The sequence below is a fragment of the Phaseolus vulgaris genome, chromosome 8, assembly GCF_000499845.2.
Source record: "Phaseolus vulgaris cultivar G19833 chromosome 8, P. vulgaris v2.0, whole genome shotgun sequence".
Lineage (NCBI taxonomy): Eukaryota > Viridiplantae > Streptophyta > Magnoliopsida > Fabales > Fabaceae > Phaseolus > Phaseolus vulgaris.
The window spans coordinates 1,614,238-1,678,932 of record NC_023752.2 but is presented as its reverse complement, the minus strand read 5'-3'; the positions used below and the strand labels follow the sequence as shown (position 1 = coordinate 1,678,932).

The following is a 64,695-nucleotide window of genomic DNA, read 5'->3' as shown; positions in this document are numbered from 1 at the left end:
CATATTAAAAGGTAATTAATATTTAAATATCAATATTTATATATATAATACGGAGAATAATCATTATTTTTTATTTTTTCTTCCTTTGTTGTTGATTATTACTCTTTTTTATTTACCCATAAAAAATGTCCCGTATTAACTTTAGTCCCTTTATTTAATTATTATGCATATTTCACACAATTTAACTTTATGGGCATGTGGTAACACTTCCTTAGTAAATATATCAAAAGACCAGTACAAATAGGCAAGGATGGTAAATAATTGTTATTATTTCTTTAATGTTTTGGTCACTCTAATCTTTTTAGTGTCATATATATATATATATATATATATATATATATATTTTATGACTTGTTAATTTACATTTTCAACAATGTTTAACGAAAGACAATCCAGGATTATTTTGACAACTTTTTTTTTATCATTTTAGAGATCAATTTAATTAATTATTTATAATTTTAATAAATGTTTTATTATTTTATCAATTTCAGATATCAAGTTATCACACCATTACAATTGAACAACTAAATTAATATATTATAAGAAAATCATGAAATAAATTAATACACTATAAAAAAATCAAGAAATAGAAACCAATTTTAGAGACAAAAAATAATTAGTTACTATAGTGACTAAATTAAAAATTATTTTAGAAACTAAACAAACTTTTGGTTTCTAAATTAGTTTCTATTATTGTTAAATGGTTTTTAAATTGGTATCTAATTAGCTATCTAAATTTTTGCTACCAAATTTAGAATATAAATAATTGGTAGTTAAAACTTTAATAGTTAATTAGATACCAATTTAGAAACTATTTATCAACCATATAAACTAATTTAGAAATATTTTGTAGTGATAATTTACTAATTAATTTTAATATGATTCAAGTTTTTATTTCTTGTGCTTTGTAATTATATTATGTAAGGTGTATACTACGGTTAGGCTTCTCCGTTTTAATTAACCACAATTTCTTGAATGTTTCACCTAAAATAGCTATTGTGTGGCAAATGCCTTTATAATTCATGCAACTGTCATGTTCAAGTTTTATCACTTTATAGTATTACTTTTTGTATATTTTATAAACACGTGTAGCAGTCCCTCAACATTTTTCTATGTTTATTATTATTATTTTTCTATTTTTAAAGTTCGATTAGTTGTTGTCCTCTTAAACAAATGGGATTATTGCAATCATTGAAGAGTTTGCCATCCATTCTTTACTGATTCAATATGCATTGAAGGTGGCTTTGATACCCAACTATTCTTTCTAAAAAATACATAATATACATATATATATATTATATTTATTTAATTTTATAATCTACCATGTTCTAAGTTATATTTTTTAATAAATTTAATACTTATATAAGTGTAATCGTAGATGTTCAGGTCAGGAAATCTTTATCCTTGTTATTGGTTCTTTGTCAAAATATTGATAGGGTATTTGTAAAAGATCATTTAATAGGTTAAGTTACTGTTTGATCTTATATTATTATATTTTGACATAGTTTTCATCAATCTAAACTTATAAGGATGAGTTAAATTATTTTGTTTATGGATTTATATTGATACGTTTTCATAGTTAATCTTCTAATTCATATATAATTTTATTTAAAATAACACAGATTTAACAGATTTAACGTGTTTCGGTCGCCAACTGCAACCTACATCCACACGGGTAACTATTAGGTTTTCATTCTGTCCGGTCGCACGTCAATTACAAATACAATGATATCTTTAAATAATAAAAGGAACACAATGATTAAACATGACGTCTAGTCAGTCCAATCCAATTGGTCTTAGTTTCATACCTAACATTTTTAATATTTATTATCTTTACAATTTAGTGTTATATATATATATATAAACTATCTGTTATCAACAAAACATTGATTGAAACTAAAACTGAATTAAGTAATTGAAAAGACTTAATAATGTACTAACCATTTAAATTAATAATATTTTGTGTGGTTCCTTACTAATATAGCTATTGTTACATGAAAATTTATTAGTTGTATTCTAATTATTATAGCCCTGCTAAATAATTTACCAAACTTTGGCTACTGAGTTACAGTGTGCATAGAATTGATCCAGTAAGGGGTGAGTAGTACAGTGTGTTCCAGTACAAGAAGACAGTACAATGAAAACAGGAATGAATTAAGCAAAATGGTAGTACCAATCAATGAAACAAGGTGTACTACATTAATCACATTTTTCAGATATGAATCAATAAATATTATATTATAACATGTAGCAGATCCTTCAATCCCTGCTCATATAATGGTTTCATCTGATTGAGCCAAGTCATGAATCTGCTGAATCCCCTACTTGGCTGGAGCAAGTTGTGATGGGAATCAATGGCAGTGGTCACACCAACAAAGTAATTTCATGTTAGCCACTTTCTTCTTCTTTCTCTTAATCTTCTCCCTGTTATTTATCCATTACTGCCATTGATTCTCATCACAACATGTTCTAGTCTATCTTAGGGAGCTCATAGTTATTTCAACCCATCATAGTGCAAATTTGGCACCAAAGAGTTACTTTTGCTATTTATTCATTTGGTTAACTAACAAGTACTTGGTACAGTTATCATTTGTTGTTGTTATGTTTTGTTAGGAAGGTCAGAGAACTTGTATTTTGAGTTTTTACAGAACCAGACAAAGGTGTTTGATGAATGTCCTCTGATATGAAAGCCATGTAAGAGAATTTTGTTTTACTTCCTAATTTTAAAGCATAGATGTCAAAATCTTCACACTGCTGCTTCCCCTGTTTTCATTTGCTATGAACCCTTTGGTTGATCATCCTTCAAATGGCTAGAAATTTGAAAATTTATGAACTTAAATTATTGAGAAGAATTTGTAATGACTAGGTAATTGCATTACTACTAGAATTGGATGAAGAAGAAGAAGGAAAAAGTTGTTCTATTTGTTATGAGTTTATTATGCAAATTAGAGGGTTAATATTTGTTAGTTTAGTAGGTTAAAATGGACAGATTAAATGAGTGTTTAGCTAATTCTATTATAAAAAAAAAACTTAATTTATAATTTTATTAAAAATCGAAATATACAATAATTGAACGGATAACATTCTTTTTATTGTCTTTTAAGCAAGAAGAATATAAAGTAGAAGCTAACTAAAAGAATTGATGATAATTATGGATTTTGTTTATCTAAATTGAAGAATTTTCTAATGGGATAAATAAAGAAAATGTTTACAAATATTAGGAACTAGAGATACAATAGGTGAATCAACTAATAATTAATCAAGTGATTGAACTAATCTCAATTAACTACAACTAATCATCCAAACATTATATCTCTAGCACCCTTTTGCAAGCCAAAGGATGTAATAAACAAGGTGTAATCACCTCACTTGATATTGTAAGTGTGTTTTTGGATGAAAATTGATTTTAAATTAAATTAATTTTGAAATAAGTTAAACGAGAAATTTAATATAATTTTAAAAGCAAGATACTATATGTGAATATCTTCCTAAAACAATGTTAATTGTTAATTTTACGAAATTTTGTAAAATGTCAAAACATGCACCGAAAATGGCATAATCTCAGAGTAATGTAGAAAAAATAAGACATGATGCCAAACAAAAATGTTCGCACAAGAGATTAAAATGTGTAGAAAAGTAAAGGAACTGGGCAGTTTCTTCCTGCACCCCTACAAATTTCTTCCTGCACCCCACAATGTTATGCAAAGACCAAATTGTCCCTATTATTCTTTAAAAACCCTAAAATACACTTGAACTATATTTATTTTTTGCATTATGGATTATGGAATCCGGAAAAATTTCGGATTGGCACCAGTAAAATTTCGGATCCACCAATCTGTAATTCAAAATATGCATCATTCAAAAAAAACATTCCGGATCCACCAATCCGTAACAGAAATATGCATTCCAGATTCAAAAATGTGTAATTTAAAAAAAAAAGCATTCTAGATCCATGAATCCGTAATAGAATTAGACTTCCGGATTCAGCAATCAGGAAATCAATAATTTATGCAAAAATTGCTTTCAGAGCACCCCCTCATCCGAAAAAAAAAATATTCAGTTCTGGATTGCTGAATCCGTAGCACACTCTCAGATTCCTATTTCCGGTAACCACGGTGTCCTTTTTCAAATAAAATATTAAGGCCAATTTCGGGATTTAGAAAATTGTGGGGGTGCAGAAAGAAAAATGTAGGGGTGCAGGAAGAAGAAGCCAAGGAACTGAACATAAAATTTGAGACCCAAATAATGAATAGTTGGGCTTTTGAAAACAAAACCGGCCCAAAATATTTTTTACTCACCCACTTTCTTTTACAAAAATCAATCGTGAATGAGTATTTTAACAAAGTAGTCAATGACATGATTTTGTCTGGATTCTCATTTTCATTGTGTATGTGAGACACAACTAAAATAGGAATTTTGAAAAAAAAAGTAGGGAATGAAATAATGAAAACTAACAAAACTGCACAAGATCAAGAATCATCTTCATTTTTTTAAGTTTTTTTATTTATTTTGTGATTGGTACGAGTGAGAATTAAAAAGAGGATTTTCCCTTAAAATGAGTAAAAAATTTGTACCTTTTTTAAGGTTTTAATTGGAGAAAGAGAAACAAATTTATAGAAGTGAAAAAAAGAGAGAATGAACCAAGAAATGGGGATAACATGAAGAAAACGAGGAAGCCCTCGTACCATTTTTGAACACCATGATAGAACTGAAGGAAAAAGAGTGAGAATCACAATTTTTATCACAATTAATAATTAAACTGTTTAACTTTAATTAACTGTAACAAATGTTATTTGATATATATTTATTTTAGATTTATAGTAAATTATGAATTATAGAATAAAAGATTTTATTCATAAATCTTCTTTGACATACGATATTGTAATGTATTATATTGTTTTGTGATATGTTTTTATCGAACTCATTCTTTCGTGCGTGTCCAATTAGAAGTCAATCCGTAAAAGGTTCTCCGACGATCACATAAGTAATTTATATAAGAATATATGATGTATTTGATAAAAACATTCATTTCTCTTGTGTAGCAATGTTTATTTATAGTGTGTTAATAATGAACTATTTTATTTATGGATCTACGTAATTTTAATAAAAAAAATATTACCTGATCTTTCGTATGGTTAAAGGATTTATGGGATATTACATGAATCACGTGTCTCTTTATTTTTTTATCTGATATAACCAATTCATCCAGTTGATCGGTTATGAATGTCGAGTAACATGATTCGTTCGATTCCGACCGATATATAATGAGTCGATTAATCTGAATTTGTGAATTGAATTAATGTTGGACCAAACTCTTAGTGTACATAATCTTCCTATTTTGAGTTGAAAGAATGAAAAAACTTATGAGTGAAACCACTTTTTAAATTAACAATTATATTTAAATAAATTATATTTTTCCGGAAAGGATGAGTCCAAAACCTTTAACATAGAAAATTGGTGAAAATGGTGAAAATGTACTATAAACATGGAAAAGTGGAGAAGGAAGAAGATTAAGAGTAATGGTGGAAAATAACTAACGTTTTCAAGATTAAAGAAAGGTCAAACAAACTAATGTACTCTTTTTTCCAAATCAGATCATATTGATTTTCCCCTAAAAATGCACAGAATCTGTAGGAACTTATGCAGATCGTATGATACATAATCTCTGATCTAACTTTCTTCGTGGCCCTCACCTCTTTTGAAGGTATTTTGGAAATATGTATTTGGCTGCCTGCAAGGAAAATGTAACAGGTTTTTGGATGTGATCAAATCAAGTTATCAATCATACAATTTGACGTCATTGCAGAAATATACATCAAGACAAAAAAAACACACAATCAGACAGTTCTTTGTCTCTCGCAAGCTAAAATGTTTCCAAACGTGCATGCTTCAAACCTCAGTTTTCAATTCAACTTTTATGCTTCTTTTAATTCAAGCATATATACAACAACAGCAACAACTCATGAGTGCTGAATGTGTCCACAACTCAAAAATTAACCCAAATTTCATGTCACATTAATCCAAATTTCATGTCACAGATGATTTGTATCATTCTACACATGTAGTAGTCCTACTATACTGTACATATGTACTAGTACTATTAGAAAGAAAAACAACTTTTTAGTGAAATCAAACTACAGTTTAAACTGATGCAATTATCAAAGTAAGATTTTTCTTCTCATTATACTCTCAGCAGTTACAATCTAAAAGAACTCAGTCTTAAATTGTCAACCTATGAAGATGGTGATGAAGAGTAAAGAAGTGGTGTATTTGAATGGCCTAACCTATTGTGGAATTGGATGGTAATTGTTTCCGAAAAGAGTCTATGGGAAATTTGAGATGAGACAGTTCACTGGGAAGTAGTTGGTGGGGACAAAGAATGGTAGAAAGTAGAAAGGCTTTAGAAAATAAATGAAGTAAAGGGGTCCCAGAGGTGGGTGTGCAACAGAGCCTCTCTCTTTCTTGATACTTACCTTGCATACACATCAGACAAAACTGACGGCTATGATGAGGTCCAGTGTGGGACCCTAGTCCTGGTTCCATAATGTGAGGGCCCCAACCTCACTCATTGTCAAGGGTGAAGACAAGAATGTGACATGCACATGCTGAAGAGGAAAGGAAAGAAAGGTAGAAAAGACATTCTCACACAACACAACACAAAACTCTTCACCATTCCCTGCTCCAACAAACACTACTGCATGCCCTGACATCCACTCTTTTAATCTCCAGCCTACACTGAAAACAACTCAACAGTGCAAACTCATCATATTATGCTCTTCCTCATTATTCTCTTCTCAACATCCTCCACTCAAAAGCAGTGTTAATCCAAAGGATTCACCCCATTGGGCTTTCACTAGGTTACAACTACCTCAAATTTGGACTAGTCATAGGAGGGAAACTTCATTCATCAATTCTAGTACCACTCTTTCAAATTTTAAATTTTATACAATGTATATATATATATAGGTGTGTGTGTGTGCGCTACTCATACACTACACTAACACCTGCAAAATATAACAAACCTATGTTTTTACCCTTCCTGCTTTATAATATATAAAAGTTAAAACCTGTGTATATATATATACACCCCCAGTTATTGTATCTCATCAAATTTCCAAGAAAGAATCATTCTTTAGAAGAAAAAAACATGTGTATTTTGGTTTATGCATTCAATAATGCATTCCCTTTTTTATTTATAGAAGCTTCCCAGACACTTTCCTTCTTGTGTTTTTTTATATTGAAAAGGGTATCTGACTTACATTGATTGCAGCTCAATATGGATGAGTTTCCTGAGTTGGGGTTGGGTATCATGATAAAAAAAATGGTGTTTTATGAAGCTGAAATCAGTGATTTCTTGCTGCAATATCAGTTTGGATAAGGTGATGGTGTTGGTTTTGATTTGTGGCAAACAACAGGAAGCATAAGTGTCAGTCTCTCTCCATGGAATTGCCATAATTGCAATAAATGATGGTCTTCTAATTTGTATGGCCATTATTTTTTCTTGGAGACAGTGAACTGTTATTTTTATTTCTGTACTGGACCAGTTGTTTATCTTTTGTACCTTAGGGTAACATAATTATGATGTTGTTGTAGGGAGTTTAACATTTCTTGTTTAAATCCTCACCAAAAAGAACAAAAAAACATGTTTTGCTTGAATCCTCACCCACCCCAATCATGCATGTGATAACCTCATCCTCATGTGGTTGTAACAAAACATATTGACTATAATGAATTGAAAATTGCAACCAAAGTGCACTTTCTTTGACCACTTAAATTAAATATGATACGGCTATCGATAAAGGTGGATTCTCTGAAGACTAATGGAGGCTCTGACTTCTGCTATAATTCAACTTATTGGTATACCAAAACTTTTATGCAGATCACATTTGGGTAATTATTAATGATTAATCAATAAATCTCATGCTCAATGAATAGAAAGGAAAGCTTATGAGTTTGCTATGTGATGTCAGTGTGCTGTGAAAAATCCCTACAGAAAATATGAGGAGCCATCGTCACCCAAAGAGATGTTGATGCATGAAGCAAATCCATTATTTCGTGTTGTTTTCTACAATCTGAATAAAATGAAATATTTTTTTTTAGGATTGGAGATCCACATTGACTAAAAATTATTTGAAAGATTATATGACAAGGAATATTTTTATTTTTTTTCTTTTTTGTTTTATCTCAATTCTTGGTTTATAATATGGTATCAGAGTCATTTTAAGTCTATCCTAACGAGTGTTTGGTGGACTTATCAGACCACTTGCTATCGGACCATTATCTCGAACCACCCATAATATATTATCCCACGAGTTGTAATTCTCGGCGTGAGAGAGTGTGTTTGAGATGTCATATCGACTAGATATTAGAGTATTTTATAGTATATAAGTGGGTGCAAAACTCATTTTATTTAAGGTTGAGTTAGATTTAAAGTTCAATTCTTAATATTAAAGCTTTAACACTGCCTCCAAGTTAAGTTGTGGGCTTGATAAATTGTGATTTCAACACATTTTTGCCTGAATTAATGCATCCTAATTTCATGGAACTAGAAATGAAATAAAAGATAAACAAATTTTCATTTTGTCTTGCTTCAGGAATAAAAAAAAAGGACTAATAGTTAGTGTCCCATGATGCACTTGAAGATTAAACCCGCCTACGGGTCTAGGATATTAGGGGTAAAAGAATAATAATAGTTGCTGAGAGAGTCCAATGAATTTAATGCAGAGGACAAAAAAACAGAAATAAGATAGTTGTAAAATAGAATGATATTATTTGAGGCATGCTGTTGCACCATGGAGATTCAAAAAGTGAAAGAGCAAAATTAAGGAGAGACAAACACTCCTAGCAGAACAACTTAGGCATGCCTAGTCTTTGAATTGATACCAAAGGCACATTCCACTTACCTATACCTTACCTAGACAAAAAGCTTCAACTTCAGAACACTTTTGTCATGTCTGAACCTGCAGCATCCACTTTCAAACCTGTGCAAGTTTGAGTTGGAGTGAGAGTGACTTGAATCAACATTTACAATAAGATTCCACCCTGCTGAATAATTTTTCTAACTCATTCATGGCCTCAACAGCTGAACCACTTCCTTATAGTTCAAGAAGAAGAGACGAGTCAGAGTTTAATTTGAGAGAATGGACTGTGAAAGATCGAATCAGCCGTGAGAACACCAGCTCCAGAAGGTACTCAGGATCTTACATGAGAAGCTTTAGAGAAGAAACAAGGTCATTTAGATCAAACATAGCCATTTCTAGCACTGCTTCTTCACCCGGATACCCCTTAAAAGGTACATTTCTTTTCAATCCAATTCAAGGTAGTTCATGCTTTGATGTTTTTATCTCATTTTCACCTCAAATTCTCCCATTTGTTGCAGATGAAATAGACCCTTCAACATATTCTTTCACTACTGCTCTTAAAGGTACAACTACCAGTGACTAACAATGATAATTAGCATAGCAGGTTCATATTTTTTCTGTGCTTAAGTTTTTTGAATCAATTGAATGGGGATGGTTCATTGCAGCATTGCAAGCAAGGGCAGCCTATAATAGTTGGGAATGCTCATCCCCAGACGGGTTTGCTTTGAATTCCAAGTGGAATGAAGCAGAAAGGTATATATGCAACCCTCTCTCAGGGGAGGTACCATTGGAGTGTTTGTCAGCAAAAACTCTCAGTGGAAGATCTTTCAGAAACTCAGCAAACAGAATTGCCATGTCTGCTCCTCTAGTTTATTCCTCCAAACACATTCCAACAAAGACAGCAACTTACACTCAAGAAGAAGTGGCTCTTCAATTTCCCAATCAAGGTTCACACACTTAATTAGCCATGTTCTTCTTGTTTTTTCTTTTTGCTTGAAGGACAGTTAAAGTTACTTCTCAACTCTGCCTCTGTATGCAGAAAAGAAGAAAGAGGGTATGACAAGAGATGTGGGTACTCAAAGCACACCTCCTTGTCTTAGTTCCAGCAGTCCCAGCCCTGCTTCAACTCCATCCATCATGGAGAGATCAAAACCTCAACCTGATGACTCACCTAATTCAATTGCAAAAACAAAATCTGAGGAAGAGGTATGCCTCACATCATTCACTGCATAATCCTTAAATGAGTTTATCATTCAGAATCTTATTCATGTCCTAATTAAGACAAACTTTAGATTCAATTCATACTTCCCTTTTCTAATTAAGTGAATAGAAAACACTAGACACAAGAAATTGCCAGTTTCAAAATATTGTAATTGTTTGTGCCTCTTTTATTGTACTTAATTTGTTGTTTTTCCTTGTTTGACAGAATGGAAGTATAAAAACTAGAGTAAACAAACAGTGTATGCATTTGTAATGTAAAGAGTTTTTATACTTTTATCTAATATGTATATATTGTTGACTTTTATTATAAATATTTTAAAATTCATAAGAATCAAAACTTTTTATTAGTTAATAGTATTAATCTTTTGCATTAATATTACATATAAATTAAAGTCTTTGACAATATGCAGAAGTGTACAAAAAAAATCAGATACATGAGTCAGGTTCATTTCAATTTTTCAAAATTATTCAAAATGAATGGATAGAAAGAAAACGATATCCTGCTGTTTCCAAGATTAAAGAATCAAATCTGTTTTCTAGATTATAATTTTCTAATGTGGGGGCACTGATAGATATATTGTCTCTCAGTACTTCATGTTTTAGGTGTATCTCTTGTTTTTGGCCCCTACTTCCCCCTAGTAAGCTGTTTTCCACTGCACATGCAGTTGCACTTGTCTGTGTGGTTTTGGGATTCCATTTTCCAGTAATGAAAGTATTATCACAGTTACAACTTACAAGTGTCAAATTTTGCGTATTATAACTCTTTAATCCAACCTAGTTCTCCTTCTTGAATATGATTAAAACATGACAGTGTGGTTCTTTTTGAACCTATGTAGCTCTTCCTTGTCTCACATGTGAAACCATGCAAGATTCTGGAATTCAAGTACATTAGTTTATCTTTATAAGTACTTCAACAAATTGCCTACTCACTGTCATGTTATGTACCATTCCTTCACTAGGATTACACACAGAATAGCATGTAGACTAATTTATACGACAACAATAACATCATAGAATAGTCACATAATATAGCCAACAAAGTTGTTAGAGATTGAATTATTATTCCCAAGTAAGCTGATTAGCAACAATGAGAAGTTATCACAAATAATGATCTTGTGTTCTTTTCTGATTTAGATGAGACATCTCTTGCTTCAGTTTAAATTTATATGGATTTTATAATCGACAATTTGGCCTACCTCTTTCTTTGTCAGAAGAAATTGTCGGTTCATATCATTCGAACAGAATTGGCATATTAGGTAGAGACAAGTGACAGGTGAATTAAAAGAATATTATTCCAATTATCTTCAGAAAGATATACATTAAGATAGATAAGATTAGTTTTTGTTTTGTAATAAACATAATTAGATGTTAAGAAAATTCTATATTCCAGAATAAAACACTTTTCAAAAGTTCAATAATGCTATAAAAGATTACAGTGATCTTTGAGCAAAAGTATGCATAAACTGAATGAATCTATATTTTACTAATTGTGTAAGATTGAGTTACAAATGTATGGATCATACATGTTTAGAGAGCATGTAACAAAGTTGAATGACAACAAATTCATAACCCAGTACTTTCCACAAAAGATGACACATAGAAGTTAGGTTGATTTGTATTAAGAAGTGGACTTTTAAGTATAAATTAATCTCATAAAACCAGCTTATAATCAGCTTATAATGTGAGGTTTGCACCATTAATTATATACTATGAAATGTGCTAATTGAGATTAGAGTTTCCTAAAATGGCAAAAGTGAGGGTAATTAATGGTATTGAGAAGCACATCATAGGAAGCATGAGACTGACATGTGAGAGTGGAAATGGTTGTGCAGGTGGAAGTGAAAGATGAAGAAATATGGGAGACAAAAGAAACAGAAAGAGAAAAGAAGGAATGGAGGAAGAGAGAGGAAGAACTTTGCAAACAAAGTGGTTGCTTTGGGTGGATGAGAAAGAAAGAAAAGGCAGAGAGAGAAAGAGAAAGACAGAGAAGGAATAACAGGTTTTTCACTCACTTCAAAGGTAGCAAAAGATAAAGAGCATCAAAATCTGATAAAGGGTGTAAGTGCAGTGCAAGAATTCATGATGGTTAAGATTCTCTCTCACTCACTTCAGCAATTTTTGCAGTGCTTTGCTGAAAATAGAAAAGTTAAGAGCATTAATGCAAATTGCAATTGAAAAGCTTATGGACTATGGTGTGTGGCTCTCTTTCTTTCTCTATTTGGTGGTCCATTTTTTTGTGTTTCTTGCTAAATATTAAGTAATATGGCATGTTGTGTTCTTGTGGTGCTGAGATTTATCTGACATCTTAGGCTTCACGTGCATGCTTTCTGTTTCTGCATTTTGAATTCTTACAATTCTAATTCATAAACAACTGTCCAAGATTAAAGCTTTCAAAATATCTTAAATACATTATTTTCTTCAAAATCATCATCGATTCACTTGGTAATATTGCACCCATATTTTTTAATTTAATGGATATGCGTAATTAATTACTAAAATTGTGCTAACATTGCCCTTAAAAAGCCTCATTTATAAAATTAGTATTTGTCTCCTAAATATATATACTGAATGAGTATCATCATCTTAACTTAAAATTATTAAATTTTTCAATATCTTTAAAAGAAAATATTTGTCTACAAGAAAATAAATAGATAAACAAAATATAAGTAGATGAATATTGTGGTGCTGTAAAGAGAAAATAATTTTTAAAAAAAATCTTTGTTTTTCATTCTAGAGATGATAATGACAAAACCAAAGAAGGAAAGAAAATATAAAAATTTAATAAATTAAAAAATTTCTTTCTGATTTCTATATTGGTTTCAAGATTTGAATACTTATTATAGAGATTATCATAGAGAATCTGAAATAGTAATAAGAAGAAAAATCATGTGCTAGGCCCAATTTTTAAAACGGAAAGAGTGTCGAATTTTGGGCTGTTAGGCCCAAGGGCCTCTAACCAGGAGGCTCATTTTGAAAAATAGTTATATATATATATATATATTATTGACAGTTTATTGTTTTAGTATTTGCATGAATAACATGGGTAATGATTGTTTCAAAACATAATTATTTTTATTATTTTAACAGTGTTACATGTAATAATTTCTGAATGACCAATAGTGTACAAAATTTGTCCTGCACACTTTTTTAAAGTCTTATGAAAAATTAATTTCAATATTCTTTTTGAGAAAATTCAGAAAATGTTTTCATCGTAGTTCAATGTTTGTACAAATATTTTTTAAAACTAAAATAATTAAAAAATTTAGAAGATAATAACTTAAGGATAGTTGTAAATATTTTCATATAAAACTAATATGGTAAATTAGTTTTTCTATTCGTTAAAATAGGTTTAAACCGTATTTTTCGTACCTTCTGTTTTAATTTTTTTTAAGAAATCAGGTAACAAATTAATTATAAAAAACTGTTAAATTAAGTTAAAATTAAAAATACAATTTAATACCAATATTTGATTTGAATATAACTTCATTTAACCTACAAGTAAATATTTAAAATATAAATTAAATAAAATACAAAAAATAACATTTTTTTAAATACAGTAATCACGTATTTATTTAAGTTGCATCAAATGAAAATATCATGTTTTTAAATTTTACTTTAAAATAGAAGAATACTAAGCACATGTTTTTGTATATATTATAACCATTTGATTGCCTCAATTTACGTTTTCAAAAGTACTTCACTTTTATTATTATAAAAAGGGATATGAAATTCATTCAGTCACAAATAACAATATTTATTCAAACATTCCTTAAACATCCAAGAAAATAATGAAAAATATTTATTTTCATTAAATCGTGTTTATTAGAATATTTATAAGAAATAATATTTATTAAATTTATAATTTTGTAATAATTTTAGTATAATATAATTATTTAGAAACAAAGTGTTTGAATAAATAACGACAATAATTCCCAATATTCCAATTATCACTCCCCATCATCAGGTAATGTTTTGTAGTCTTTTTAGGTAATTCTATTCAAAGTTTATTTATTTCTTGGTAAAACTAAAATTTTGGAATTCCAAAAGGATTCTATAATTGCAATTAATATTTTTTCACTCTTTTTCAAATGTGTGATTTGTGAAAAATCAAATCCTTAAATATCTGAATTGTCAAGAAAGTTATTTAAGGTTTTAATCCTTTATTTGTATGTTTTAACATACGAATTATAACATATATATAATAAATAAAAATATCAGATTCACTGATTCAACACAACAAATAATTTTTTCTTTCTCTTTATGAAAATCTATTAATCTTTTTAGGTCAAACTTACACATTTTTTTTGAAAAAAAGAACTAACAATATTTTCAATAACACCATTTATCATTAAAAAATAAATAATTATAAAAAAAATCTTAACATATGTGTAATTTTATTATTTTTAAATGAATTATAAATCATCAAATATTTAGGAGGATTGTGTGAAAAAGTGTGCTGTCTGTTTAAGCTCAATTTTGTAATAGGAAAAAAAATTATTTTTAATGCAAGACTAAAGTTATTTTTATTTTGTTTGAAGGCTCAAAACGACAGCGTTTGTGTGGTCCTATAAATACACCAGCCCCAGTTACATTCAGACAGTGCTGCTATCGCCGCGGAATCAGAAATCCTCTCAGCCTTCGTCCTCAACAGCGAGAAGGAGGTACTGAAAACCTGTTTCTAATTTTTCTTATCGATTTCTTCAAGTCGTTGTTTCTTTCTTGTGGTTCTTCAGTTCAGTTGCTGTTCTTAGAATAATAGAATATGTATTGGATTTGATTGCAGATTGGTTGTTTGTGAGTGACAGTAATGGAATACGGTTCATCCTCTGATCCTACTAAATCCACATTTTCTATCTTAGATGAGGATCATACCTTAGCAAACACTGTCAGATTCACCTTAAATCAAGAGTAAGTAATTTCCTCCCAGCTTTTTATGCTACTAACGCACTTCGTTTCTTAACTTTGGTCTATTTTTTCTTGTTTTTAATGGACTCCAAAGTGTTATTATGCTGGTTCAACTCTCTAGGGTTCTTTCTGTGTGTATGATAGGAAATTAAGTTTTGGGTTAGAAAAAATAGCATTCCTAAAATTTGGTCAAATAGAGGAAAAATTTAGTCAAATACTATTCCTAAAACATAGGGGAAATGTGATAAAAAGAAAATGTTCATCTTCTCTTTCCGAGTGAGGGTGATCCGTTCTCTTTCATGAAGCCAACCGAGTTGCTAATGGGAAGGAGCATGTGAGGGAGAAGGACCAAATTTCTCGTCTCTTCGACCTGAACTTTGTTATTTAGAGAAGAAAATTACATCCAGAACACCATAAGCTACAGGAAATTAATGCTAATAAGTAAACACCTCATATAGTAGTTTTTTCAATATAACTAGTTATTACTTATATTTAATACCTGTTCTAACACTGATAATTGGCTGTTTTTATCTTAAATAAAAATAATTTTACTTTAAATTGTAAGATGTAAAAATATTTGTTAGTTAGCGAAGTGAAAAGTTGCAACTAGAGGATGATAAGATATTCATCTCAAACACTGGATTCTACATACTAGGAATGCTGAGACTGAATTTTGAAATGTCTGCCTAAATTCTCTTGAGAACATCACACACTAAAGCCGTAAACGGTTGCTTATTCATAGCAAATTAGGGTCTGAAAAATAGTCATGCACTACTAGAATTCCAGTCTACCTATTGTTGGGTGCCTGTAAAAATTCTTGGAAGTAGGAAGTGGTGCTCGCCAAAACATAATCGAGTTCAACTTGATCCTTTTTTTGTGGACAACGAATTGATTGAAAGGTCTCCCTCTTATCCCTCAGGGAGGGAAAGAAGAAGAGCTGAGTTTAAGTCAAGAAGTTCCTATTGATATTGATTTAGTGGCTTTATACTTGGCATGATTGATTAGTTTGAAGGACTTTCATTCTAAGATCTCATTATAAAATGTTATCTTGCAGTCCGCGAGTGTCATTTTGTGGGTACAGCATTCCTCATCCTTCGGAGAATCGTGTTAATATCAGAGTTCAGACAACAGGTAAGGAACAATGATTGTGATTTGCAAATTTGTTCTGCATTCTACTGCTATTACTCATTTTGTATTAAAATCACTAGAGTACTGTACTGTGTACTTAGTTACCAATTTCATATTGTGTTAGAGAATCTGGTATATTCTGCCGAGTTGCCATTTGTTACTTTTGATAGATATGAAGTTGTGAAAGGAAGCTGAACTTTTTTAAACCAATTATTCTACCACCATAAAAATTGTGATACTAAAATCTTTCTCGTTGCATTATATTCTCTGTTGAACGTAAAAGGCTTTTGTTATGAAAGTTAAAATATGAACACATTACAAGGTTCAGGCGCTGCATCCTTAAAAAAAACAATTTAAACTGTCATACACATTATACAAAATTATTTTTCATTCCAATAAAAAACATTATTGGACAATAGTAGCTTATCCACCAATACGTTTTTCACCATAGGCGTATTTGTTTATCATTTCTTGTATTTGTTTATCATATCTAATTCAATGTTACTGCATCAGTAATTTACTGTTGAATGTGTCATCTCTTTGCATCTGTAGGGGATCCAGCATCTGAGGTATTGAAAGATGCGTGTCAAGATCTGATGCTTATGTGCCAGCATGTTAGGGGCACTTTTGATAAGGCAGTGAGTGATTTTAAAAAACAGCAAGGGTAGGATAAAATGGATGTGGAGTAGTATACTGGCTATAGTTTCAATTTGTTTCAAAGTTGATTTTGCTTTGTGTCATTGATTTTGATAGTTGAGTGTAGAAGTATCTGTAAAGGACTTATGTGCCAATCTTTGTAGCAGTTACACTAAAATATGATGAGCAGGAAAAGGTATGTGCCAAAATAGCATTCTTAATCAGTTTTAGAATATACTTTTAGAAAGCAAACTGCATTCCTGAAACTATTGTAAGTTTCTACACGTTGAAGGCCTAAAACATAGTTTTTATTTAAGAAAATTGTTTCTATAAACTTTTAGTTGATGTTCCAAAACCTCATGAAATTTAGTATAATGTTCTTTGGAAAAACTAAAATGGACAATTTTCCAGCTATGCCAACAAGGAGCATGTTTGGGATTAACTCTAATAAAACTTACAAAAATTTGATTGACAACTTGGGATGACTGCTAAATTTATTAAAACATTGTTTTAAACAAGTTCGTATTCATCTAAAATTTTTAAAATCATAATTAGTTTCTAATACTTGTTCAAAAAATATTTTCTTCAAAAATTACTTCAAAAACTTGCAACAGCTTTTTTTTTTCAGCCTTATATATACGTGTTCTCTCTACAACTGATAATGTAATAAAAGGGATATGTTGTTGAATTGAAATTAAATTAATCATCTAAAACTATTTATATTTAAATATAATATTGTTATATAGTCAATTACATATTTAATTGGCTTTTTGAAATAACTATTTTTGTGTTTGTTCCAACCATTTGATTAAATAATTAAGACCAAACTCATCATAACAACTTTTTCTATAAATTCAATTGTAATAAACTATAATTTAATTTTAATACATTATTAGTGTACTTTTTTTTACAATATCGTCCTATTAAAAGTAGCTTAGATATAAATTTAAAGTAACTAATATTAAAAAAAAATTATATGACAATATAAGCAAATAGTTAATTCTTTCATGCCACGACTAAATATTTAAAAGCGTGCAAGTTTATATAATTAAACATTTAACTACAAGATCTAATATGAAGATTTTCTTTCTGTCATTGAAAAAGACAATGAAAATTAATGGATTTAATTGGAAAATTGTTGAATTATATTTATAATTGTCTATACTTAAAAAATATATTGAAACTGACAGTGAACATAAATTACAAAAAGAAAGAAGAATGCAGTACTCACTGTGCAAGTTAGATGGGGAAAAATGATGATTATCATCAAAGATTAATATATTTTGGTTATAATCTTAAAACTTTTTTCTTTATCGTTCATTCATACTATTCAAAGAGAACCTATTAGAGTTGGAGATCCTGCCATGTTAACAAGGAAATGAGGACTGTGATCCATTAACATGATAACATTATGTGATGACAGAGAAAGATGTAAAATGATTATAGATAAAGTGGAGGGAAATAACATAATAATTTAGCAAATTAGGCCTTAAGATTCTAACCTGGTCACTGCTATTGTATATTTGTACATTCAAAGAGATAGCAAATGGTAGTAATGAGATACAAGAATGCTGCTGATATGCATTGGAGAAATGGGGTAGATAGCACACACCACCTAGCTTCAACCATTTCCCAGCAACCTGCAACCTGTTAAACGGTGGGCACAAAATGATAACTAACCATTTTGAATGGTGTTGTGGTTGAGTATTTTCAGGCAAAAAATGTTATATTTAAATAAAATTAATTTCTGTGAACGATTTTGCAGTTAGAGAGTTTGGATCATAGATCTTAGTCAACCCCTGATTTACTCAATTTAGGAAGAAAGTGGAGTTTTGATTTGGTTTTGATGTTTCCGTTTTTTTCTCCATGCCAAAGCTTACTCTGATTTTAAGAACCATCTTCAGATCACACTCTCCAATCATAATGCCAATCTCATCACCCAAACAACCCTTCCTTGTAATCATCACAATCACTATATTCTCCTTATTGGGCCAGGGCCCAGTCCCAATCCTCGCTCGTAATGCTCACGTCATCAATTTCCGGTCACCCGATCTCTACCCGGAATCCCTCGCCTGGGATCCACTCATGCAGCACTTCCTCCTCGGATCCCTCCACCAAAGGATCATCACCGCCGTATCGGACTCCGGCATTGTCGAAACCTACATCTCCGACACCGACCTTCCCGAAGATGTTTCCATCCTCGGCCTCGCCGTCGATACCCCGCGCAACCGCCTCCTCGCTGTCGTCCACTCGTACGCTCCCCTCCCTCCGTTCAACGCCCTCGCCGCCTACGACCTCCGCTCCCGCCGCCGCCTCTTCCTCACTCCCCTCCCCTCCGAAGACAACGACGCCGCCAACGATGTCGCCGTCGACTACAGCGGCAACGCCTTCGTCACCAATTCCGGCGGAAACTTCATCTGGAAGGTCACCGCTGACGGATCCGCCTCGATCTTCTCCAAATCGCCGAAGTACTTGGCGGATACAAACAATCCGGCGGACGACGTCAACTCACCTCACGATTACCTAGGGCTAAACGGAATCACTTACGTCAACAAAGGTTACCTCCTAGTGGTGCAATCGACCACCGGGAAGGTTTTCAAGGTGGACGCGGAAGACGGAACGGCGAGGAATGTGTTGCTGAACGAGGACCTGATCGGTGCAGAGGACATCGCGGTGAGGAGCGACGGGGTGGCGGCAGTGGTATCGCCGATGAAGGAGCTGTGGATGTTGAAGAGCATAGATAGTTGGTCGGAGGGAGTGGTGTACGACAAGGTGGAAGTGAATGTGCAGCGGTTTCCGACGTCGGTGGTGGTGGGAGATAAAGACAGAGTGTATGTGTTGTACGGTCACGTGGATGAAGGGAGGGTAGGGAATTCGAGAAGAGAGAATTTTGGGATTGCTGAGTTGAGGTCAAAAAGAGAGGGTGAAGACGAGAGCGTTTGGATCTTTGTTCTTATAGGTTTGGGCTTCGCTTATTTTTTCTTTTGGAGGTTTCAGATGGCTCAGCTCGTGAAGAAGATGGACAAGGTCAATTGACTTCTTGCACTTTCCAACTTTCATTCTAATCCATTCTTTCTTTACTTCAAACCCACATTTTATGATCAATTCTTCAACACAGTTTGTGTATACCAATGTTGTTAATAATAACATTCAATTGAATTTCTGTAGTTTCCTTAAATCTACCAAAATCCTTTTGTCGATCACAAAAAACATTGATTTTCATTTCCATCCAGATTTGTTGATGCATGTAAATAACTCAGATGATTAACGAGTAGCAACAAATAGTTAGATCTGTATGTTTATCTACAGAGAGTTTCTTCAAAAGATTTGAGGAGTTGAAAATGTCTGATACTAAGTAAAACAAAAACTACTTTAATTTTACTAGCAATCGATAAGAAAAATTATAGATTTTTATCTTCCTGTATCCCGTTACGTTGAGCTAAATTCAGAATTGGTTTGTTCTTAAAGCATGGTCAAAAAAAACTTTATCCATTTGAAGCTCTTATTTAGGGGAGAGTTGCCATGAAAAATCGAAACGAACAATAACACACTTGTATGACGTTTGAAGCAAGAATGATGAAATAAAATTATATTATCTCCATAAAAATTGCCAGAATGAAACATGATGAAAACTCAAAAAACATTGATTTTCATTTTCATCAAGATTTGTTGATGCATATAAATAACTCAGATGATTAACGAGTAGCAACAAATAGTTAGATCTGTATGATTAATTCACAGTTTCTTCAAATAGACTTGAGGGGTTGAAACTGTCAGATACTAGTAAAACAAAAAACTACATGAATTTTACCAGCAATCGATAAGAAAAATTATAGATTTTTATCTTCCTGTATCCCGTTACGTTGAGCTAAATTCAGAATTGTTTTGTTCTAAAAGCATGGACAAAAAAACTTTATCCATTTCAAGCTCTTATTTATGGGAGAGTTGCCATGAAAAATCGAAACGTACGATAACACACTTGTATGACGTTTGAAGCAAGCGTGATGAAAATAAAATTATATTATCTCCATAAAAATTGCCACAATGAAACATGATGAAAACTCAAAATTACTTGTATGCTCAGCTAGAATAATACCTTACATCAAAAGTCTACAACTGAATCAGATACTCTTTCAGCAATGTCTGAATCAACTAACAGAAAATATAAAAGCATGCAACTCCGATACTACTTTATTGTTCCCCAGGCAGTGTCTTGATGATATCAGAATCGCCTGAAAATACAAAAGAAAAACAGCATTAGAAAAACAAAAATATCACAACTAGTCTCTAATATTGATGAAAAAGAAAGGAGGCAACCAATACCAGGATCAATAATGCTGAGGCAGCACACTCTGTAATATTTCCCGCATGCAGTGCCCAAATCAACATTGTCTACAAACATAAATATTTTCTTAATGAGAAGAACTAACCCGAATCTTGAAAAAGTGTCAAATGACATTTTCTACCAGATACCATAACATTCAACCATTATCATCGATAGATAAAATTACAACCATGCCGATTTTGCATCAACTAATAACATCAGAAAAAAAAACTTGTGTAACATCAAGAGTGCTATCTATGTAGTTCTTAATTGTAAAAGTAGAGAAAAGCTAGAAACATTAGCTGATAAAAATGAAGATCGAATAGATATATCAAGGAAATTAATAGCCAGATTGTCAAAACCATGTACAATGAAAGCACTGTTGAGGTTATAATGCAAGAAAACCAATTATTAGTCATACGACTGCTTCAAGATTTATGTTCATTTCTCAATAACTTCTATGTTTAACTAACAACATATACTTACATGTAGCCAATAATTTACTTAACAATGTGAACCAGTTGATGTTAAACCAAATACCCCAAGTTAAATACCACAAGATCGTACACTTATGTAACTAAAAATAGTTCTTAGAAGCAGATTTCTTAAACTAACATAAATCAGAAATTTATAATTTTGCACCTATCATTTCTTCCAAGCCAGCATAAAAAGCTATATTAGATTAAGAACTTACTTCCGTTGTAGTGATGAACTCCAACCTTTGCCAACATAGCATAGTATTCTATCTCTGACTTCCTCAAAGGAGGGCAGTTGTTGGCAATGATAATCAGTTTTCCTGAAACGAGTTCAACAATATTTAGATATCGTTTCACACATCTATCGAAACATAAAAAAACATTACATGAAACAAAAATTCACAGAGATCTTCGAATCTGTCAAATAATCAATTAACAAACAACAATTTCACAGCAGCAGCACGCAACAGTAAGATGGCACCTAATGAAGTGAAAAATAACAAGAGCATAGAATGAGAGAAGTGTAGAAAAGCGACCTTTGGAGCTCCTAAGGGATTTGAGAACGGTCTTGTATCCAAGGGTGTACTTTCCACTCTTCATGACAAGAGCGAGCCTGTTGTTGATGCTCTCATGGGTCTTCTTCTGCATTTTTCAAATTAAAAACAACAAAACATAGTCCCATTAGAATCGACTTGGAATTGAGAACTACAAACAGATCAAGAACGTTAATGGCATAGAAGAATAGAGAGCTCACGGTCTTCTTGGCGGCAACCATTGTTGCAGTTCGGAGAAAGGAAGAAGAAACCCTAAACGGAGGAAACGGCGACTGAGAAGCTGTGATGTTTGGTCACTAGGGTTTGATATAGTGTACTTATTCATGCTCAATTGGATTGGGCCTGATTTCCTCATAATGGGCCTCTATATTTCTCAAAACAAGGCCCAGGTGTTATTCTTGGACCTGTTTTTAAAAAGTTTTTTTTAATCATTATAATTATTACGTAATTAAAATATGAAATATTTTTTTTTAAACATTTTTTATCTTTTAAATAATTATATGACTTAATTTAATTTATAATATTTTTAATGACATTATATAATTCAAATTTATAGGTTTCAATTCAATATCAAAATCATTTCTCACATAAATATGTCCCCAAAAATTATACCATTGACGAGTAGAAAGCGAACTAGGAATAAAAAATTATATTCTTCATATACAAGAATATAAAAAAATTCAACTTACAAAAAGTAAACAAATTACTGAATTTTTTTTTTGCCGAATTAAGTTTTTACAAGTTATAATTATACACATAATGGAGAATGAAATAAAGTAAAATGAAATTAATTGAAAATATAAATGGAAGCTAATATAACTACTATTTTATTATTTAATCACTTTTAAAATAAAACAAAACATAATTCTATCTTATATCTTGTTTTAAAGAGACCGAAATGATTAATAAAACAAAACAATTATTTGTATAAAAAAAATCATCTGTTTCATTCTTAAAGTTGATGTAAAAACTTTGTTAAAACATAATAATTAGATTGATAACATAAATACACTTCAAAAATAGTAAGTTAGTATTCATGAGTATATTTAACACAAGTTCAAGTCTAGGCACATCAATTTCTAGAAAAATTCATATATTCTCCTATCCACTTATTAACTTATTGACGTGGGATATAAAAAAAAATGGGTATTCCATTTAGGAGAATTATGGCGCATCAAACTCGCTCATAAAAGTATTATTAAAGATTTGTATAAATTTTCTTTCCTATTATTTCCTTTTACCAATGAAGAGTAATATTAAACATGAAAGTGATGAATTTTCACCTCCACCGCCATAACATTTAGTTTTCTAATAGTTCAGGCTTATGCTTAAAATTTCCATTTATTTTATATAAATTGAAATAATTTTCTTCTTAATATTCATCGTATTCACCTGCGAATCTGAAGTTTCCTTGCATTATTTTACAAACATCAAATAAAAAAAATATTTAGAAATACACCATGTAATTTGATATATATTCAATAGGATCAAAGTGGAATAAATAAGCATTTATAAATTCAGAAAAAAAAAGACTTATTTATGTTTTTATTTTAATAAGTTGTACTTCTTAAATATTAACAAATCACTCAATTCAATAGAGAGAAATGGTTGAGCACACAGCTCTTGTACACTTGAGGACTATTGAGACCTTTGTTCATCCTCGATAATGGCCTCAAATATTTCTCAAAACAAGACCCAGGTTAACACATAATAATTACATTGATAACATAAATACATAGTAAGTTAATATTCATAATGAATATATTTAACACAAATCCATCCATGTCTAAAAAAATTGCATATATTCTTCTATTCACTTATTAGTTTTGAAACTTCAATGAATCTAAAAAGATTTCAATTTACTTTTTTTTATCGTTATTTATATACTTAAAATGTAGAATTTTAATTATACACAAAATTAATATTACATTCAATTTTTTAAAAATTAAATAACCTCGATATAAGATATTAATATATTATCAAAATGTAAAACAGGAGGGTATTAATATTTCCATGTTAAACATTGTTATCAATATTATTAGTTATGAGTAATATCTTAATCAACAAGTTAATTTAAGTAATTTAAAAATAAAAATAAAAAACTTACCTCGGAACGAAGAACCAGATTAGTTTTTCTTTTGCATATTTTTGTCTTTTATATATTTTTTTAATTGTATAATTTGGAAGACAAAATATCTTAGAGAATAATCAATTTAAAAAAGTTTTTTTTATTATACAATAAAAAAATTATTATATACTTTAAAAACATTTTTTAATTGCATAATGTTTAGTTCTTTCTAATACTACTTGTTATCAAGAAGAAAATTATCAGTCACTAAGGGGTCGTGATTATGAAGTACAACCTAATTCACTTGTATTATTCCACAATCCATAAAGACTTTCTTAATACAAAATCAAAAAATATTTGTGAATTATACAATTTATAATTTTTTTTAAATTGTATAATTTGAAAATACTTTTGACTCCTGAATTTCACCATCTGAAAAGATAAAATAAAATTTTCATATTTATAAATGTGCAGAATAAATGTATGGACGTGAAGAAATGTCCCTTTTTCGTTTCTTCACATTTGAAAAAAAAGAAGGGTGAGAAGAGAAAAAGGGAGTGTGAACATCAATAGCGTAAATGCCAAAATGGAAAAGCTCAAGGCCCATATATGTTGGGCATGATGAAAGTTGGATCCTTTTGTGCTGTGTAAGAGATGGGGGCACAAGGGTGAAGAAGAAGAAGAAGAACAAATGGAAAACGTGGAATTCGACTCTTCGGAGATTGAGTACGTGAGTTATGGCGGCGAGCATCACCTTCCTCTGATAATGAACCTGGTGGACCAAGAGCTCAGCGAACCATACTCAATCTTCACGTACCGTTACTTCGTCTATCTCTGGCCTCAGCTTTCTTTCCTGGTTCCTCAACTTTTCACTTTTTTTTTTTTTTGAATTCTCGCTAATTGAATCTCTTATAGGTTTGTGGGTTTTCCTTTTGTTAATTTGTTTTCTGCATTTGTTTGGTTTCAGGCGTTCCACAAGGGTAAATGCGTGGGCACGGTGGTATGTAAGATGGGGGAACACCGCAACACTTTCAGAGGCTACATTGCCATGCTGGTTGTGATCAAACCTTATAGAGGAAGAGGCATTGGTAGTTCTCATTCTATGCTGTCCTTTTTTTTCCTCTTTAATTTTTATCTGGGAAAGAAGTGAAACCTATTAGATTTTAAGGTGTTTGTATTTGGTTTTGATTATTTTTTATCAATTTCCTATAAAAGCTTTTGAACAAATAAAATAAGGGGAAAGTGCGTTTCTAGACTCTATATTTTCGGTCAAGAGTGGTCAAAGTTCCTATATTTCCACAATGATGGCTTTGGTCTTCAAACTTAAAGAAACATCTGGATTTAGTCTCTCATTTCTAGAGAATTCGTCATTTTTTTACAAATTAGGACCTTGGCCACGTTTAATCGATAATTAGGGACTAAAAAAACATATTTTTATGATTTCTTCCAAAAAGCACCCCTCAATCTAGCATAAGGAATTTATGAGTTGTGTAATACACATGTCCACTTTGTTATCAAGGATTATTTTTTGTGTTAATTTTCTGTTTTGTGATGTTATTACTGGATAGCATAAGGAATTTGAGTTGTGTAATACACATGTCCACTTTGTTATCAATGATTATTTTTTTGTGTTAATTTCCTGTTTTGTGATGTTATTACTGGATATTGTAAGAACGTTAGTGTCATGATGTTGGTAAATGCTAATGTTTAGGTTTTTGGTTTGTGCTTAATTTTTTTGCAGCTACAGAGCTTGTTACTAGGTCTATCAAGGTGATGATGGAATCAGGTTGTGAAGAGGTTTGTGTGTTACCATATGTTGTTGTATTGCAGTGTTCTGTAGTTTAACCTGTGGAAAGGAGTCAAGGTTGAGAGAAATAAAACTTTGTAGTTTCCCTGTTGGTTGATATGACAAACTGAAAACGAAAATTTCATTGTGCTTTCATCTTAAACAATAGAAGTTCACTGGATCGGATTTTGGAATGATGGTTATGCATTTATTATACAATTTATTTTCATTTGTATGACTATTGCATTTTAGTTAATGTTTTGGTGTACTGGTCCAATAGTAATTGTCATGTAGATGGGATGAAAATGAATTCCCAAATATGATTCACACTTATTTTATTCCTTTACCGGAGTAGCTGAGAATTAGTTTTTGCCTTTCATTGTGTATCACTCTTTTATTCATGTTCTGGCTTATTCCTAAAATCTGGATAATATTCAGCTTAAAGGAATGATGCACATATCCTTATGGTGTTTATAAGTCTCTGATGAAGCAGCGAATACAGCCCCAAAATGCTATAGGATAAAGCACTCTCCTCCCCAGGCCAAAGTCGCCTTTATACCCAAAATACTCATACAACCTCATGTTCTGGCTTATTCCCTAAATGAGTGTCCTCATTGTCCCTCGTATCATTCACCAATATTTTCCTCCCAATCTTCTTTTGCCAGCTGTCCTTGCCTTCTGTTCAACATTTCTCTCTTCCAACCAGATTCTTCACTACTTCTCCACTTCTCTCATACACCAAAAGGCCCATTTTTCCATTTCTTCATTTCCTTCCGCATATGCATGCCAATGGTTCATCATCTTACCATGGTTTCATGCCATTTATCAATAAGTTGCATTGTGATATATTATTACAAATAGAGAAAATGTAGAAACATTGGTAGGACATTGAAAATTGGAACTTATTGTTTAATTTGGCTGACTTTGATATTCTTTTAGAAAAGAAAAACAAGTTATTGCCATTGTAATATAGTGCAGGAAATACCAATAAATTGAATGTATATACAAATATCAAAAACTCTTTTTATTGCAGTTTTATGGCTCAAATACAATACTAAAACTCTGTGCTGATTTAATATGTTTGAATATTTAGTCAAAAAGCAAATATTCAACTTACTAAATTTAATTTACAGGCAAATGCAAATGGAAAAAATGTTTGTTTTACCTTCTGTTTCTAAAGTTGAATCACATGTAGCAGTGGAAACAGCTAGGGTTGTGGTAGTACACATGCCCCTTTTTCGACTCTCCTCTAAAATATCAGTTGTGTTCTTGTCTCTTTGATTTTGTTTGTTAAAAGCACCCTTTGAATGACATTTTTTTTTGTGCTTAAATTTTTTATATTTTTCCTTGTTGAATGCTGACAGCTTGTTAAGGGATAAATTCATTTTGAAGAAACTAATCTTTGATAGATTTTGATTCTTCTCACGTAGTGAAAAATGAATATCAGCTTAAGCCTAAATTCTTTAGAATTTGACCTTAGGGCCAGGTTAGACTCACATTCTTTGTTTATTTATTTGTATAGGTTACATTGGAAGCAGAAGTGACAAATAAAGGAGCACTGGCACTCTATGGTCGCCTTGGCTTTATTAGATCTAAACGGCTCTTTCACTACTATTTGAATGGTGTTGATGCTTTCCGGTTGAAACTTTTATTTCCCCGCACAGAGTTGCACCCATCTCTTCCTTTGATGGCAGATAAATATGAGAACCACATGCAAAGTGACCAAGGTGATACACCATTTAAATAATGATTTTGTTCTGTACTTTGGGGAAACAGTTTGGCATATATTGTTGTAAAATTAACCATGCATGTCAATTCTGGTATAATTAATCTTATAACTGTTTTATATGAAATGACTAAGTGCTTTGAGATCAATGTTCAGTTTTTATTTTCTTTTTGGATGAAAAACATAATGACTTCTTCTATGAAAGGTCATGTTCAAATTTTGAATGGAACTTGTTCAACACTCATTCGGAGAATAAACATAAACTTTGTACACAGTTTATGAGGATTTTTTTTTCCTTTGTCTTACTTATATAGAGACTAAATTTAAAAGAAACCAATTTTACAAAATTATTTGACATGTATTTGGTTGATTGAACCTGATACAATTGAGAGAATATAATTATATTTTATAAAGAATTAAAATTTTATTAATATATTTATGATGCAATATTATTTGATAATTGTAAACTAATAGTATCTTTATTTAACGATAAAAATAAGCACATACGTACAGGTGTCTTCTTACTTAGATATGGAATATTATTTTCATTCTTAATTGTTATTTTAAACAAATTGTTAACTTTAACTTTCACTATATTTAAAAATAAATATCTTTAATTTTTTTACATAAAACATATCATAGAGCAACTAAATTATAATACTTTGTGCACACATTTCAAAATATTATATTAAATATAAATTTTATATCATTCAAGATAAGACCACGTAAACAAATTAATATAATGCAAAAATTTAAAAAGCTAGTATAAATTCCTCCCATATCTAATAAACTTTACTTTACTCATACTTTTAAGAAAATTGTTTACTACAATTAAAATAAGTAATATTTTAAAATGTAAATTTTAAAATTTCCTAACTATAGTACGATAATCTGCTAAAATTCTTTCCAAGTAAATTTTCAAAAATTTAATCTCATAAATTATTAAAAACATGCCTTCCCTTTTTAATTTATAATTTTCACAAAATTTTGATAATTGAATAAAATCATTTATTTTTTCTTCAATTATTAGTGTCTAGACACTTTCAATAATACTTACTTTTCCAACAAGTTCGAAGTAATAATTTAATAAAGAATTTACATTCATTAAATGTAAATAAAGATTAAATATATTATTGAATTCCAAAAGAATGAAATAACTCTAGAACATAAATTAACTAGCAAAATTATAACATTTATATATGTATAAAATGTTTTAAAATTTACGTTTAATAAATTTTCCACACTCTTTTTTTTTACCCTTCATATTGGACTTCTTATTGTAATGTTATTCCTTAAATCACCAAGTTTATATTTTCTCGTTATACTGTTAATAGAGCCACTAAAACTAGTAATTAGTGATATCAAATCACATCATCTAATATTTATTAACTTCCTTTAATTACATGACAAACTACAATCGGTTATAATTATTTTTTTATTATATATAATAATAAATATGCAGACATAAACAATATATATTATACACTATATTGATAAAAACAAATTATACTCTATAGAAACTATTGAAATTAGTGGGTTTTAAGGCTTGAATATCTTATATGAACTTGAATATATTTTTTTGAAAAAAAAAATTATATATAGAACTATAGTGTTTTATGTAATCTTATTTTGAAATTGATAATATGGATGACAAATTAATTTGTATTGTTTGAATTCGTTTTGATTTTGGCGGAAAATATTTGTATTGATAGGATACGGGTATATGTTTAGGTAATATTTAATTTTTTTAATCTAGGCTATTTTTTGTCCATGAACTATAATATAATTTTTTTTTCCTTATCATTATTTTTTTTCTTTTTATGAAACTTTTAGCGTAAATTATAACTTCTATATCAGCAATGTATCAGTATTAAATATTTTAACATCTTAATACACACTAAAAATCGATTTGTCACATAATAAAAACTGACAATTACTCATTTCAATAGTTATATTTATCCAAAAAAATTTAAAATTTAGAGTACAGACCGAAACTAATTTCACGTGAAAGTAAAGGATTGAAAACATATTTAATTCTATTAATTTTTATTTGTACTTAGTTTTGTGACTTATTTCTAGATATTGATATTTTATTTGTTACTTAGTTTTATGACTTATTTTTAGATCATTGATATTTTTATTCTTTTCTATAATTAATTAAACTTTATCTACGTCTTCATTAAATGCATTATATTATATAATATAGGAGAAGAACCATTTTCCACTAATAGCAAATAAAGAAGTTAAAAGTAAATTGAAGTAAAGTGAAAATTGGTAGGTGAGAAGTCAGAAATCGAAATACTTAAAAGTAAAGCAATAATGAGTAGAACTTTCTATAGGAAGCATGCCTCATGGGAAATCATTCCTTCTACCAAAATCAATCTCTTCTCTACTTCTTCTCGTCGCATGCAAAATGAACAGCTCAAAAAGCTTCTTCAATCAAAATCAATTTCACTTTTTTTTTCCTTTTTCTTTTCTTTTAACTTCTTCAAACACACTCACTTCCGTCTATGCAACGCCTCATACTTCATAATATAGTACTTCTACTTGGAGTCTTCTGTTCAACACCAACCAAAAGTTTTCTACACCTTTTTTTTTCTTCTTTTGAGTAGAAAAAGAAGACTGTGGAATTTACATTTTATTACACAATGCCATTACTAGAAAATGCTTGTCTAGAAGTTCAAAGATTTTAGGGTAAGGATACATGTGGTTCAATTGAGATGTATTTTTGAAGTCATATTAAAACCACCTTCCTATTGAAAATCGGATACTTTTCTTTAGGTTTGAAGTAAGTGGATTCAATTTTGAGTGAGTTTTTGTGGAATTTGGGTGTAGGTGAGGAAATTTGAGTGTTTGTGGGCTTCTAGTTGTTAGAGGATGTTTTGTTTGTATTATTTTGACTAAAAATTGGTTATAAGGACTCTAATAGGGTTGATAATGAGTTCTTTTGATGTGATTTAGCATTCATTTCAATTGATGATTGGTTTGGTGGTCTATGGTCTGTAAAGTCTGAAAAATATTTGTAAGTCAAGTGTTAAGCAGGTTAATCTTGATCACTTTCTGTATAAGGATTAAAACATTCCTAAACTGTCTCATTTTGTTTTATTTATTTCTTACTAATAAAGAAAAACATAATGACTATACATAACAACATTTCATAATATACAAATATATACAAAGTCGATGTAAGATCTCTATAACACTTCCTTCATGTTAAGACTGTCAATTTATATATGTTTATGAGTGGTTCAATAACAATTCAGATAACCTATAATAAATTTTAAATAATTATAATAAAATAAATAAACTTTAAACTTAACTAACCTTAAACTTACCAAATAAAAACAAAGAGGATATGAGTATGTATCAGTCAATGAATAAAGCTAAACTTCACGTGTTTTTTTTCCTAATTAATCTTGTTAAATGTCAATTCGGAACCAACATCTTCCTCATTGATTAATAATTGGAGAAAAAAAATCTGAAAACAAAGTAAATTATGATTTGTTAAAATAATTATTTTTTCTCACTTCACAGTATACAAATCACGTTTTTTTTTTTCAAAAAAGGTCATCAATATAGAATAGACACCATTATCCATAATTGAATTTTAAATTAATCGTGGGATCCATGTCTTGTGCAAGCTTAAAGAAAGATACATTAACCCTTCACACTTTCTGCAGCAAAACTAACAGATACATATTCTACAAAGCTTTATAATTGCTTTGTCCAGGTTTTAAAGCCGTGTTTGGATTAAAGCTTTTGCAAATTCAGATGTCCAACTGCAAATTTTGATGCAAACTAAACATACACTACTAAATTATCGCCATGGTTACATATCTAAAAAATCTTGATATTCAGAAAAATTGTGGACAACTAATGCTGATGGGTCAATACTGCAGTTGCAATATTGTGATTACAAATTAATCAAGACTTTCAAAAACTTTGATGTTACATTGCAAATCACATATATTAAAGGCATGCTATTGGCCTGAGTGATCATGACCCTGGTCATCAAATTGTTGTTGGTGGTTGTAGAAGTAGGATGCTTGAGAAGAGGTTGAAGAAAAAGTGGTAGAGAATTGAGAGGTGAAAGGTTGCTGTTCTTGCTGCTGCTGCTGCTGCTGATGTTGTTGACTGAAAAGATGAGATGTGTAGTAAGGAAACTCTGCATCGTCACTTGAAAGAATCTGTGCATATTGAAGCAGGTTTGGAAAAAGTTGGTGGCCATGTTGATGATGATCATGTGTGGAAGATGAGGGTGGAGCAGGAACAGGAACAGAAGAAAAAGAGTGAGTGGGAGCAGTGTTGGAAGTTGCATGGAAGGGAAAAGTGTTTGTGTTTGATGAAGGTTGGTGTTGTTGTTGCTGCATACAAGGAGCATTGTGATGAACTCTTTCAGGGAAATTGAGCTTTGCTTTTGTGCCCTTGAACTTTAGGGCTGCCCTGTCATAAGCAAGGGCTGCATCCTCTGCAGTTTCAAAGGTTCCTAACCACACTCTGGCTGCTTTCTTAGGGTCACGGATTTCTGCAGCCCATTTCCCCCATGGTCTCTGCCTCACTCCTCTGTAGTGTGCCTTCTTTCTCACCCCTTCATTACCAACACACACAAATCAATAAGAGATTCAACTTTACATTTCAATGTTTTTCTTAGGAAAAAGTGGTTATTTTGAAAAGAGGAATGATAATTTCACATCTTTTGCTCCAAATTACACCTCTTCAAATGATAAAAATAATCTTTTACATTTCATAACCTCTATTATTTGAAAGGTGTAATTTGGAGCAATACAAAAAATGGATGTAAAAATAATATTTTTGTTTTGAAAATTGCAAATTGAAATACACAACTTTACAACAATATAACTTAAAAAATTATTTCATTTTAGTACAAAGTTGTTTATATTTTCAGTTATAGTCTGATGCATGATTGTCAATATATCATCACTCTTTTACTTAATATATTTTCATTTTTACAAATTTCACTAGATTAATGGAATGTTTTACAACTCTACACTAGATTACAATTGAAAAAAATCTGATGCATGATTGTCTCTACATTTAGATTACAACTAGTAGAAGAAATATTTTTTTTGTTGAAATGCAATAATTTTAAAATTATATTAGTCAAATTAGAGTTGTAAATTGGTATTTTCAATGTTCAATTGCCAAATAACAGTTGTAAATTATTGTCTTTGAATTTTACTTTTACAACTATATATTAAAATATTCAATTTACAATTGTGATTTGATCAATACAATTTTAAAATTATTCGAAAAAATTATTTTTATTTTCAATTGTAATTTAGTTTTCGACCTACCATTAATCTTCACTAATATTCAGTAAATCTTTGTTTCTACTAGACTAATCTCACTTAAATAATATAATTAGTATTAGTCTATTGATTTTTTACAAATTAAAACATTACTTCAACCTATCATATCAGTTTTATACTTATTTAATGTAGATTAAAAGCCTATTTCAATCACCATGGTATTAACTTATTTTATAAAAAAAAATGTAAGGGATGGGTTTGGTTTAATTTAAAATAAATAATTTTAAAACTACCACTTATTTGGGAAGCTTATAAAATTTACTTATTTAGAAATATACAACTACTTATTAGTAGAATAAGTTGATTAAAAAAAGTTGAAATCTATTTATTTTACTTAAAAAAGATTTTTTTTTTTCAGAAAAAAATGATAACAAACAAACTACCCAACATCTCGAGAATTATAATGATAAGATATATTATGACATATTTGTGTATAAAATAAATTAAGTTGTTATGTGATGGTAAGAAGAAAGTCAAACTTAACCTAACCTATTAAGATTAATTTAGTGGTGAGAGGATAAATATTTTAGGTTAAAAGCCTATAAGAGGCAAAAAAAGTCAAATTTATTAAGTTCTTATTTATTTCTACATGTAAAATTTTAAAAGAATGACTTAACTAAAAAAAGAAAGATACCATATCAAATGTAAGGTAGGTGTAGATTTTATGTTTCCCAATACATAAAACTTGTCAAATTCAATATTAAAGTATTATTATCACACTTTACTATTGCAGTTTGTTATTATAATTTATTACGAAATTAAATTATTGTTCCAAAAGTCTTAAAAGTTTTAAGAATTATGCATGCATTCACAAAATGAAAATTGAAATCTTTATTTTAAAATGCATTAAATATATTTTTTATTTATTTTGATCTAAAATATTTGCTTTTAGTCCAAATTTTATATCTCTTATAGTAAAATAATAATTAAATAAATTTTTAGTGGTGTTTATTTATGTATAAGAAATATTTTTACTAAATTATATTATAATATTATAACATCAATGTTAATGATAAATCAGTATAAAATATTTTTACATTTTATTTTATATTTAAAAATTTATTTGTCACATGAGCAATAAATAATTGTTTTAATAATTTCTTTTAATATAAGTACACAGACAATATAAACTTTGTATAATGAAGAAAAACATAGTTAATTCATAGCATATGCATATTAAGTGTAAAGATAAGGAACTGAAATTCAAATGCTTACAAAATAGAATAAGATTATGAGACATTTATTGGATTGAATATAGCAGAATAATAAAGGATAAAGACATAATGTGGTTTAAGAAGTAGATAAAGAATATAAAAATTAAAAAAATGGTGTAATAAAATGTATAAAAATATGTGTGGCGTATGAATCTTGGGAGTAGAAGTATGATATATATTTTATTCTTACGTGAAGAAATTCTTATATTTAGTTCCTCTTGATGTGTGTGTTTTTGAGCATTGGTCAAAGTTGAGATAAGAAAAAAAGAAGAAACGACAACTTGATATAAGACACACGCATGCATTGAATTTCTTTATTTAGCAAGTTGTCCACATACTTAGTTTTCACTTTCATTTTATTTTCTACCCAACATGTCACTCAAAGAAAGAGTTTTGTTATTCAAATGAAAATTCACTAGACTTAATTCTTTTTGGAAAGTGAGATAAATTAGGTGCATTTATGTGGTTTGCATTTATGGATAACGAACAAATCTCCAAAAATAAATTTTCTAGTGTATTGAGTCACTGGTTTGTATGAGATCCGTTAAAAATTATTAATTTTTTTATTATTAATTTTTTTTATATAAGGATTTTAATGTGTTAGTTAGTATGGTTTATAGTTACTGTTGAATGTATATGATAGGTTTCACGTTTTCACGTTTGTATGTTAAATTATAAACAAATATAATATGTATTATGATATGCATTATCAACTGGTATTATAATATGAATAAAAATTACATTTTTTAGATGCTTAATTTATATTACCTTCATTTTAAAAAATTATGTCATTTATTTTGAGAAACTATGTGTGTTATGTTCTATTTTTTTTATTTTTTTTTAAGTTTTGCGATATGAATCTCAATGTTATAATTTATAGCTGATTTTGATTTTTTATTATTAACTTTAGGCAGTGGTTATTTAAAATTATACTATATATTAAAAAAGGTTAAAAAAACATTTTTACAATTAGCTAGTGATAGTAGTTTTCTTTATCAGCAGCTAGTAATAGTATATAAACATATAGAAAGATTCGTTCATAAACAATGCTATAATTAACAAAATTGTTTATATTAAAATAAATAAAACTATGATATTCTTTCATGAAAAACTAACCCATTTTTTTCAAAATACACGAGAGAAAAAAAGTGCAACTTGAGTATCTTCGAAAAAACATGTATTTCATGTCAACAAACAAAGATCACAGATTGTTGTTCGTGGCTTGGTGCAGCACAGTTCATAAATTTATAAGAAATATATACTTATTTTGAATTCAACAAGAAAAGATAGATCATAGTAGAAAAAAAGAAATGAATTCTATTTTTACTTTTGTTTTCTTATCCAAAACAAATTAATTATTTCGTATATGACATCCAAAGATTCACCATTTTCATTGAAGACACAAACAAGTTCTTCAAGATAGATTAGATATTAAATTTTTTTATAATATATAAATAAATAAAAATATCACTTTATGAATCCGTCTGAGTTTTATGAATCCGTGAGTTTTATAAAATTGAGTTAGGTTTGAAATCGTAACGAAATGAAATGAAATAAGTTAAGATATAGGTAGCAAACCTTGATCTGAAGGAGGTTGAGGTTGATCTGGGAGAGGAAAAGAGGTTGATTGTGGCATGGGAGGGTTGTGAGTGGAAGTTCCCATAACTTGAGCAAGAGCTGAAACCATTGCAGACATGTCAGTTTCTGAAGACCAAGATGCATAAGCATCAAGTTGTTGTACTGTGTCTTCTTTCTCTTCCTCCTTTGATGTTTGTGAAGATAGTGGCAGTTTTCCATGCCTTCTTGGATCCACTTTTAGGTTGCTGCTCTTTGCTCTTTTATGTTATGAAATATGAAATATGATCTTGTGCTCATGTCAATGCTGCTGCTATATAACCCATTTTCTTATTCCTCTATTCAACTTTTCCTCTCTCAACTTTCTTTTTTCCCATGATTAACCATCATTCACTCTCCTTTTTATTTTTATTTAAAGTGCTTCCTTGCACACTCAGCATGCAGTTCTAATAAAGTCTGATTTTGGTACAATATCAGTTTCATTTTTCATGAAATTAAATATATCTTTATTCTCTTAAATTTGTTTTCTTTTTACTTTTTTTTTATCTTTTAGTACTTTTTATCTTTTAGTATTGATCTTTTTAAAGGTTGGTATCTCCTTATGTTTTTATTCTTAAAAAGCGTATCAATAGATTAGAGAATAAATGAGCTTATAAACTGTTTTTGATCTCAACTCTTGAGTATGAGATTATATTGAACGTACCAGAATAAATTACTAGTCGAAAAGGTTTAAGGGAAACAAATTTCCTCTAGTTGAAGAACTTGAAACACATTTTTGTTCCTATAAACAACGCAACTGTTCTGACCTTATCAAATTTGAAAGATACTATTATTATAATTTATTTTGTAAATTATATATATATATATATATCATTATCATTGTTTAATGTTTTTCTTACACATAATAATGTAAAATTAAAATAAATTATTGTATAAAAAATTGTAATTCATTAGCTAAGTAAGCAAACTTTTAACTATATATCTAGACGAAAAAACTAAAATAAATTGTTTATATTAAAAAAATAAATAAAATTATTTAGGGTGTTCACTTTTATAGTAGTAAATGTATTAATTGATATTCCTTTAGAGCTCTGAGTTCTGAGTTATGAATTGGTAGACCAAATCCATATCTCTTGCCATATTCTTCTACACCAATTGTCTCTGGAACAAGTGGCTTCATAACATTTAAAGAATCATGACAGTGACATGATATATAAGTGGCTAAAACAAAGACACATCTCTTCTTTTTTTCTTCTTTTTAGTAAATCAGGTTTTCAGTATCTTCATTAATTTGTAGGATCAATCAATATTTGAGGATGTTTTTTCTTTATGATCTGAATAGTTATGGAAATTAGATTTATTAGAAATTATTTTTAAATAATTAATTTTCTTTTATATGAAAATAAAATTCCTTCTTTTATATGATAACTTATATAGAGTGACACAAAGGGTTTGTTTAGTAGAGTGACCTAAGAATTATTTGCTTTGGATGATAATTTCCACTATTTATTTATGAGATAGAAATTTGCATTTATTTATATATTATAAAATCTTATAATCTTTAGATGGTATGAAATTTTTAATCATTTATATGAAATTTTTAATCATTTATGTGTCATATTTTCAACAAGTTTCTTTCTTTTCAATTTCAATATTGAATTCAGAAAGTAACTAGAACTTATAATCTACACGTCGCGTGCATGAAGTACAACGTTGTCCTCATTCGTCTCTGATTGATTCAGCATCATCTTTGGTCGTTTCATCACATGTGGCTATCTTCTTTCAGCATCCCATGATAAAGTTTTATGTCATTCATTCTTTTATTTTATTTTTCTTTCACTCTTTCCAATTTCTTTCTAATAGGGTTAGAAATCGTGGTGAAGGTTGTGGGAATAAAATCTAGTTTAAATATGATCTTGAGTTGTGAGAGTTATATGATATTCTATATGTGGTTTATGTTAAGGGGCTTTGCCACCTACACTCCATAGATGCCACTATGATAGGGACTAATCAGAAAATTCGCCCTTTATTTCTGAATTTTGATGATCATGTTCAATAAAACATTTTATAGAGGATTTTGATATTTATAAATTTATTGATATTGAATAGTAAATTTTAAGTTTATTTAATCTTACAAAATTCGATTTTGTAAGATAAAATTTACACTTACTTATTTTTTATATATTAAAAAATATATAAAATACTTTAGAAATAGTTCAACCCTATTATACAACATAGATTATGATTTCTGCATAATCTTAAAAAAAAAAACAGATTCAAAATCAAACATGAATCATACAATCAATTAGGTGAATCATCCATAGACATAGACCTTATGCATAAAACAAATTATTGTTGGATATACTAAATAACCTAAAAACTCTAAGGTAATTAACCAAAACAGTTTCTGAATACTTGGTCCAACATAAAAATCAGCCAAAAAGTAAGATAAAATCTAACTTTATATACTATAAATATGTCTTATCTCTAATCGATACCCAACACACTTCTCTCATGCTGAAATCAGCCAACTCGTGTGTAAGGCTATATATTTATAAATGATCTGATAAGAATCCAATAATGCTGACACGTTAGCTCCAACTTTTTGACAAGATATAATTTAAATAATTTTAATACCATCTTAAAAGGTGAATTTTAAGTCTAATTCAATCTTAAAAAATAAAATATAAGGTGTCTAATCAATGTGAAATCTCAAATATTAAAAATATAATTTTATTTGAGAGAATTCAAATTTCATTAATATCATATTGATAAAAAGAATATAGTAGACTATTGTGTCTCCTTAAACTTCATTTGTTTGGCATATTGTTAGGTCCTATTAGTTAGCCTAGAAATGAAAGAATAAAATTGTAAGATTAGGTAGTAGGTAGCATGGATCCAAATGGAAGAAAGATGAGTAGAAGTGAAGTTAAAGGGTGAGTGAAGTTTTTTCAGTCCTAATCGAATCCCATGGAATGATTGCTGATCTTACTTTAATACTTTAGCTCAGTTGAAACACACCACAACCTATAGTACTTCCTTTGCTTTATCACTAGAAAGATAGAATTTCTGTACTTAGAGAAACGGTGATTAATTAATTAAGTAATTCATTTTTTTTTTATCTCACTTATCATTCTTTTTAATTCCAAGATTGATTTAGTGATATGTAAAGTCTGAATAATGTATATAAGTTAGATGTTGAGCACATTAATTTTGACCATTTATTATATAATAATTGAAATATCTCTATGTTAATTACAAAAAAATCATAAATATAAATTAATTTTAGAGTAAAAAAGTAATTAGTTACTGTAGTGATTAAATTAAAAGTTATTTTAAAAATTAAAAACTTTTAGTTTCTTTTTTAAATTAATTTCGATTACTGTTAACTGATTTTTAAATTGGTAATTAATTAGTTATCATGATTTTTGTTATCAAATTTAGAATCTAAATAATTGGTAATTAAAACATTAGATACCAATTTAAAAACTATTTTTGTCTCTAAAATGGTCTCTAGTGCTCATGTTTAGTTACTATAATAACTAATTATTTCTAATTTCTGGTTTTTATTTGATGATTTTTTTATAATGATTTTTTTTAATAAAAATTAACATAGAGTGTTACGAAATGGACTTTAAGAACACACACCCTCTTACCGAGAGTGACAGCAACTCGTGCGTGGCATAACATATTATGGGTGATGATATGATAAACCAATAAATACTCGTTAGGATAGACTCAAAATGACTCTAATACCATGTTACGAAATAAACTTTAAGCCTAACTCAACCCATAAAATCGGCTCATGGGGGATGAGGTTTATACAATGAAAGACTCTACTGTCCAACACAGAGACAATTATTTATGAAATGTTCGTTTTATTTTATTTATTAATTATTAATAAAAAATTAAATAATTAATTAGGTGGTTTTATTTAATGATTTTTTTTAGGAAGATTCAATGAATGGATTCGGAAAGCAAAAGAAAAAAGAGTGTCGGCGTGAGTGATGGATGATTGATTGATTGATTGATTGCATCACATGTTTGAGCCGCAAAGCAAAGAGCATGCATGATAGTGCAAGTTGCATGGGAATGGCATGTTGATGTTGATGTGTGCGCATGCATCTGCATTTGCATTTGCATTTTCATTTGCATGTGCAGTTTCCTCGCATGCTTTCACTGTCCTTTCATCTCTGTCACCATCACTCCCACATCCCACCTTATATTATTTTTCTCATTTTTTATACATTAATATACCAAATCACAAACAATCATTTTTTAACAATTTTAAGATTTCCAATTTCGATTAATGAAAAATATAATGAATTACATTAAATAGTAATTTTTTTGTAAGAATTATCAGTAGAAAAACAACTTCAATGCTAATTTTGATAAATGTTTTTGTTTTCACTGTTCAATACGTAGAAATGAAAATTTTACGAGTTTTTTTCTATAAATTTGGAATACTTTCAGATAACATGTTCAAAGTATTCTTCTTTGAAATTAAAGAAAAACTGAAATATGAATTGTATTTAAAGTAATTTGAAAAGAGAAGCGACTAGTAGAAAATAAATGAAAAACTCATATACTAAACTAATGGATACAGTTTATGTAAATAGTTTATCATTTATTATATTTTTATATTACAATAATAAATACATTAGTGGCTTAATGCATTCATAATTTATTCAGAAGTATTATAAATGTGGTATAAATAAATTTATCATAATTATTGACCTAAACGAAATTACAATAAATAAAATATATTGTTTAAAAATATGATACAATTGTTGCTTAAATATTATCTTTATTCATGCGACATTATCTTTAGTTTCCTTCTCCATTTACTTTTTATAATTAACGTTCTTTAGCTTCTAGTAACTTGTATTTTGATATTTTTTAATTTGCTAAAGCTCATTTTTTTTTCATTTTCAATACATCATATAAAAATTCCTTTCTAACTTAAAAAAATTCTAACGTTTTATTCTAAATGATTCATTGTTGATAAATTACTAATTCCTTTTCTTTCACATTATCAATCTATTTTTTTTATCAGTATTTAATTTCATTGATAATGATAATTTCTTACAAGATTTGAACTAGTATGATCAAATAATGAGTACCACATCTTTTTATAAAGCTTTTATCTTCGAGTGATTATCCTATTCTTTCAAAATATACTAAATTGAGATAAATATTTCCTAATTATCTTGAATTAAGTATCATTTCAATTTATAATTTTTCCTCCTTTATCCTAAAATCCTAAAATACAAATAAGTTAAGAGTTAGTAAATCATATAAAGACTCAGTATTGGTTTAATATAAAGATTAAAATAAATAAGTTGTCAGTTTTTTATAAATTACTTATATCATATTATTTCGTTTTATGAAAGTTAGTTTTACAATGGTTTCTAACATATTTTAAATTTTTAGCACTAAATGAAGTTTTATATATTTAAATAAATTAAGGTCACGGTATCTATTGTAGTCTTATTAGTTATTAGAAGAACATTAAAAAAAATTATATTATTTTTGTTATAAAGAATTAAAAAACTAAACTTCAATTATAAGAATCGAAGTATTAGATTTACAAGTAAATAAAAAATAGAGAGAAAAAATATTATTAAATTAGTACATTAAAACAAAACAAAAAAAACTTTCTGTCACTCTAAAATATTTAAAAAGTCCAGTTTAATCATTCTTAAAAAAATTATATTTAGTCTTCCAAACATATTTGAACTATATTTTTTATAAAAAATTTATTTTAACTATTTGAAAACTATTTTGTCTTAAGGAATAAGGTAATAGAGGTGTCATTTCAAACCTAGATTGGGCAATGAATTCTGACAATTCCATTTCCACCACTAATGTATACTCTCTTTATTCTCATTTAGATATGTCATTGCTTCTTTCTTTTTATTCTTTCTTCTTCTCTCCCTTTTGTTAGATTCTATTGCCAACAATTCCATCACATTGATGTCTTGCTCCTTTGATTTAATTGGCATGACCCAGTTTAGGATGATAGAAATCTACTTCGATGGTTGTTGATTTTTGTGTGGGCTGTTGGGTTGGTAGATAAGGGTGGCTGTTCTTTTTGTTCCTTGGTTGCAGTGAGTTTGTATTGGATTTGTTTTGAGTTTGTACGGGTTTGCTTTGAGTTTTTGTTTTGAGTTTTGTACGAATTTTTTAATGGTAGAATTTGTTGTCTCTCTCATTGTGTTAGTTTGGGAGACCTGAGATTTGATTCATATTATATAGGTATGTATAAGGGTTTAACCACCTTCCTGTTATTCCATCCTTATTGCGGATAAAAAAAAATTTCATCACATCCTATCAAGGCAAAAATATTGCTAATTAGCAAGATTTTGCACAAACATGTTCCAATTCGCATTTATTATTACGAGAATGACAAAATATTTTTCAATTATCAGTATATATAAATTGTGTGTAGTTGCCATGACTTTATTAAAACCTTAATAACTAATTAGATTTTAATTTAAAAATTATTTATTAATAATATAAACTAATTTAAAATTAGTAATTTTTTAGTCTTTAAAATGATCTCTAATTTAATCATTATAGTAACTAATTATTTTTTTGTCTCTGAAATTGATTTCTATTTAATGATTTTCTTCTAGTGATTAAGTAACTTTCTTGTGTGTTTCTTTATAGATCTCAAGCAAGTAATAGAGTCAAGACATCACTCAACATAAGAGAACATAGTCAATTTAAATTTGCAAGTTATCCATGATCACGTTTTTAGTTGAACAGTAAATATTTCTATCGGGTCAAGTTTGACATTCTTGAACACAATATTATTTATACGTTTCCATATTTCATTCACTATGTTTACCCACATACAACCTCACATTGTGTTTTCAAACTTAAATAATCTATAAAAAAAAAAGGGTTTAAAATGCAATTTTGGTAGATAATGTTGAATAATTAGCTCCGAAACAATTATATCATAGGTTTCGGGATTAGACCAAATGTAACAAAAATAAATAAATGATTAACATTTTCTTAACACATACGGTATTATCAAAGTTAAGCCATGCTACTTTGATTAATAAAACTTTCTAACCTATTATTTATGCAGAAGAGATCCTTAATGTTCAAAAAATGCTCCAATAGTTTTCAGCATTTTCCTCCTTCTTTAATACTTTGATTACAATGAGATGGTTAATTTTCAAAAAGGTATTGCATTAAATTTTATTTGTGTTATATTTTTTATTAACAATACACTAAACAAAAAGTAATTGTAAAAAACAAAGAATAACTTAAATCACAATTAAGATGAGATGAATTAGTTGAATTAAATATATATTGTAATTAAAACACTTCAAAAAAATGGATACTATAAACAACAATAATGGATACAATGAAATAAAATAATAATAATAATATAGTCAAAAAAGTACACACAAACTTTTATATTAGTTGAATTCTACAAAAATCTACATTCAATTCAATTAAAAAGTTTAATCTTAAAACTTCTGAAAAAAAAAATGCTAAAGATAAACTATGCCAATTTGTCATAATAAAACAAGAAAAACCAAGATATAGAGTCAAGATGAAAATAAATATATAGATTATTTGCAAAGCTCATGAAAACCAAATTATTATTTAAGATAATCAACTATAAACTTAACTTAATAGACTATCATGATCAAAAGTCACTGTGAGTGCCAACGTTTATCCTATAATTATTTATGTTGTATACTTTGTGTGTATCATACAACCAATAAAAACGTTGTCCTATAATTCTATTAATTCGATTTTAGAAACTTATCCATGTGATTAATTTATTACCAAGTTTTTGCTTGAACATTCTCAAATTTGATTAAATCCACAGTCATAGTTCATGTCAACTCTTTATTTATGACATAGATAAAGTTAATTCAATGTTAGAGTCATTGAGAGAGCTTACTGGTGCTAAATGTATTAAGATTATTCAGCTATTTCGAGAATTGTGTATTTGTAGAATGGAGCATACATGTAAAGAATCAGAAATTGCCAGTTTTGATAAATCAGAATGTGAATAGAAGAGTGTGCATGCACACCAAACATCAAAATGATGAACAATGAAGAAGGTTTCAGCACAGTTGATAAAAAATTTCACCAGTTTGGGATGAGAAGGACTCCAAAATCAGCAATATACAAAAGAAAAAAGCAAGTAGAGGAAGAAGGAAAACAAAGGTAAAATTGATACAGACTAAGTTCTCCTCAAACCACTTTACAAGCCTCTCCTCCAGTCTCCAATGTGAAATTCATGTACATGTAATCTTTTGATACAGCACTCTTGCACATGAAAAGTTGTGATTCAGTAACAAAAGCCACAGGAACTGGAAAACTTCTTGCCTTTACTCAAGGTTAGTGTTGGTAAATATATACTTCATAAATGTGACCACTAAAATTAATGGTATGGCAGAAGGAACAAGGATGGCTTCCTCAGTCTGACTCCAATGAATTACTGTCTCCATCAGATGAGAACTTGCTGATTCCCAAATTAGGTTGACTCCCTTGGAAGCCATCTTCCTGTGTGTTGTCTCTCACTCTTCCAGCTTTGTTGCGAATATTAATGCCCACTGGGAAAGGAACCTGTGTTCCTTACAAAGTTAGTAGCCATTCAGCATGTAGTTTCCTAAGGAAGTGCAAATTTCAAATGGCTTGCCTAGATTTCATACTAACGTTTGAAATAATTAGTCACTATATTAACTAAACTAGATACTATTTTAGAGACTACAAAATTATTAGTATCTAAAGTGGTTTCTATTATTAATAAAAATTTATAAAATGGTTTTTGTATTGGTATCTAAATTAACTATCAAGGTTTTAGCTACTAATGTTTTAGATTCTATATTGGTCTCAATTAGTCTTTTAGAGACTAATTTAGAATCTAAGATATTAGTAAATAAAACCTTGCTAGCTAATGGTTAGATATCAGTTTAAAAACTACTTTATAATCTTTTATTAGTAATAGAAACTACTTTTGATATCAATAATTTTTTTAGTCTCTAAAATTGTATTTAATTTTATCCAATAGTAACTAGTTATTTTGGTCTCTAAGATTGGTTGCAATTTGATGATTTTTCTTGTATTGCATGCTATATTATGCTTGAGGCAAGCAAGAATACATGCTATATCATGCTTGAAGCAAGCAAGAATACATGCTATATCATGCTTGAGGCAAGTAAGAATATATGCAATGTAACAGAAAAGTGGATATTAAGAGAAATCTATACCTGGTCACCGGCATTAGGGCCATCTGTATTGAAGAGGATAGGCCTGCAGCGCTTATCCTCATTCATCAAGCTTGAATTTTGGAAGTGAGCAATGAGTGCTGATTTCCCTTGTATGCGAGCATATGCAAGTGATGCCACTTTCTCACTGTTGAATTTCTCCCATTTCTTTCCATTGAACACCTGCCAGAATTGCATCATATTATTTAGTCAATTGGTACAGTTGTGTGTGTGTGAAAGCTGTGTGTGATTATAAGTTTAACTGCACCATTTTCATTGTATCATCATTTTCTAAAACTTACCTGATAGAATGGTATAATCAAGTCGGGGTTGATTATGTTGATGAATGCATATCCCACGTTACATTTGTTCTGCAATTAATGTTGATTCCATGTGAATAATCAAACAAAAAATGAGAAAGGAATACTAAAGTAAATTAAATTTCATGGTAGAAATGTTCTATAAAAGGAACCCGTTTTCAAGAAAGCAAGTATATTTTACTAAAGAAGATAATTTAGATGAGAGTTGCATTTTCTTAAACTTTCTTATTGTCTGATTTGTTCATGAAAATGAGTTTCCTTGCTAGAAGGGCAGTTCATTTTCCTCTCATTGAATTTGATGTAAAAAACCAAGAAAGTATTTTCATTTGACTGCAGCATGAAACAGAGAAAGAAACAAATATGTTCCTGAAAGATATTTCTCTATACAACAAATGGACCATTAACTTATTGTAAAGGGAGAAATCACTTGCCCTGAAATCAATTGGTAGGTAAACAAAATCATAAGTTCCTCTATGGCGTTCGTCAATTGCAGCCAACAGCATCTTGGATGTATACCTGCAAGAAAACAAATCAGGGTCTAGGATAATGATAAGATTCATAGCTGAGATGTCAAGTTGTATAGTGATGCTGACATGAAAGTTTTATAAAAAAAATTATAAGATTAACAAAATTAATGTAAACGAGGTGTAGAACTGAAATAGAATTCCTCATTTTCAGCAAAAACTATGCAGTACAGATGACAAGGTTTCATACATGCTTAAAACCGATGAAAAAAAATCAAAAGCTTAATCTTGTGCTTATATTCACAACCATCCACCAAGCTCACTCACCATAATTCTGATATTAACGAAGAAGGGGCTAGGTAAAATGATAACAGTGTTAGCTTTATAAATAATTGTAGTCTACTAAACTGGTCAGTAACCACATCAAAAAGTGAAAAATAAACAGGAAAAAATTTGTCAAATAAGTCATGTTCATATGGATTCAGAATCTATTCACTCGTGGAGAAAAGAAGGAATAAGAAGTTTGTCTACAACCAAATCTACAAGTGAAAAAGTAACAAAGATTGACATAAACAGCTTCAATCAAAATTAAAAACAAGGTTTCTAAAAAACTTGAATTTTCGAAAAGAATTTTGCAGAGAAAGTTAGTCTCTCTTTAAAGAAGAAATTTTAGTCTAAAGCCCAACTAACTAGGAGTAATTTGCTTAAGCTTGAAGTTCACACAAGAGTTCTTTCTAGGTGTTTGTGAGTCTTTTTCCCCAACATCAAATTAATAAAAGGGCTTGCTTAAGAAATCATACATCCCAAGCTTGGCTGAAAACTCCAAAAACTATTGCAAAGTGAAAGCACAACCCAAAATGTACCAAATGAATATAAAAACGTTTGCATCAAAGAAAGTAAAAATGTAAACACAAAAGGCTAAAGCTATTCAAAAGTAATATATACATTGCTACTTACTTGTTAGGAATGTTCTTTATCATAAGTGTTGTTCGGATATCTTCCCCTCTTTTTATGCGGTCAATATCAAGTTCATACTGTTTCTTGTCAGCCAAGTTTGACACACTTTCAGTTCTCCTGTTTCTTGTACGTTGCTTGTGAGTCTCAAATGAATTAATCATATGGTTTCTTCCAGGAAACATTAGGTCCTTTTGGTTATGAAAATGGAGTCCAAGATTCTTGGGGATGAATCTAAAGTCAACAGAGTTTCCCCCAAAATGGGGAAAGAAATTATAAGAAACAAAGTCAACACAGTTTGGTGTTGTATTACCAGAAAATTGCATATTCCCAAGAGAATCCCCTGCATAGGTATGTCTTCTGTCCCAAAAAGGAGCTGAAGGAACATGCTGGCTATTTATGGGTAGAACAGTTGTCATCATATGAGAGGGTGACCTAGGAAGTCCATGCAATCTTGGCAGGGTGGGGGATGCACAAACTCCATCAAAATATACAGGTGAATTTGGCCACATCATTTCAGGAGGCTGATATGAGTTGCCACATTTGTAATGATGGGCAGGAGGAAGAGGGAAGCTTCCACTACCAGAGGATTTGAAAACTGAGAAAAGGGGGAGAATAAATATGATCAATTTAATATTTCTTAATTTAGGATTTATTCATAGAGATTCATTTCATTGGTATAATAAGCTTCCATCTAGTCTGTTCTTAGAATTCTTTATGAATAAGTATAGTTTACTATGTATCGTTTTTGTTAACACATGAGTTTTGGTCTAGTTTCTCCACATTTTTTTGTATTTTTTTTTAATAATATTTTTTTCATGTGATGGCAAATGATTGTTGTGGTGTCAACCTAACTGAGATGTCAAGTTGCATATTGATGATTAACATGAAAACTTTTATAAAAAAAATAAATAAAAAATCTAGGAAGTTCCATGATTTGCTAGCCATAGGATGAAGAAAAAAGGACAAGTGATAGTAAAAAGTTATTACACATTCCAATCTATTGCACTTTTGAACTTACCACATTCATTGAATTCCATGAAGCGTCCATTGGAGTTTACTGGACAGAACTGCATGTTTTCTATTCTTTCCTGTGTTTTAAGATTGATGTTTGATGCCACCTCAGGAGGAATACGGTGAACATTGTTAGCTAAACCATCATGAAATTCTGGAAGGGAATGGGGATGAAAAGCTGATGCGTCTTGAACATCAAAATTCAACTGGCCTGGTGAATCGTGTTCAGTAATTTCACATCTGTTGTCAAATGATTTAACTCTGGCCAGTGATGGTAAGAAGTTAGGAACACTTGAAGAGACCCCTTGAACACAAGCAGTTTTCACAGATGGTGTACATGAGGCAGGCTCAACACCAAGAATTCTTCCACCATCCATCTTACCAGATTTAGAAATGCCATGCAAACCTGGTCCAATGTACAAACATCAGTGAGGGAAAAAATATGTTTCTGCTGCTGAATTGATAGTTGATTAGCATATGTTCTACCTGGGAAGCTAGTTGGTGACTTAAGAGGAGGGCTGTTCTGATGCAGATAAAGGCTACTTTCTTTCCGTTCTAGCTCTAGATGAATCTGTTGAGCCATACTGCAGCCAAATAAAAGCAAAGAAAAATTAGAAGAACAAAAACAAACAAAAAATAACAATTAAATGGCTTCTGATCCTGTAATTTGCTTCTTTGTTATAGAATCGAGATTCGAATCGTGAATCATTTTTCGATTATTTTAATTGTGAATCAAATCTTATTATGAAACATTGATATTTTATAAAAAACAAATGCAGACTAAATTGTGATAGAAGTTTTGAGGCAAGATTTGACTGGTATTGCTGTGTGTGTGACAGGAGCGAAATTAAATTGAAAAGCATATGTATGGAAAAGCACAATTGAACCCAAAGATTACCTCCATTTTGAGTTTTCAGATAGGTATGGTTCAACCTTTAGCCTCTTCCTGATAGTATCATCTCTATTTAAAGCATGGAGAGCTGCCTCTGCTGCTCTAAAATCATAATATTCAATCAACTTGTGGTGTTGCTGATCATGTGGGGTTTTACGAATCTGCAGTTCAAGATAGTCTCAGCAACCAGACACAAAAAAATTGCTCTGATCAATATTTGTGCAATAAATTGATTGGTAACAAACTCACCTCCTTGATTTCCCCGTATATGTTAAATATACGGTGAAGCTCATTATTCGAAATAGATAAATCATACAAAAAGACCAGAAGGGTGCCCTGATTCATATCTTTCTTGGAAGGACTATCCTGATAAAATTTGTTCCACAAGCAAGATGTCACTATCGAACTCAACACAAGCAAATACTTTTAAGTGTTACGAGGAATCTGATTCTCAGCACAGTACGTTGTAGCATTATCAAAAAGACCAATAATTATAGTACACGATTGGATGAGCTTCTGTGTTCTAGGAGAACATTTTTTAAGAAAATACAAAGGGCTCATCCATAAACTAAAATTAGTTTATACAAGAGTTAAAATTAAAACTTTTAAAAACTATATGGAAAAGTTTCGACAACTTAGTTTATGCAGAAACTAGTTTGAACTTAATTTGAAATTCTGAATAAAAAATGTGTCTATACAAACAAAAGAGCAAGAAAACAGCAAAAGCATACCTCAAAAAGAGACCTCAATTCAGAGTCTTCAACATCACTATTAGTGTTTCTCACAACTAATGCTCTAGAAGGGTGTTTATGGTAAGGCTGTTCACCATTTCGTAGTTGACTGTTACAAGCTCCATCAAGGATTTCAGAATTTTTTTGTCCAGAAGATGGACTATTATCATCTCCTAAATCCATCCCTCCAACACTACTGAAAATGTCTAGTTCATCCATGTCATCACCAGAGCTGTCTTGGATGATGTGATCGAGCTCAAGTTCAGTTGTCATTCCAGAAAGTAAATCATCATCACTGGGGAGTAGATTTCCTATAATTTGAGCTTCAAGCTCTTCAAGAGAGTCAAAAAGTCTTTCTTCCTCGTAGTGGGAAGCAACAGTGTCAACAGAATGCCCATATAAAGCATTATTTGCTGATGTTCTCACTGCACCAATAGAAGTCATACAAAGGCATTTTAGCTGGTAGTTTTCTTTAGAAACCATAGTATACAACCTGTTTGGGAAAATCAGAACTAATTCTCCCTTTTTGGTGCAATACAAAAACTCATTTTAGAATTTAAATTAGAACAGTAGAACCTCAATCACTTATCCACACAAAGTAGGCGAAACATAAATTAAAAGGCAAATAAAACTTACATTTCCTGCTAAACAACTCCGACAGAGAACTTGAAAAGAGGCTACTCTCATTCTGAGTAGCAACTATATTGACTTTGCTACGATCTGGTAAATGGGATAATGCTTGTATATTCAAGCTGGTTTTTACTCCTTGATCAAAATCTACATGACATAAAAAAGTCAAAGACTGATTAATATGCCATTCTGTCCCAACAAAGTAGTACATCAATGCATCTCTGAGTTACTTTATGTTCTTAGACTTGGCATCATGACTAGTAATTTTCTAACTTCTTAGTACTTCTTTTGGAGAAACAAACTAACCTAAAAGCTTATGTTGTCAGAAGCAAGGGGTAGAAATGGTTTTCAGCACACCTTGTGTGCAAAAAGCCTTTTGGGCTTGAAGCAAACAGAGCACAAGAGCACTCAAACATGACAAGTCAAGCTCTACTAGTAATCAACAACCAGATAAAAGTTTTAAAATTGCTGCAATGTAAGCTTCCTAATATAGCAACTTGCATGTGCAAAGCAAGCAAATGACTCCTAAATCCTTAGCAACATATATACAAAAAAATATATAAATTTGGGGAAAAAAGGTATTTAGCAGCAGATAACTGCAAAACGAATCCACTCAGTCATGACAACAATAATAATAACACAATCAAATACTAACCATAGCATTTTGGCATGTTATCTGATTTCCATAAGCTAGCCTGCCTCAGCAAAGAGAAAGAGAAAACAGGAATAAATAAGGACAGGAACCGCAACATTGTTTAGATTTCAAAATTTTACAAATGCCTATATATATATATATATATATATATATATATATAGAGAGAGAGAGAGAGAGAGAGAGATGAAATCAGAAGATACCTCATTAGCAGAACAAATATCTTCAGAGGAATACAACGATGAAGAGAAACAATTGAAGTCAATTGTTTCAGAAGGCATGATGAACCCCACAATGTGCTATACTACAAAAAATAAAAACTCCTGACTTTTTATATCTGTTGAGCACAGCATAGCATGGCAGTCAATTCAACATTTTACTTCCCCAGCAAGAAAGCTACGAGGAATTATAAATCTTCCAAGTTCAGCACACGATTAGAAACATAAAAACTCTTAATTACGATAGATTATGAAAAGTTAAAAGCCATTAAACTAAGAAGAATGTGAGATGTTGTGTGGTTCCTACAATTTCCATGTGGCATGTTCTCAATTTTATTTTTATTTTGTAAATTTAAAACATGATTACGATTCACACGATCAAAACCATCTAGTTCCAAATCATACAATAATTTCTCAAGATCATGACCATCTCATATGACACACAACATTAATTGCAAATCCACCGACATTCTGAACAATCAAGAGGATTTCAAACAGTTGAACATCTTAAAATCCACCGCCCACCCCATAAAAGAAAAAAACTAAGTTACTTGAGCTGTTGAACATTCTAAAACCACAAAGTCAAAAACCAAAACTTGATTACAGAAGAGACAAAATTTGAAGTAAACCAAAAACCCCATGATGGAAAAGCTAAAAGGGGTGTCAAAAACAAAGACTCTGTCTACTGACCTTGTGGGAATTGGAAGAGGAGAAGACAGAAATGGAGGGAAGGGGTGAGAATGAGTTAAATAGTAGTATTATATGGAAAGAAAAAGAAGAAGTGTGAGAGAGAAAACGAATAAAGTAGGGCATAAGGCAAGGTGGGAATTTGCAAAAAGGGAGGATCATCTTTGTAGGTATCAATGCATGTGTGGCGTGCAAGATCCTCCATCCAAATCTTCTCACAACCTTTCACCGTTCCCTGCATTGCACGTTAACTAACTTCTTCAACTTCTCTCCTTTCTCGCCTTCACATCTTCTTCTTCTTCTTCTTCTTCATTCCCAACTTCAACGGAATTTCTGAGCTCTCGCCGGAACTGTGGTTTTTCCGGCAAGCAGGGACGGAGAGACGGTTGTTTTTCTGTTTATTCGTTAACGGCGTCACTGCGGTTTCGTACTATGATGTTCTTGTTGAAATGACTTTCTTACCATTCTTACAATCATTGTCTCCTTATCCATTAAAATATCCGTACATGTGTTTAACAACTACATTACATTGAAGTCACTGAATTAACACATTGATTAGATAGATTAATTTTTCTGAGTTTATTTAAATTTTGAATCGATCATTTTCGTTATTATTTTCTTGGAACAAAGTGTGAAAATGATTAGAGTTTCAACCTATTTTCTTTTAATAAATAAATAAATAAATATCCCATGTTTCCAATGTATTTTCATGAGGTTTTTCCATGGAAATATTTATTAATTTGTTAATTAACACGTTCAAAGATTCAATAACATTACCTTAATATAAAGTAGACCAAAAACACACTTTTTAATATAAAATAATAAATAAAATAGAAGCTTGTATTGAAAGGTATATTGCATTTATTATTTAATCATCTTTTTATTTGTTCATGTAAAAATTTATTCCTCGTGTTTAAAAGAATAAAAAGAAAGATTTTTCATGGTTGTGTGAATCCATTCATTTAAGAGATCTAAATCTTAAAATGATAAGTTTGTATTCCTTTTTATATATTGTTGATTTTGCTTACTACTAAGAAAAAATAGTAATTTTTTACAACAAAATATTTTTTCTTCTAATAAGAAAAATTCAATAATATTGCATTTGCTGTTTGAGTATGCTCTTTCAAGGATGCTGTTTAATGAAACCACAAATTTTTGTTACTTTATTGCATTTTCTTACATGTGTAAAAAACTTTACCCAATCTGGTTAATCATTTAAATACAAATCTTCACTACTTCAACAAATTAACTATTTATCTTTTATCAACCTTTTTTAAGTATTATTTTGAAGCTTACCAAGTGAATGCATTTGTTAAGTAAAAAAATTAAAGGCCTGTTAATATAATATTTAATAAATACAATCGTGTAAATTAAAAAGTAAAAAAAAAAAACATTTTTTTTTTATATTTAGAATCCATTGTTAAGCTAACTTTGGCGATTTTATGTATTATATATATATTATTATTAACAATGTCAATTTTGCCATTTTTTTATTTCATAGAATAAAACTGTACTTTTAAATTACTTCAATTGTTCTTATTGGAAATAGGACCAAAATTTATGCACTAATAGAAATGAGACAGTTATCAATAATAATATAATACAGCATAAAGTACTAATAATAAATTTTAAAAGGGAGAGAAAGGAAACTTGAGAGAAAATAGAGGGATTAATTTCCAAAAAGGAGAGAAATGTTTCTTCCCTGGGAGAAGCATGATCTTCATTGTTTCTTCATACTTCACATATTAAAACCTACTTTAGCCTACACATTGGTAGTAATTAGAAATTAGCAGAATGTAATTATGGTTGTTTCTTCCTGCACCTCCATATATTCTTCTCCCACCTCCATACATTTTTATATTTCCAAAAATACCCCTCTGTAATATTCCGGATTATGTAATCCGGAAGTCTTTTTTTAAATTCATAATTAACTTCTGGATTACATAATCCGGAAGTATTTTTTCAGATGCAGGATTAGTTTTTGAATTATGTAATCCGGAAGTCTCTTTTAAATGCATGTATGGATTACATAATCCGAAAGCTATTTTATGGGGGTGGCACAAGAAGGTTAAAAAAGTATTTTCATGTTGTGTATGGGGTGTCAGAAGAACCTATGGAGGTGCAGGAAGAAACAGTCTGTAATTATGGATAGGTGTTTCATGATATAGGAATTGGGCTAGAGGTACAATTTGGCCCAGAAAAAGAGGCATAGAAATTATATTCAAATTTTGCTTTTTACACCCCCACTATTACTAAATGCACCCTTTTCCAACAGATAAAAAGACTAAAATACACTCCTTCACTGCACCGCACTATCACTGATCGCTGTTCCACTTTGCCACTGTAGAAGAAGAACACACTGTAGAGGAAGAAGAAGAGAGAGAGAGAGAGAACATGCTACAATTTTTATTTTTTTTTAAAAGTCATTTTAAAAATTATTATATACGTTCTAAAAATCTTATTTTAAATGTATTTTTTATGAATTCTAAAAAATTTGTTTTACAAATCTCCTTCTAAAAATCCTGTTCCAAAAAAATTTTAAAGTGTATTTTGAAATTTTTCCAGAACAGATTACTGGGAAGTCACTTTAAAAAAGGATAAAATGTTTATTTTGATAATTGTGGGGGTGCAGAAAGAAGAACCCATTATATTTTTCTATCAAGATATGGGCTTACAGTTTTTTTGTGCCAGTTTACTCTTGAATATGGATCTAAAATTTCTTAACAGAAAGTGAATATGACTATGGGTGATTCTTGTTACCATGAGAATGAAAAATATTTTGAGGAATAAATAACAACATTTAAAATAAAGAGTTAAAAGAAATGGTATTTTGAAGAAAAAAATAAGTAATTAAGAAACAACTAATAAAGTTTAAGTAGTGTATAGTTTGTCTTGGGATGAGAATTTTTGTTAAGTGGAGTTATTGTTTAAAGACGAAAGGTCAAGAGGTCGTTAGTATGATTCAATAAATAGATTTAAAACAAAATATTTATAGTATATTTAATAATTGTAATGTGAAGAGTAAAACTCAATTAAGTTAAAAGTCGAATAAGTGAATCCTATATAAATAAGTGAAGTAAGTCATCGAAGTCCCTTGTAGATACTACTCAAATGAGAGTTGATATTGAGTCCAAAAGTCGAGAACCGAATCTAACCAAAATAAGTGAAAAAATTCTTATCCCGCAACCACCGAGGATCAGTTCAAGCCTAAGATAGTAGTGAAAATCCAAAGAAAAGAAAATACTAATTATTTCTAAAGCTGTGTAAGTAAAAAAAAAATTAAAAATACAAAATATCAATTATTATATTCTATCAATATTTTCTAAATATTAATCAATTATCTCGTTTTGTTCAAATAGTTAAATGAATATAGTTTTTTAACACAAATATTCTTAGTTATTTTTTTATGAAAAATATAGAAATGTCAACAACACAACATGACTATAAAACGTTAGTATTTTTATTTTTTTTCTAAATTACATGTACCTTTCACAAAAAGACAAACCTAGATTGAGTTTTATAAGACAAAAACTTTCTTATTAAACAGAAGAATTCGATATGAAAATTATGGTCAAAAGAAGAAAAAAATGAAAATTGGTCATAATCACCTAAGTAATTTAAAGTAATATAATATATTTATTTAAAATAATTATCAATGATTTAAACTAATTTTTAATCAATATATTTCAAACAATCTTAATTAATTGAAATCAAAAAATATATATTGGCTGTAATTATCCCAATCAATGTCAATGTGAATTAAAATAATAATAATTAAATTAAAAAATGAATGCTGATAAAAAAAATTGAGTGCTTAAATTACAATTGCAGGAATAAAAAAGGGGAAAACCCAAATTTAGGGTATTGAATTATTAACCAGAGATTGCAGGTAACGATATTCTGCGCTTCAAACATATCCTACAAAATTACCTTGCAAATTGAAAACAGAAAAATAATTTGTTGAATAGGTTCTATATAATTAGATGTTCTTCGTGCTATGAACAGTTTGTTCTAGAATTTTGAAAAAAAAAATGATAAAAACAGAGGAACAAGTAGATGAAGAAGAACTCGCGAGAAGAGGAAGAAGAAATAGGAGAAGAAGAAGGGAGATACCTGCGTTTGAAGAGTGAGAAGTGATAAAGCAAAGCTATAATGGTGCTCATTACTTTTAAAATGTAATGAATCTCCACGGGTATCAGTAGCACCGTTCCGAGTAATAAACTGGGATAAAACAAATCTCTTTCTTTTTATTTATGTACTAACAGAAACACGTACACGCTCTTACATATGTATATTTTTGCATTTTTCTTTTTTCTTAATTTTAAAAATGATAAAAATTAATATATTTATAAAAATAATTTTGGAATAGACAATTTTTTCTTAAAAAACATGTAAAAGAATAATGATGAATAATCAAACTCTTATTTATTTTTCTTTGGTTTGAATTTCTCTTCTTTTTCAAGTTTTTTCTCTTTTATCATTGGTGATATTCAAGTAAAGTTATAATCTATTTAGTACAGCCACTGACACTGATACGTAAAATCTCTAAAATGTAAGACACAGAGACACAAATTTATATATTATATAATTATGAATTATATAAATTTACAATAAAAATTTATGTGTACAAGTATGTTCCAAATTATTTTTTCGAGCATAAAGATGTTTTTCATGACTGGTTCACAATGATTTGTTTCTTATTTTTATAATCATAATAACAATTTATACAATAATTTTTTTTTTAGAAAATTAATGTATTTTTCCTCTTTAAAATTGTGCTAGAACTGTACTAGAATTGTCAAAAATCTAACAAATATTTTTTTAATTAGACACTTCACAGATGCGTGTCCTACAGGTGTCATACGAGTATTGGTGTCCGATACAAACCGACACGCCATTTAAGAGGAGTGTCCGAGCTTCATAGGTTATAATTCACTTGATGGTAGATACAGATGAATGATGATTTTAACAAAAAATATAGTTGTTTGAAATGGATCGAAGAGAGTGATTAAAAATAGATATTATTTTATTTGATATGTGAAAATTGTTGTGAAAGAAGAAATGAGGGTGAGGGTATGCTATGTCCCTTTTTTTTTCTAATATTGCCTTAAAATAGGGAATTAAGATAGGAGTGATGAGTTAGTTTGTATATAAAAACTCCCTTAATATTAATTTAAAAAATTAAAAAATAATTTTATTTTTTAGGTAATTCATATGAAATGATAAAATATTTCATTGTACTAACAAAATAAGATATATTAACTAAGGATAGAATCAAAAAATATTTATGTACATAAAAAAAATGGTTATAAAGAGAAATTCTCATATAAATTATATACATTTAATTATATAGAAAATTATAAGTTTTTAATTAATTAATTAATATTTCTTCTAATTTAATTAAGAGTTGTGTCTTTTTGCTTATCTTTTACTTTCATTCAAAAAAAAAACACGTGCCACAGACCATTTATCTTAGTCTCACTCAAAATAAAAATGACACCTTTTCTTGATGTATAGTTTCTTTAAGAATTTGGAATAAGGTTGATAATTCAACATTTGAGATAAAGACACCCCAAAGACTCACCTCAGAATAAAGACCCATTAGAGAAAACAAATATTTTATTAAAAACAAAGAATAATTGTTGAATAAACTAAATACCCAGATGAAAACGATTTTTTCTTCTTCAAAATATCATATACCAATAGAAAATAAAACTTCTTAAAAATATAAACACCTAGTTGAAATCAATGAAGATCCATAACTCTATTTAGACATATGTCACCACTGTATTTTTTTAATCTTAATAATAACTAGAAAATGGTAACAAAGGTTGTGAGTGGCCATTAAATATTCAATTAACAAATGCAAGGATCGTTGTCTATTCTTGTCCACTACAATCCATGTTAATAACTTATTTTGGCTCCCTCATAACAAGAAGTTATGATTAGTGCAATTTTTAAACATTAATCTTTGTACTACTAATATTAGTATAAATTTTCTGATGTTCAAAGATGTAATCGATATGTAGTATAGATAATACCGACACAGATACGATTTGGATATGTACACGAAAATACATATAATTTATAAAATTTATGATACAGGAACATAAATCTATATATCATATAATTATGAATTATAAAAAATTGACAATAAAAATTTGTTGTCCAAAAAATAATTTTTGAATTAAACACTTCACAGATACATGTCATACGAATATTAGTGTTCAACACAAACACGTCATTTAATAGGAGTGTCCAAACTTTATAATCACACCTAAAATATCTCATTTAAAATGTGATATTAGTGAAGTTGAATTTCAAGTTGTCTTTGTGGAATTTTTTTACCAACAATTCCTTTACAACTCGTAATATTTTCTCATACAAACATGATTTTTTTTTATCTTTGTGACTGAAAGTCAACATTAGGAAACGCATATTTTGGGGTCCTAACCTCATCATGTGGTGTCTTGAAAAACAAATAGTTATTGTCAAACTAAACATTAAGGTAAAATATCATAATTTTTTCTACTAGGAAAAAAAGAGAGTAACTCATAAATTATAATTCAATTGTGATTTAATTCATATAATTTTGATTGTGAAAAATTAATAAATTGACATTGACGTTGAGAGAAAGACACGGTGATTTGGATGCATTATCACAACTAAGACACGAAAATGGTGTTTCTTTCTCTAAAATATAACACTACGTTCATTCTTCTATATCTACTCAATAATTTACGCAAACTGTTATTTTTAACTAACGTAAAATGTGTAGAAATAAAAAATATTTTTTGGCATAAATGTTTTTATACTATAATTAAAACTTTTGTCTCATTAGCTGTATAGATAAGTCATTAATCAAAAGCAATTAAAGAATTATTAAATGATTTTAATGTAATAGCACGTTACTTTCTGTAAAAAAACTTAAAGAAAATTATAAAATAAACCAATATTAATAATTTAAATATCACATTTGAAAGGAAATTATGCATTTATAATAAAGCATCTTAATATAATGTCATCTGCAACCAAATTTGTTTTCAACTATTCATAATTTGACCTTATAATCAACACTACAAAAGTAAGATTAAAACATGTTATTTTTAAAAATAGTACTTATGTATACGAACAAAATTTTACCAATTCTATCTATTTCAAAAATGTCTAAATTAGATTAGCTTTTATGAGAATAGTCATTCTTTTGATAATTTTAATTTTATATATAAATATTTTTTATGAATATTGTACTCACCACGTCACCACATGCACGATCATTCATCGTAAAACGAGTTATTGTTTGTTTTGTAGTTTTTGAGACCTGTTATAGTTTTGTACTTAAAAAACATCTATATGAATTAAAAGATTAAGAAGTATATAAAATTAAGCACGAGATTTAAATTTTGTAGTATTGATATGTTGAAATTAATTTCATAAAAAATGTAAAATCTATTAGACAATGACTTAAAAACTTAACTCAACTTTATAAAATATGAAGTTTATATCCATTTATTTATAGTCGATGTGAGATTTCCAACACATTTATCTTTACGCTGAGACAATCAACTCGTACGTAAAATTATATATTTATTGGTAATCCGATAACACTTTGATAACGGGTGACTCGATAAAGCCAACAACTCTCGTTACATTAATGTTTCTGATACTATTTTAAGAACTGAAACTTAAGTCTAACTTAACCTTACAAAATCGACTCGCAAAATTGATTCATAAAGTAAAATTTGCACTCATTTATATACTATAAAATGTTTTTATCTTTAGTCGAACAATTATACTAAATTATACTAATGTCTCCCATGATGTTAAAAAGGATAGTGTGTGTTTGTTGATTATGTGAGAATGTAAAGGGGAGCTTACGTAGTAGGCGTGGGATAAATTATAATTGAGTGAGTGTAAATAAAGTGTGAGTAGTGAGTAGTGGGTAATGGAGGAAGCTTAATGAAGGTAATGAGAAAGTGCAAAGGAAGAAAAGAAGAAAGTGGGTTTAATGGAGGGGGCCATGAAGAAGGAGAAAGATTAAGCAAAGATTAGAGGGAAATTATTCGATAAGATAAGGGATTATTAGTGAGTGGTAGGGTAGCATGCCCTTGTCAACTCATCCTCCACACATCATCAACAACTATTTCAAAGGGGATTTGGTATTATTCCCCCTTTCATCGATGCCACATTTATTCAAAATCAAAAAAGTGCTTCAAGCTCCAATTTAACACGTTACAGAGAACTCCCAAACAGGAAGGGAGAAGAAGCATTCAGATGGAATAGGGTTTGGAAAATAACCAAAAACAGGAATAGAAAAAAACTAAGAAAATCAAAGTGCTGTTTGGGGAAGGAATTTTATGTCAAACCAACCCAACAAGTAACCTTTACAAACAAAGAAAATCCCATTAATTCAGAATTAAAGATAAGGATATGACCCCAATAAATAGTAATCAATAATAATTCTTAATCAAAATAATAAATTAAAGAAACCCTTGTTAAGGGTTAAGGGTCAAAACATGTTTAGTGTAGTAAAAAAATTAAAAATAAAACCCCAAATTCAAAGCCAAAAGCCACAAAACACAAAACAAAAACCCTCTCTCTTTGTCTCTCTATTTTTTTTCTTTCTCTCCCTTCTCTTCTATCTTACGGAGAGAAACATAAATAAACAAAACCTAAACCCTCTTTTTATTTTTTTTCTTAACGCCGTAACGGGCATTGGCGAAGGCACCGTCACAGACGCTCACGTGCGAGTCACGTGTGTTTTGAGAATTCTCTTTTTCATGGCTCTGGACCAGCCTTCCAATCCAAACGCCGTTGACGGGGCGGGTAACGGCGCGACGCCGTGCTCCGCCGCGGACGGAGGCGACGACGGGAGGCCGGCGGCGAGGCTGCCGCGGTGGACGCGGCAGGAGATTCTGGTGCTGATTCAGGGGAAGAGCGACGCGGAGAACCGGTTCAGACCGGGTCGGGGGAGCGGTTCGGCGTTCGGATTGAGCGAACCGAAATGGGCGCTGGTGTCGGCGTACTGCAAAAAGCACGGCGTGAACCGGGAGCCGGTGCAGTGCCGGAAGCGGTGGAGCAACCTCGCCGGCGATTACAAGAAGATCAAGGAGTGGGAGTTGCAGGTCAGAGACGAAACGGACTCGTTTTGGCTCATGAGGAACGATTTGAGGAGGGAGAGGAAATTGCCCGGTTATTTTGACAGGGAAGTGTATAATATTCTTGATTCGCCGTCCACGGCGGCTGCTGCGACGGCCGAGACTCCTACGGCGGCGGTGGAGGCGGCGGGGGATGAGGAAGTGCACCTGTATGATAGTAATCGGAGAGTTGGGAGTGATGATGGGTTGTTCTCTGATTGTGAAAAGGAGGAGATTTTGCTTTTAGCCCCTGGCAAGGATGTTCCTGCACCTGTTCCAATCTCAGGTTCGTTTTTTGGAATCTATTTTGGACACACCCTTTGTGATCTTGTCAACTGCTGTTATGTTTATTGAAAGGGGTTTTTTGTTTTCCTTTTCATCCAATTTTGGTATTGTTCATTTCTTGACAAGGATTGCATTGCAGAAAAATTATGGTAGAAAATTGTCTTATGATTTGGATTTGGGTAGACAAAAATCTATTGATGAGTAAGCGTGTGTTTTGAATTTCAGTTTCATTCAACTGAATTTGAATTCAATCCAACACTCACAATGCTTCTCCGTTTATGCATTGGATAGCACCCTATCTGCGTACAATGCTGTTCTAATGGATTTCCAAACATTCTCAGTGACTAAGTGCGTATTTGTAAAACCGATCTCTCACATTCCGATGATGCAGTTCAACAAAAGTTTAAACGTCACTGAAAGTACTTGGATGAAGAAAATTGATACTAGAAAATCTTAAGAAGGATTATTGGGTATTGGATTTATCAATTATAATTACGTTGAAATACTGCTAATGGTTTTAGGTAAATATTCATATATTTGGTTTCAAGTTAAGAAATTGAATATGAATCTATAGTTGATTTTAGATTGAAATAACTTTTATGCTGGTTCATACAAATTCTATATTAAGTTTTTTTTTTTATTATATAGATCTATAGCAAAAACAAGAAGTAATTCGGTTTAGTTTAAAATCAATTTTAACTTGGTTGCAAGTGACTTTCTCCAGCAACAAATAGTTGTTTTTGTGGTGATTTCATGTTGATATTTTTCTTGAATATTGTTTTTTTTCTGTAGCTGCTGATCCAAACAGACAATTAATCTTGCGAAATCAATTTTGAGTTACTCATGTACTTAGTGTGTGTTTGGTTTTTGCAAGATATTGAATGCTGAAAATAGAGAAGCAAGTATGTTGTTGGATTGGAAAAACGTGGCTTAGGTTTAACCCAACATTTTTTCAGACACCCATTCACAGGGAGTTCAAAGCTAAATATATGCACTATTATGTAATTTATGTAACTGATTCAACTCAGTGAAAAAAGGTTTTGGTTAATATCATTGCTGTTGGTAATGTCTGGCATTTATTGGTATGTGCTAATGTTGTGTTGTCTTTTGTGAAGTTGGATAGTGTCTAGATATGTTACTGTCTCTCATGGCTTTTGGGACACTTTTCTTTTGTAATGAAAGACTAATTTTTAGTGGGTTTTTTCTTTTCGGATTTTTTTTAATTCTACCAATGATGTTGTAAAGTTGGAACTTTGGAGTCAAGGGTACTGGGATTCCCATGTGACATTCTTCAATTATATATATTTCCTTGATTTTTCTCTTCCTTCTGATTTTGCAGAGAAGCAGTTTCAACCACTCCTTCAACTATGTGAAGGAGAAGGCAATGCTCAAGGTAATAGAATTCTATACTCTTTTATTCTTAATGCATTTGAATATTCAATGATGGGTTGAAAATCATGATTATTGTTTTAATATTGGAATAATACGATTAGCAGTTGTATAAGCACCATTCTCATTGAAAGTCGAAACCTTGTATTTTTTCCGAAATGGATTCTTTTTGTGTTCTGTTGACAGCCTTGATATTTTCGCATAAAAGCTTAGGCCCATGGTCTTCTGATGTGACCAACATGATGTAGTAGGCCCTAAACCTAGTGCCTATGTTTGTTAAAGGGCATCCAATGTCAATGACAGGATAGCCAAACAAAAACGTGGAACTACTTCGGTGTCCTTTCCATGTCTTCAAAATATCATGAATTCAGTGCTTATACAAAGCAAGCTAAAAACTCATTTGTGACAGCTTGCTACCTTGTCCGATGTGTTTGTTTCCCATTCTTTCTGTTGCTGCTGCATTCTAATTAATTTGTTACCCATTTTCTGCCATAAATTTTTGCTATTACATTTAGAATTTCAATAATGCCAGGTCACCTTTTATTCATTCATTTGTTATCCATACTTCTTGTACCTTGTTGCTTTTACTGGAATCTAAATCCGATCCTTGCATATCAAATTTGTCTACTTTAGTACAAACAGAATGATGGTTTATTTGAAGATGAAAATGGTATGGGCTTGCAATAAACCCACATTTTGTGCTTCTGGGATTAAGAATTGATAGGATTGGATCATTCAATGTATGATTGGTTTCTTAATATTATATTGGATGCTTAGGTATAAAACATGTATCTCTATAAAATGAATTTGATTAGGATTAAATACATTGAATTGGATGATGTTTACTCATATTTGCAAGAGTAATGGTGCTTACTGATGCTTAACGTTAGAACATTTCTTGGAAGTCATTGTATTGCACTTTAGGTCTCATTGTCACTTGTATTTTAACATTCCACGTTCTAAACCTACCCTAATAAATGAACAACTATCTACAGCAATTCATGTCTCAAAAGAAAGTTCTTCTCTTATAATAAATGGCAAGCTATGTCTTAGGCACAAGCTTTCATTATGCTATCACCTAAACTTTTGAGCTTTAGCTGCTAGGCTGTAGCTTCCTTAAATAGGTATAGGAATAAGACCAAAGCTTCCATTATGACAATCACAGTATCAAGGACTTAACTGATGACATTACTGTAACTTCAATGTCTTGACATTCCTTAATTCTACAGGTACTACCAATGAGAAACGTGCAACCCCAAATCCAGAAATGGGATCTACATCTCAAGGGGGACGGAAGAGGAAGCGATTTTCCGATGCAGAGGAGGAAAGTTTGCAAAGTCAATTAATTGACGTCTTAGAAAAGAATGGCAAAATGCTTCGTGATCACCTTGAATCTCAGAACGCCAATTTCCAATTGGACCGCCAGCAGCAGAAAGACACTGCAACTAACATAGTTGCTGTACTTGATAAGCTTGCAGATGCTCTAGGGAGAATTGCTGATAAATTGTAGAGCAAGGAGGATCAGAATAGAATAGTGTACAGAACAATTGGAGTAAACAATAGTGGTTCCCATAATTTATCTCAGGATAGTTTCTAGAAGATGAATGTCACACATACTACTTACCTTTTTTTCTTTATCTCTAGTCACTGCATAATGTCACTTTTTTTGTGGTTTATTACTGCTACTACAGCATTTTATACACAAATTTGGAGGTTACTACATTTATTTGTTCTCTTCTTTCGGTGAGGTTTATATAATGAATATTTCCCCGGTCAATAATAGCGGTTGTACAGATGATATTACTATTACTAATTAAGGTACATTTTTATTAGTGGTATCTCTTTGCGTGTTCTTGCAATGTTTTGCTTCTATTGTATAACTCATCTTTCCACAAATCTTTACCTTTTTTGGTTGATTTAACCATTAACCATGCTATTGGAAAAAATGAGTCTTGTTCATCCAATTGGTCCATGCTACTTTCCCTGCTCTTAAAGGTAATGGCACCAAAAGAAAAAAGTGTAACAGAACAGGTTAACCTCAGGTTAAATTGTTTTTTGTTTTTTCTATTGGTCTTTGTGTGACATGCTCTGTCTAGATTCATGGATTTAACTTAGTTGAGATGGTTTTTTTTTTTTATCTCTTCTAATTGAAAATGATTTTCCTGTAGCATATCAGAACCTGATTCATGTCTAAGATGATTTATTGATTGAGGTGGGTTTTCATTACTTATCTCTCCTTGTTTGCATTTTCTTTAAAAAATTGGTATACTGTTATA

At 30.1% G+C, this 64,695-nt stretch overlaps 8 protein-coding genes and 1 long non-coding RNA gene across 10 annotated transcripts; 5 read left to right on the top strand and 4 right to left on the bottom strand.

The window, feature by feature from the left end:
- Window positions 1-8,695: 8,695 nt before the first annotated feature.
- Window positions 8,696-12,372, top strand: LOC137826314 (uncharacterized). Its single transcript, XM_068632242.1, has 5 exons — window positions 8,696-9,292; window positions 9,380-9,424; window positions 9,527-9,808; window positions 9,901-10,067; window positions 11,915-12,372. The coding sequence occupies exons 1-5, from the start codon at window positions 9,070-9,072 to the stop codon at window positions 12,113-12,115; spliced, it is 918 nt and encodes a 305-aa protein (XP_068488343.1). The 5' UTR covers window positions 8,696-9,069; the 3' UTR covers window positions 12,116-12,372.
- A 2,247-nt stretch (window positions 12,373-14,619) lies between these two features.
- Window positions 14,620-16,960, top strand: LOC137825535 (uncharacterized). Its single transcript, XM_068631224.1, has 4 exons — window positions 14,620-14,743; window positions 14,866-14,990; window positions 16,042-16,118; window positions 16,668-16,960. Exons 2-4 carry the CDS (start codon window positions 14,890-14,892, stop codon window positions 16,781-16,783), a joined length of 294 nt encoding a protein of 97 aa, XP_068487325.1. The 5' UTR covers window positions 14,620-14,743; window positions 14,866-14,889; the 3' UTR covers window positions 16,784-16,960.
- Window positions 16,961-18,481: 1,521 nt separating this feature from the next.
- On the top strand, window positions 18,482-19,979 carry LOC137825533 (uncharacterized). The gene has a single exon (XM_068631221.1). The coding sequence runs from the start codon at window positions 18,618-18,620 to the stop codon at window positions 19,785-19,787; it is 1,170 nt and encodes a 389-aa protein (XP_068487322.1). The 5' UTR covers window positions 18,482-18,617; the 3' UTR covers window positions 19,788-19,979.
- Window positions 19,980-20,753: 774 nt separating this feature from the next.
- Window positions 20,754-22,428, bottom strand: LOC137825534 (large ribosomal subunit protein eL30). The gene is made up of 5 exons (XM_068631223.1): window positions 22,306-22,428; window positions 22,088-22,193; window positions 21,770-21,871; window positions 21,075-21,143; window positions 20,754-20,983 (listed from the first exon to the last, which is right to left on the bottom strand). Exons 1-5 carry the CDS (start codon window positions 22,324-22,326, stop codon window positions 20,943-20,945), a joined length of 339 nt encoding a protein of 112 aa, XP_068487324.1. The 5' UTR covers window positions 22,327-22,428; the 3' UTR covers window positions 20,754-20,942.
- A 2,360-nt stretch (window positions 22,429-24,788) lies between these two features.
- LOC137825532 (N-alpha-acetyltransferase MAK3) lies at window positions 24,789-27,834 on the top strand. The gene is made up of 4 exons (XM_068631220.1): window positions 24,789-25,029; window positions 25,141-25,261; window positions 25,915-25,970; window positions 27,482-27,834. The coding sequence occupies exons 1-4, from the start codon at window positions 24,865-24,867 to the stop codon at window positions 27,704-27,706; spliced, it is 567 nt and encodes a 188-aa protein (XP_068487321.1). The 5' UTR covers window positions 24,789-24,864; the 3' UTR covers window positions 27,707-27,834.
- A 3,623-nt stretch (window positions 27,835-31,457) lies between these two features.
- LOC137825531 (ethylene-responsive transcription factor ERF113) lies at window positions 31,458-36,189 on the bottom strand. Its single transcript, XM_068631219.1, has 2 exons — window positions 35,808-36,189; window positions 31,458-32,273 (listed from the first exon to the last, which is right to left on the bottom strand). Exons 1-2 carry the CDS (start codon window positions 35,923-35,925, stop codon window positions 31,666-31,668), a joined length of 726 nt encoding a protein of 241 aa, XP_068487320.1. The 5' UTR covers window positions 35,926-36,189; the 3' UTR covers window positions 31,458-31,665.
- Window positions 36,190-43,879: 7,690 nt separating this feature from the next.
- Window positions 43,880-52,129, bottom strand: LOC137825630 (protein MEI2-like 4). Of its 2 annotated transcripts, none has more exons than XM_068631350.1 (14): window positions 51,612-52,129; window positions 50,907-51,007; window positions 50,707-50,746; window positions 50,058-50,198; window positions 49,422-49,846; window positions 48,940-49,056; window positions 48,697-48,851; window positions 48,285-48,382; window positions 47,806-48,204; window positions 46,788-47,382; window positions 45,798-45,882; window positions 45,349-45,417; window positions 45,050-45,229; window positions 43,880-44,405 (listed from the first exon to the last, which is right to left on the bottom strand). In XM_068631350.1, exons 2-14 carry the CDS (start codon window positions 50,982-50,984, stop codon window positions 44,256-44,258), a joined length of 2,532 nt encoding a protein of 843 aa, XP_068487451.1. In that variant the 5' UTR covers window positions 50,985-51,007; window positions 51,612-52,129; the 3' UTR covers window positions 43,880-44,255. The 2 variants fall into 2 exon arrangements, with proteins under 2 accessions (XP_068487451.1, XP_068487450.1); XM_068631349.1 differs by having other exon boundaries at window positions 50,907-51,002; window positions 51,612-52,072.
- Window positions 52,130-53,277: 1,148 nt separating this feature from the next.
- Window positions 53,278-55,846, bottom strand: LOC137824656 (uncharacterized). The gene is made up of 2 exons (XR_011083275.1): window positions 55,722-55,846; window positions 53,278-54,005 (listed from the first exon to the last, which is right to left on the bottom strand). It is a non-coding gene; the product is annotated as an uncharacterized lncRNA (long non-coding RNA).
- A 4,294-nt stretch (window positions 55,847-60,140) lies between these two features.
- LOC137826061 (trihelix transcription factor ASR3-like) lies at window positions 60,141-64,257 on the top strand. The gene is made up of 3 exons (XM_068631905.1): window positions 60,141-61,031; window positions 62,370-62,423; window positions 63,649-64,257. The coding sequence occupies exons 1-3, from the start codon at window positions 60,389-60,391 to the stop codon at window positions 63,927-63,929; spliced, it is 978 nt and encodes a 325-aa protein (XP_068488006.1). The 5' UTR covers window positions 60,141-60,388; the 3' UTR covers window positions 63,930-64,257.
- Window positions 64,258-64,695: the final 438 nt, after the last annotated feature.

What these genes read in the sequence shown, in the direction of transcription:
- LOC137825535 (XM_068631224.1), top strand. Translation starts at nt 14,890, where the DNA reads ATGGAATACGGTTCATCCTCTGATCCTACTAAATCCACATTTTCTATC. An exon ending in AGATTCACCTTAAATCAAGA is followed by an intron (nt 14,991 to 16,041) that starts GTAAGTAATTTC and finishes GTTATCTTGCAG; the next exon opens with TCCGCGAGTGTCATTTTGTG. An exon ending in TATCAGAGTTCAGACAACAG is followed by an intron (nt 16,119 to 16,667) that starts GTAAGGAACAAT and finishes TTGCATCTGTAG; the next exon opens with GGGATCCAGCATCTGAGGTA.
- LOC137825532 (XM_068631220.1), top strand. Translation starts at nt 24,865, where the DNA reads ATGGAAAACGTGGAATTCGACTCTTCGGAGATTGAGTACGTGAGTTAT. An exon ending in GGCCTCAGCTTTCTTTCCTG is followed by an intron (nt 25,030 to 25,140) that starts GTTCCTCAACTT and finishes GTTTGGTTTCAG; the next exon opens with GCGTTCCACAAGGGTAAATG. An exon ending in TTATAGAGGAAGAGGCATTG is followed by an intron (nt 25,262 to 25,914) that starts GTAGTTCTCATT and finishes ATTTTTTTGCAG; the next exon opens with CTACAGAGCTTGTTACTAGG.
- LOC137825531 (XM_068631219.1), bottom strand. Translation starts at nt 35,925, where the DNA reads ATGTCTGCAATGGTTTCAGCTCTTGCTCAAGTTATGGGAACTTCCACT. An exon ending in TCAACCTCCTTCAGATCAAG is followed by an intron (nt 32,274 to 35,807) that starts GTTTGCTACCTA and finishes TTGGTAATGAAG; the next exon opens with GGGTGAGAAAGAAGGCACAC.
- LOC137825533 (XM_068631221.1), top strand. Translation starts at nt 18,618, where the DNA reads ATGCCAAAGCTTACTCTGATTTTAAGAACCATCTTCAGATCACACTCT.
- LOC137825534 (XM_068631223.1), bottom strand. Translation starts at nt 22,326, where the DNA reads ATGGTTGCCGCCAAGAAGACC. An exon ending in TGGTTGCCGCCAAGAAGACC is followed by an intron (nt 22,194 to 22,305) that starts GTGAGCTCTCTA and finishes TGAAAAATGCAG; the next exon opens with AAGAAGACCCATGAGAGCAT. An exon ending in ATCCCTTAGGAGCTCCAAAG is followed by an intron (nt 21,872 to 22,087) that starts GTCGCTTTTCTA and finishes AACTCGTTTCAG; the next exon opens with GAAAACTGATTATCATTGCC.
- LOC137826061 (XM_068631905.1), top strand. Translation starts at nt 60,389, where the DNA reads ATGGCTCTGGACCAGCCTTCCAATCCAAACGCCGTTGACGGGGCGGGT. An exon ending in TGCACCTGTTCCAATCTCAG is followed by an intron (nt 61,032 to 62,369) that starts GTTCGTTTTTTG and finishes CTGATTTTGCAG; the next exon opens with AGAAGCAGTTTCAACCACTC. An exon ending in AGGAGAAGGCAATGCTCAAG is followed by an intron (nt 62,424 to 63,648) that starts GTAATAGAATTC and finishes TTAATTCTACAG; the next exon opens with GTACTACCAATGAGAAACGT.
- LOC137825630 (XM_068631349.1), bottom strand. Translation starts at nt 51,770, where the DNA reads ATGATCCTCCCTTTTTGCAAATTCCCACCTTGCCTTATGCCCTACTTT. An exon ending in TAACATGCCAAAATGCTATG is followed by an intron (nt 50,199 to 50,706) that starts GTTAGTATTTGA and finishes TATGTCATGTAG; the next exon opens with ATTTTGATCAAGGAGTAAAA. An exon ending in TGATTATACCATTCTATCAG is followed by an intron (nt 45,230 to 45,348) that starts GTAAGTTTTAGA and finishes CAATTCTGGCAG; the next exon opens with GTGTTCAATGGAAAGAAATG.
- LOC137826314 (XM_068632242.1), top strand. Translation starts at nt 9,070, where the DNA reads ATGGCCTCAACAGCTGAACCACTTCCTTATAGTTCAAGAAGAAGAGAC. An exon ending in TTTCACTACTGCTCTTAAAG is followed by an intron (nt 9,425 to 9,526) that starts GTACAACTACCA and finishes GGTTCATTGCAG; the next exon opens with CATTGCAAGCAAGGGCAGCC. An exon ending in AAACAAAATCTGAGGAAGAG is followed by an intron (nt 10,068 to 11,914) that starts GTATGCCTCACA and finishes ATGGTTGTGCAG; the next exon opens with GTGGAAGTGAAAGATGAAGA.